This window comes from Phyllobates terribilis, unplaced genomic scaffold (assembly GCF_046119375.1).
Source record: "Phyllobates terribilis strain yellow unplaced genomic scaffold, ASM4611937v1 Scaffold_29__1_contigs__length_15306474, whole genome shotgun sequence".
NCBI classification, from domain to species: Eukaryota; Metazoa; Chordata; class Amphibia; order Anura; family Dendrobatidae; genus Phyllobates; species Phyllobates terribilis.
In genome coordinates, this window is record NW_027362789.1 from 12,578,861 (window position 1) to 12,650,949 (window position 72,089).

Genomic DNA, 72,089 nt, shown 5'->3' on the forward strand with positions numbered 1-72,089 from the left:
AATCCTGCCGCGGAGTCTCTTGTCAGCAAATTTTCTGCTATTTGGGAAGACACTAAATCTGCACTTCTTCAGTCCTCCAAGCGGATGAAGAGACATGCCGATAAGAGACGTCTGGATCCGCCTCAATTCCGTCCCGGAGACAAGGTCTGGCTTTCCTCCAAATATGTCCGTCTCAAGATACCTTCCTATATGTTGGGTCCGCGGTTCATTGGTCCGTTCGAGGTTCTGAACCAAATCAATACCATGGCCTACAAGCTGAAACTCCCAGTCACCTTACGGATTCCAACATCCTTTCATGTATCCCTCCTCAAACCTGTTGTCCTTAATTCCTTCTCTGACGATCCAGGTACCTCTCCAGCTCCAGTCTCCGCTGAGGACGTCTTTGAGGTAGATACATTTTGGCCACCAAGAGGGTAAGAGGAAAGACTTTCTTTCTTGTGGATTGGAAGGGATTTGGCCCGGAGGAGAGGTCTTGGAAACCCAGGGAGAACATTCATGCCCCTCATCTTCTTAAAAAATTCCTCTCAGGCTTAAAGAAGGGCGGGCATAAAGGGGGGGTACTGTAGCATCGGCGTCTCTGCCCCCTGCCGGGCAGAGACGCCGTTCCACTCACCGCCACGGCCCTGATCCGGCGTCTTCCGGCTTCAGTCCTGCAGCTACTGTGGCGCGCACTGCATGCAGCTTCCCAGGCACTGTGCTTAGGGCGCGCGCGCACTCCCTTCCTCTTAAAGGGGCCGCTCGCGCCATCCTAAAATGTCCCCGGCCAACGGCCGGAGGACCTCCCCTATTTAAAGCACCTCCTCCGATATGGAGGTGCCTGTGCAAGGTTGTTGTTCCGTCTGCTAACACTTGCTTCAGCCCTCAGGTCCCGTTGCCTGTCAGTCCTGCCTGCCAGTCTGTCTTCAGTTCTGCCCGCCAGTCTTTCTGCAGTCCAGCCCACCAGTCTGTCTATAGTTGTGCTCGCCAGCCTGCTTACCTGGAAGCACCTGCCAGTTACCTGCTGTGTCCACCATCCTGCTTACCCGGAGCACCCATCTGGCTATCTGCTGAACCTGTCTGCTTAACTACCCAGACCACCCGTCAGCCTTCCTGCCGTGCTCATCCGCTGTATGGGTCAGTTCCTGCCATCTGACCTGTGGGAGTCACCTGCTCTGACACAAGGTCGGTCCCAGAGTGGCACCTGGTCCCCCTGCTCGGTCCCTCCCTGGTTCACGGAGTCGATTGAGCCGTTGTGCGACCTTGGTCAGGCCGAGTAGGCACTTAGTCACGCCCCTCTGGTCCCTCCTTGCACCAAAGCACAGAGGTTCCACCACCCAGACCCGTAACAATATTATTTTACAATGCTCGAATATCCACAGCTCATCCACCCAATGTTGGCTGGCAAACACCCTACAATGGTATTTAACATATCTTAGCAAACATTCATTAAATGGACCGACTCCAACTCCTAAAATATATAATAAATTTGGTACAGTAGTTCAATGCAGTTTGTGGGGAATATTTTTTCATAAGAATTTGGTAAAGTAATGAAATGTCCTATAAATGTCTGTCCTATTCCTGATCTAAGGGTCTAGACTTTTAGCTGAGATGAATCTGTGCTACAGTAAATTTATCACTTAAACATGAGCCATGTATGAGGGAGTCGGTGTCATGGAAATTAAGGAGTCGGAGTCGGAGGTTTGGCTTACCGACTCCACAGCCCTGGTTCAGAGTCCCTGTATGGCAGAATATACACTGCTCAAAAAAAATAAAGAAAACTCTCAAATAACACATCCTAGATCTGAATAAATGAAATATTTTCATTGAATACTTTGTTCTGTACAAATTTGAATGTGCTGACAACAAAATCACACAAAAATCATCAATGGAAATCAAATTTATTAACCAATGGAGGCCTGGATTTGGAGTCACCCCCAAAATTAAAGTGGAAAAACACACTACAGGTGTTATCCAACTTTGATGTAATGTCCTTAAAACAAGTCAAAATGAGGCTCAATATTGTGTGTGGCCTCCACGTGCCTGTACGACATTCCTACAACGCCTGGGCATGCTACTGATGAGGTTGCCGATGGTCTCCTCTGGGATCTCCTCCCAGACCTGGACAAAAGCATCTGCCAACTCCTGGACAGTCTGTGGTGCAACGTGATGTTGGTGGATGGAGCGAGACATGATGTCCCAGATGTGCTCAATTGGATTCAGGTCTGGGCGGGCCAGTACATAGCTTCAATGCCTTCATCTTGCAGGAACTGCTGACACATTCCAGCCACATGAGGTCTGGTATTGTGCTACATTAGGAGGAACCCAGGGCCAACCGCACCAGCATATGGTCTCACAGGGGATCTGAAGATCTCATCTCGGTACCTAATGGCAGTCAGGCTACCTCTGGCGAGCACATGGAGGGCTGTGCGGCCCTCCAAAGAAATGCCACCCCACACCATTACTGACCCACTGCCAAACCGGTCATGCTGAAGGATGTTGCAGGCAGCAGATCGCTCTCCACGGCATCTCCAGACTCTGTCACGTCTGTCACATATGCTCAGTGTGAACCTGCTTTCATCTGTGAAGAGCACAGGGCGCCAGTGTCGACTTTGCCAATCCTGGTGTTCTGTGGCATTTCTTTGGAGAGCCGCACAGCCCTCCATGTGCTCACCAGAGGTAGCCTGACTGCCATTAGGTACCGAGATGAGATCCTCAGACCCCTTGTGAAACCATATTCTGGTGCTTTTGGCCCTGGGTTCCTCCTAATGCAGGACAATGCCAGACCTCATGTGGCTGGAGTGTGTCAGCAGTTCCTGCAAGATGAAGGCATTGAAGCTATGGACTGGCCCACCCGTTCCCCAGACCTGAATCTGATTGAGCACATCTGGGACATCATGTCTCGCTCCATCCACCAACGTCACGTTGCACCACAGACTGTCCAGGAGTTGGCGGATGCTTTAGTCCAGGTCTGGGAGGAGATCCCACAGGAGACCACCCGCAACCTCATCAGGAGCATGCCCAGGCGTTGTAGGGAGGTCATACAGGCACGTGGAGGCCACACACAATACTGAGCCTCATTTTGACTTGTTTAAAGGACATTATATCAAAGTTGGATCAGCCTGTAGTGTGTTTTTCACTTTAATTTTGGAGGTGACTCCAAATCCAGGCCTCCATTGGTTAATAACCTTGATTTCCATTGATGATTTTTGTGTGATTTTGTTGTCAGCGCGTTCAACTTTGTACAGAACAAAGTATTCAATGAGAATATTTCATTCATTCAGATCTAGGATGTGTTATTTGAGTGTTCCCTTTATTTTTTTGAGCAGTGTACATTGTAAGAGCTGATATAAGATGTAGATAACAGCCATTCATCAATCACCAGGTTTATACGAACAATAATCTGTAAATTGGTAAGAAGAGAAAGCCAGCACCAAGTACTGTTATAGAGTCATTAATCAGTTGCTGTTTAAGGTAAGCTGAGGCACCTCGCCCTGGGGAGACCGGGTGCTACTCCAAGTGCAAAATGTGAGTACAACAAGTAACAATACGGAGAAAAACTCACCGGTTAAAAATGCATAGTAGGGGGGTTGGTGGTACACATTAAAGTACAATGTGTACCACCGACTCCCCTGCTATGGATTTTTAACAGATGAAATAAAGGAGGATTTTTTAGACCGGTGAGTGCTCTTGTTTTTCTCTGTATTGTTATTTGTTGAACAATAGTCTGTGTTGAGCAACCAAAGAAGAACACAGTTTAAAAAAAGTCAACATAAAAATAAAGGTATATTGCTCTTGGCCATCAGAAAGTATGTCTGGCATAATTAAGAAAAAAAGCTGTGTTGTCACAAAAGGATGAATGGACAAATGTACTGAGACATTCTTAATAAAAGTCTCCTGCCATCTACCAGGATGATGAAGCTGAAATAAGGCTATGTTCACACACTTTGGCTTTTGCAACGTATTTTGCTACTGATTTTTATGCAAATTTTCAGCTGCATTTTGCAGTATCAGCAAAGTCTATGAGAAACCAGAATTCTCTGCTCACACATTTTTATTTTTTTTGCTGTGTATTTTGTGACTTGGTTGTGTTTTTTGGAAAATAGAGCATGTCACCTCATTCAGTGTTTTTGCAGCAGAAAACGCACCAGCGTTTTTGCTGCGTTTTTTCACCCATAGGAAGTAATGGGTGGTCAAAAAAATGCAGCAAAAACGCAACAAAACCTGCGTTTTTTAAACAGCTGTTTTCCTGCCAAAGAAAAGATAGCAGCAGATTTGCAGCAGAAAAAAACACAACGTGTGTGAACATAGCCTAAGGGTTTACATTTCAGCAATACAATGATTCCAAACACACAGCCAAGGAAACTCTCAATTGGTTTCAGATAAAAAATAAAGCTGCTAGAATGACCGAGCCAATCACTTGACCTGAATCCAATAGAAAATTTATGGAAGTAACTAAAACGCAGAGTTCATAGAAATAGCCCACGGGACCTTCAGGATTTGAATAGTGTTTGTGTGGAAAAATGGGCCAAAATCACACCTGAGCAATGCATGCAACTAGTTTCTCCATACAGTAGGCGTATTGAAGCTGTCATCACGAACAAAGGCTTTTGTATGTAGTATTAAAAAAATTGCAGACAGCGAGTTCAATACTCTTTCCCTGTGTCATTTCTCATAACTAGTGTTGAGCGATACCTTCCGATATCAGGAAATATCGGATCGGATTGGATCGGGCCGATACCCAAACAGTATCGGATATCGCCGATTCCGATACCGGAAACCAATGCAAGTCAATGGGACACAAATATCGGAATGAAAATAAACCCTTTCTTTCCTTGTAGGTTAATTCTACATGAAGGAAAACAACTAACAATAATGTAGAATGTATTGGGGGAGGTGGTTGCCCAAATCGATGGGAACAGTGCTCACAGTGAAACATGAAAAGCCGGCAATTCAGCAGCGGCATATACCGGTACCCGACAATTTAGAACAGAAAGAATAGAGCTTCACACATAGATTAGATAGATAGAAACATGTCAGTCACATATATAAGAAGTACAGTGACAGTGATGCTTACTGTACTTGTCATTTAGTGTAAAGGATTTATTTAAACAATATTAGTGTTTTCATGCACCGTCTCTTTAAAAAAGCCGGCCGGCAATTCAGCAGCGGTACCCGACAATTTACAACAGAAAGAATAGAGCATCACACATAGATTAGATGGATAGAAACATGTCAGTCAAATATATAATAAGTACAGTGACAGTGTTGGTTACTGTACTTGTCATTTAGTGTTAAAATAAAGGATTTATTAAAAAAAAAATTGGCGTGGGGTTCCCCGTAATTTTAGGCTCTAGCGGAGGTTAAGCAGACGGCTGGGGCAGATGTTTGAAGCCTGGGAAGAGGGTAATACCCACGGAGCTTCCCAGGCTACTAATATCAGCCCCCAGCTGAATACCTAGCCTTTACTAGCTATTAAAATGGGGGACCCCCCCAAAAAATGACGTGGGGTCCCCCCTATTTTAATAGCTAACAAAGGCTAGGCAGACAGCTGGGGGCTGATATTAATAGCCCAGGAAGGGTGCCATGAATATTGGCCCCCTCCCAGGCAAGAAACACCAGCCGTCAGCCGCCCCAGAAATGGCGCATCCATAGGATGCGCCAATTCTGGCACTTAGCCTCGCTCTTCCCACTGCCCTGTAGCGGTGGCAGTGGGGTAATAGGGCTGGGGTTGATGTCAGCTTATACTGCCAGCTGACATCAAGCCCAGGTTAGTAATGGAGAGGCGTCTATAAGACAACCCCATTACTAACCCCATAGTCAAAGTTAAAAAAAAACACAAACACCCAGAATAAAGTCCTTTAATTGAAATAAATACACAATTCTTTATTGTTCTAAATTAAACCATACTTACCATCACGCCCATTCCAGCTGAAGCCAACGATCTCCTGCAATAAAAGTAAAATATTAAAGCAACATCATCCTTACCTTTCGATGGTTCCCAGGACAGCTCCAGCTCTGCTACATCGAGATGACAGGCTGGACCGCAGCCGAAAACTGCCATCCAGCCTGTCATCCCGCAGACACTGAGAAGCGCAGGCATGCTTGCGCTCCTCAGTGTCTGGCTGTGACGGCATCCAGATGAGCCGACAATGCACTCAGTTCACCTCATGCACGTCACTGACAGCGTGGGAAAATTCTCCTGCGCATGCGGTGAGCGTGAGAGACTCGGCTCATCTGGATGCCGTCACAGCCTGATACTGAGGAGCGCAAGCATGCCTGCGCTTCTCAGTGTCTGCGGGATGACAGGCTGGATGGCAGCTTTCGGCTGCGATCCAGCCTGTCATCTCGATGTAGCAGAGCTGAAGCTGTCGTGGGAACCATGGAAAGGTAAGGATGATGTTGGTTTATTATTTTTCTTTTATTGCAGGAGATCGTTGGCTTCAGCTGGAATGGGCTTGACGGTAGGTATGGTTTAATTTAGAACAATAAAGAATTGTGTGTTTATTTCAATTAAAGGACTTTATTCTGGGTGTTGTGTTTTTTTTAAAATACTTTACTAGAAATTCATGGCGGTAATGTCTAATACTGGCGTGACCCCATGAATTTCGGGCTTAGGGCCAGCTGATAATGCCAAGCTGGCCCTAACCCCTTTATTACCCAGTGAGCCACCGCACCAGGGCCCTGGATGAGTTGGGTACAGCGCCAGAAGATGGCGCTTCTATGAACGCGCCATTTTCCGGGGTGGCTGCGGACTGCAATTTGCAGCGGGTGGGGCCCAGAAAGCTTGGGCCTCCCTGCGCTGCAGATTCCAGCCCCCAGCTGCCTAGTTGTACCTGGCTGGACACAAAAATAGGGCGAAGCCCCACGTATTTTTTTTTTTAAATTATTTCATGAAATTCATGAAATTTAAAAAAAAAAGGGCTTCCCTATATTGTTGTATCCGGCCAGGTACAAATAGGCAGCTGGTGGTTGGGGGCAGCCCGTTCTTGCCTGCTGTACCTGGCTGGACACAAAAATATAGGGCGAAGCCCTACATCAATTTTTTTTTAATTATTTCATGAAATTCATGAAATAATTAAAAAAAAAGGGGCTTCCCTATATTGTTGTGTCCGGCCAGGTACAAATAGGTAGCTGGTGGTTGGGGGCAGCCCGTTCCTACCTGCTGTACCTGGCTGGACACAAAAATATAGGGCGAAGCCCTACATCAATTTTTTTTTAATTATTTCATGAAATAATTAAAAAAAAAGTGCTTCCCTATATTGTTGTGTCCGGCCAGGTACAAATAGGCAGGTGGTGGTTGGGGGCAGCCCGTTCCTGTCTGCTGTACCTGGTTGGACACAAAAATATAGGGTGAAGCCCCACATCAATTTTTTTTTAAATTATTTCATGAAATTCATGAAATAATAAAAAAAAAAAAAAAAAAAAAAAGGGCTTCCCTATATTGTTGTGTCCGGCCAGGTACAAATAGGCAGCTGGTGGTTGGGGGCAGCCCGTTCCTGCCTGCTGTACCTGGCTGGACACAAATATAGTGCGAAACCCCACGTCAATTTTTCTTTAATTATTTCATGAAATTCATGAAATAATTAAAAAAAAAAAAGGGCTTCCCTATATTGTTGTTTCTGGCCAGGTACAAATAGGCAGCTGGTGGTTGGGGGCACCCCGTTCCTGCCTGCTGTAGCTGGCTGGACACAAATATAGGGCGAAGCCCCACATCAATTTTTTTTAATTATTTCATGAATTTCCTGAAATAATTTTAAAAAAATTGACGTGGGGATTCGCACTATATTTGTGTCCAGCCAGGTACAGCAGGCAGGAACGGGCTGCCCCCAACCACCAGCTGCCTATTTGTACCTGGTTGGACACAACAATATAGGGAAGCCCTTTTTTTCTTAATTATTTCATGAATTTCTTTAAATAATTTAAAAAAAAAAATACGTGGGGCTTCGCCCTATTTTTGTGTCCAGCCAGGTACAACTAGGCAGCTGGGGGCTGGAACCTGCAGTGCAGGGAGGCCCAAGCTTTCTGGCCCCCCCCACCCGCTGCAAATTGCAGTCTGCAGCCACCCCGGAAAATGGCGCGTTCATAGAAGCGCCATCTTCTGGCGCTGTACCATACTCTTCCAGGGCGCTGGTGCGGTGGCTCACTGGGTAATAAAGGGGTTAGGGCCAGCTTGGCATTATCAGCTGGCCCTAAGCCCAAAATTCATGGGGTCACGCCAATATTAGACATGACCGCCATGAATTTCTAGTAAAGTATTTTAAAAAAGACACAACACCCAGAAAAAAGTCCTTTAATTGAAATAAACACACAATTCTTTATTGTTCTAAATTAAACTCTACTTACCGTCACGCCCATTCCAGCTGAAGCCAATGATCTCCTGCAATAAAAGTAAAATGGCGGTCATGTCTAATATTGGCGTGACCCCATGAATTTTGGGCTTAGGGCCAGCGGAAAATACAAAGCTGGCCCTAACCCCTTTATTACCCAGTGAGCCACCGCACCAGGGCCCTGGATGAGCTGGATACAGCGCCAGAAGATGGCGCTTCTATGAACGCAACATTTTCTGGGGTGGCTGCGGACTGCAGTTCACAGCAGGGGGGCCCACAAATCTTGGGCCACCCTGCGCTGTGGATTCCAGCCCCCAGCTGCTTAGCTGTACCTGGCTGGACACAAAAATAGGGCGAAGCCCCAAGTATTTTTTTTTTTAACTTATTTCATGAAATTCATGAAATAATAAAAAAAAAAAGGGCTTCCCTATATTGTTGTGTCCGGCCAGGTACAAATAGGCAGCTGGGAGTTGGGGGCAGCCCGTTCCTGGATGCTGTACCTGGCTGGTATACAAAAATAGGGCAAAGCCCACGTCAAAATTTTTGGGAAAAATTAATTAAAAAATAAATAATAATTTAGGGACTGCATCTTTATTAACCCCTCAAGTGTCATTTAGTGTTAAAGTAAAGGATTTATAAAAAAAAAAATTGGTGTGGGATCCCCCATAATTTTAGTCTCTAGTGGAGGTTAAGCAGACGGCTGGGGCAGATGTTTGAAGCCTGGGAAGGGGGTAATACCCATGGAGCTTCCCAGGCTACTAATATCAGCCCCCAGCTGAATACCTAGCCTTTACTAGCTATTAAAATGGGAGACCCCCCAAAAAAAAATGACGTGGGGTCCCCCCTATTTTAATAGCTAGCAAAGGCTAGGCAGACAGCTGGGGGCTGATATTAATAGCCCAGGAAGGGTGCCATGAATATTGGTCCCCTCCCAGGCTAGAAACATCAGCCGTCAGCCGTCCCATAAATGACGCATCCATAGGATGCGCCAATTCTGGCACTTGGCCTCGCTCTTCCACGCTGCCCTGGTGTGGTGGCAGGGGGTAATAGTGGTGGGGTTCATGTCAGCGCCAGCTGCCATGAAGCCTAGGTTAGTAATGATGGGCGTCTATAAGACACCCCCATTACTAACCTACAAAGTGTTAAAAAGAAAAAACACACACTACACCCAGAAAAAAATTATTTATTTGAAATAAAACACACCATTTTATTTAATTCTTAGTTTACTAAAAAAAAATAGTTACCTGTCCACGTTCCTGCGCTGATCTCCCATGCACAGCTGTCACATCTGGAGATGGTGACAGCTGTGCATGGCTGCTGTAAGCTCACGCTGCCGGGAACATATCCGCTCCCGGCAGCGGGAGCCACTGACTGAGGTCACCGGAGTGCATTCAGTCAGCGCAGCTCCGGAGACCTCCTTTACGGCACTGCTGTACCGTGGCAATTTCTCACGGTACAGCAGGGCCGTAAAGGAGCTAACCGGAGCAGCGCTGCCTGAACTCCGGCGAACCTGCTTATGCAATGACGGGGCTGCTTTACGGCCCCATCATTCTAGCGGCGGCGGCGGTGGTTCAGAGCGGTCACATTCTATGTGGCTGCTCTAAACTGGAGATCATCGTGGGACACTCGTGGACTACTACGGAGGGGTAAGGATAAGGTTGTGGTTTATTATTTTATATTTTATTACAGGAGATCGATGGCTTCGGGGAATTAGGTGTCTAGGTGAGTATAGGTGTAGTTTTTTATTTTTTACTTTATTTTAGGTGGCGATAGGCGGGGACAGGTAATGTATAAACTAATTTATTTTAGGCAACCACTGGCCACCATCGAAATGTATTTGAAATTTATTGTGGACCAAAAACAACAAAAAAAATATGGGGGCCTAAAAAAGTAAAACACTTATAGGGGCAAAAATAACATATGGGGCAGTTTAAATAGCAGGATCAGGCTGATGGGAACTACTGCTCCCATCGAGCTGATCCTGCTGGCACGAGTGGACGGGTGACAGACATAGGTCGATGGGAGTAGTAGTGTCACATCGGCCTATGTCTGCCTGCACGCAGACACCCGCAAACACCTGCAGACATTGCACAGACACCGCGCACACACTAATCATGACGGGTCTGATGGTCTGGGAGGTGAGGATGGTCTGGGAGGTGAGGCTGACCTGTGCGGCCGTGGGAAAGTTCATGTGAGTTCATGCAATGCAGTCAAGCATGAACTCACATGAACCCTCTGAGTGCACAGTGGCTACTTCAAATGAACAGCTGATTGGCATCAGCTGATACCCCAGTAGTTCATTTGAAATAACCGGCGGGAGAGCGAAGCACAGAACGGGAAAGCCGGCGGTGAAGTCTTTTCACTGCCGGCTTCTCCGCCCGGGTCCTTCGCTCCCCACTCCTTGGTGCTGCGCTCCCCGCCTGGTCCTAACTTACGATCGGGATGGGAGGCGGCGTGGGGAGCGGAGGATCGGGGTGGGAGGCTGCGGGGAAGCAGTATGGGGCTGTGTGATTGTTTAAAAGCCGGTGGCTTTTTTATCGCCCGCCGGCTTTTAAACAATCAGGAGAATTCTCCCACGCTGGGATGGCATTCTGATGACAGGCTGGATCGCAGCTGAGCGCTGCCATCCAGCTTGTCATCCTTCAGAGACACTGCGGAGCGCAGGCATTATGGGAACTTCCGATTCCGGTATCCGATATTCTAAAAGTATCGGAACTCAGTATCGGAACTCCGATACCGCAAATATCGGCCGATACCCGATATTACAGTATCGGAATGCTCAACACTACTCATAACTTAATTTACGGACATCTATGGTTTGATTTCTTTGCCTGTTTGGATTGCATTGGTTGTTACCGTCATCTGCTGAGAATTTCATGTCAATAGCACTTTTAGATAGTTAGGTCTGCTAAATATTTGGACAGTGACACAAATTTTGGCATTTTATCTGTTTACCAAAACATATTGAAGATACATATGTACAAGAGAGGAGGAATCCAGCAGTGACACATCATTCCAGGTAAGTATATAAAACTTTACTTGTATTTCACCATTAAAAACATCCAGGTGCAGTAACTGGCTGGTCAGCAAGATAAAATAGGTATCGGGACGGACCTTTGCATTTTGGCAATAAGTCTTATTCATGGTCTGAACATGATACTTCTAGCTCCCTATTATATGATATATCTATGCACTCTTTGGATGTGACCCACGTCAGGGGCTGGTTGGAGATTAATTGTCAGCTGCTACCTAAAATTAAAAACACAAAAAATATATACCCAAAAAATAGAATATATAGATGACTGGGGTGACAATGACCTCAGTCATCTATTCATGAACATTAGGGATTTTTTACAGAGACAAGAAGTTAGAATCGGAGACAGATTTTCACCTTCCCAGGCTAATATAGTCATGTCCAAATTGGATGAGCAATTTTTATATGGACACTGTAATTTTCAATCAAGTATCATATGGTACGCCTGTTTTATTGATGACATTTTGATATTCTGGTAGGGTACACAAGAGGAAATAGAGAACTTTGGTCACTTCATTAATAACAAGCCTTTCAATTCAAGGTTCACTCATTTTTCTCATTAAAAAAACCCTTAATTTTCTTGATATTAATCTTACTGTTAAACAAGGTAGTGGAATATATTTTGCACCATACAGAAAACTTGTGAATATTCACATAAATCTAAAAGCATTTATCCCCTTAGTGACCGAGCCAATTTTCACCTTCCTAACTAGGTGAAATTTTTGAAATCTGACCAGTGTCACTTTATGTGATAACTCTGGAACGCTTCAACGGATCCTAGTGATTCTGAGACGTTTTTTCGTGACACATTTTACTTTGTGTTAATGGTAAATTGGGTCCATATATTTTTGCATTTATTTGTGAAAATATCGGAAGTTTGGGGAAAATTTTCAAAATTTCAATTTTTATATCCTTAACCGCTTCCCGACCGCCCACTGTAGATAAACGTCCGCGCTGCCTGGGCTCTGTGCAGCGCGGACGTTTAAAAACGGTGGGTGGTCCTGCAGCGCTCAGGACCCCGAGGGTCCTGCAAGCGCTGCGGGTGCGGTGCAGAGCGATAGCTCTGACAGGGAACATCATCGGAACCTGATTGGATCAGGTCCCAGTGATGTTAACCCTTTACTGTCTTATAGTGATCGCGGCATATAGAAGACAGCAGGAGGAGAGGGGGTCGTCTACTTACCTCTCCGACGACCCCTGATACCTTCCAGGACCTGGCGTTGCTATGGCAGCTGGAGGTCACATGACCGCCTCCAGATCTGCCATATATGGTGTCCTGCCAGGCTCAGCCTGCAGCTGAAGCCTGGCAGGAGACACTGACTGTAAAACAGTCAGCAAAGATCTCATGTAATGTAATATATGTCTATTACATTACATGAGATCAGTGATCAGAAAAATAAAAATTAATGTCCCATACAGGGACTAAGTAAAAATGTAAAAAAAAAGTAAAAAAAATGTGTTCAAACTACTAAAAAAAAAATCACAAAATAAATAAAAATAAATAAATAAAATATTAAACCGATAAATCCGTATATTTATGCAAAAACAAAAAAAGTACACATATTTGGTATCGCCGCATCCGAAACAACCCAAGCTATAAAACTGTCACACTAATTAACTCCTTCTGTGCACACCGTAATAAAAATAAATAAAAAACGGAGCAAAAAACTATGCTTTTTCCTCATATCGCCAAACAAAAAGTGGAAAAAAATGCGATCAAAAAGCAAAATGGAAATAAAAATGGTACGGCTGAAAACGTCATCTTATTCCGCAAAAAACAAGCTGCCATACAGCTCCATCAGCCGAAAAATAAAAAAGTTATACCTCTCAGAATAAAGCAATGCAAAAAAAAGAAAATTGTTTTATTGTGTAAAAGCGCCAAAACATAAAAAAATATACAGTAAGTGTAGTATCGCTGTAAACGCACTGACCCAAAGAATAATGCTGCCTTATCACTTTTACCACACGCAGAACGGCATAAAAAAAAACCTCAAAAAACAATTCCTGAATTGTTGGTTTTTGTTAATTTTACCTCCCAAAAAAAGGAATAGAAAGCGATCAAAAAATGTTACATACCCAAAAATGGTACGAATAAAAATGTCAACTCGTCCCGCAAAAAAACAAGCCGTCACATGACTCTGTCGGCCGAAATATGGAAAAATTATAGCTCTCAAAATATGGCGACGAAAAAACTAGATTTTACAAAAAAAAGCGTCTTTTAGTGTGTTACAGCTGTCAATCATAAAAACCCGATATAAATCTGGTATCTCTGTAATCGCACCGACCCAAAGAATAAAGTAATCTCATCACTTATACTGCACGAGGAACGGCGTAAAAAATAAATAAAACCAATTCTTCACCTGCTACTGATTTGTTTATTATGTCTCCAAATGTGCTCACCACACATCTAGATAAGTTCCCTAAGGGGTCTAGTTTACAAAATGGTGTCACTTGTGGGGGGTTTCCACTGTTTAGGCACATTAGGGGCTCCCCAAATGCGACATGGCATCCGCTAATTATTCAAACAAATTTTACATTCAAAAAGTCAAATGGCGCTCCTTCCCTTCCGAACCCTGCAGTGTACCCAAACAGTGGTTTTCCCCCACATATGGGGTATCAGCATACTCAGGAGAAATTGCACAGCAAATTTAATGGTGCAATTTCTCCTGTTACCCTTATGATAATGCAAAATTAGGGGATGAAAAACATTTTTTGTGGGAAAAATGTGAAAATTTTATTTTTACGGCTCAATATTATAAACTTCTGTGAAGCACCTGGGGGTGCAAGGTGCTCACCACACATCTAGATAAGTTCCCTAAGGGGTCTAGTTTTCAAAATGGTGTCACTTGTGGGGGGTTTCCACTGTTTAGGCACATCAGGGGCTCTCCAAACGCAACATGGAGTCTGCTAATTATTCAAACAAATTTTACGTTCAAAAAATCTAATGGCGCTCCTTCCCTTCCGAACCTTGCAATGCGTCCAAACAGTGGTTTTCCCTCATATATGGGGTATCCGCTTACTCAGGAGAAATTGCGCAAAAATTTTGGGGTCCATTTTTTCCTGTTACCCCTGCGAAAATAAAAAAAATTGGGTCTAAAGTAACATTTTTGTGAAAAAAGTTAAATGTTTTTTCTTCCACATTCCAAAAATTCCTGTGAAGCACCTGAAGGGTTAATAAAGTTCTTGAATGTGATTTTGAGCACCTTGAGGGGTGCAGTTTTTAGAATGGTGTCACTTTTGGGTATTTTCTGTCATAAAGACCCCTCAAAGTGACTTCAAATATGATGTGGTCCCTAAAAAAATATTTTTGTAAATTTTGTTGTAAAAATGAGAAATCGCTGGTCAACTTTTAACCCTTATAGCTCCCTAACAAAAAAAAATTTGGGTTCCAAAATTGTGCTGATGTAAAGTAGACATGTGGGAAATGTTATTTATTAACTATTTTGTGTGACATATCTCTCTGATTTAAGGGCATGAAAATTCAAAGTTGGAAAATTGCAAAATTTTCAAAATTTTTGCCAAATTTCTGATTTTTTCACAAATAAACGCAAGTGATATCGAAGAAATTTTACCACAATCATTAAGTACAATATGTCACGAAAAAACAGTCTCATAATCAGGGGGATCCGTTGAAGCGTTCCAGAGTAATTACCTCATAAAGTGACAGTGGTCAGAATTGTAAAAATTGGCCCGGTCACGAAGGCAAAAACAGGCTCTGGCGCAAAGTGGTTAAATCAGTTAGTCCTGCTGTACAAAAGAATTAATAAATAAGATTTCCCATATGTCTACTTTACATCTGCATCATTTTTCAAATGTCACTTTATTTTGTTAGAATGTTAGAAAGGTTAAAAGTTTAGCAGCAATTTCTCATTTTTTCAAGAAATTTTCAAAACCTTTTTTTTTAAGGACCTATTCAGATTTCAAAGAACTTTAAGTGGCCTACATACCATAAACTCCCCAAAAGTGATGCCATTTTAAGAACGACATCCCTCAAATATTTTAAAATCGCTGTCAGGAAATTTTTTAACCCTTCAGGTGCTACACAGGAATTAATGCAAAGTTGAATTAAAAAAATATTCATTTAAATTTTGCCTCTAAAATGTTACTTTAGCCCCAATTTTTGAATTTACAAGGGATAGCACACCAACATTTGTTACACAGTTAATGTGGACAAATGGCCAGGTTCGGAAGGGAAGGAGCACTATTTGAATTTTGGAACACAAATTTGGGTGAAATAAATTGTGGACACTATGTCGCATTTGCAGGGCCCCTAAGGTGCCCAAACAGCAGAAACCCCCCACAATTGACCCCATTTTGGAGACTACACACCTCAAAGATTTTTTACAGGGGTACAGTGAGCATTTTGAACCCACAAGTACTACACAGAATTTGATAACATTAGGTCGACATGTTGGAAATTTTAATTTTAATTTTTTCAATGTTGTTTTAGCCCCAAATTTGTAATTTTCACAGTGGATAATAGGAGAAAACAGACCCCATAATTTGTAATGCAATTTCTACTGAACGGGATGATACCCCATATGTGGTAAAAAATTTCTGTTTGGGCACATGGCAGGGCTAGGAAAGGAAAGAAAACTATTTGTCTGGAATAGATGAATGCCATGTCGCATTTGGAGAGCCCCTGACATGCAAAAACAGCAGAAACCCCCCAATGAATTCATCTAGGGGTGTGCTGAGCATTTCTAACCTACAAGTGATTTACGAAACTTTATAACATTTAGATGTGAGAACAAAAAATATATTTTTTCCACTGAAATACTGTTTTAGCACCAAATTTATAATTTACACAAGGGGTAATGGGAGAAACTGGTCCCCACAATTTGTTAAGCAATTTCTCCCGAATGTGGCAGTACCCCATATGTGGTTGTACACTAGTGTTTGAGCACACGGCAGGGATCGGATGGGATGGAGTGCTACTTGGCTTTTAAAACAACAAAAACAAAAAAACTGAGAAAATAATATATATCAAACCAAAGGAAAGTATCAAAGTATCGGACAATTGTCTAGTACCAAACTGATGGTGACATATCTATGCTAGGATATGAATGGCAGACCATTTGGGAATAATCAAAAACCCAAAGCAGAAACACCAATCATGAGCTCAGTCAAAAACCTTTATTTCACAAGCAATTGGTTACATGGTGGCACTGCAGAAGCGGGTGCCCACACTACATATATATTTACACACACAAGTATCCTGAACCACAAAGGAGCAAGTATGTACAAGTAGAATGAGGCCAATCATATAAAGCAATAGACCTAGTGCAGCATGTCAATGATCCTGGGGGTAGCCTAAAAATAATAACATATAGATGAGCTTAATTGTATATCATAAGATGATTGTAGATATAAAGTGTCCCTACACAGGCGGCGAGCCAACTGATGGCACCAGGGAATGAATCCCTCTTGTGAAGATACAGAGACAGAGTCAATGATGAATGAAGGAAGTGTAATGTAAGGTATGGAGTATTCCAAAGAGGGGGAAGGGGGATGGGAAACAATGGACACAACACCAGATCAATGGCAGACAGCGTTATATATAAGAAAGAGGCTTAGTGACCGGCTGTGGAGAGGCGTGCCCAGAAGATGCTGGTTAGATGTTAGAGGACGTGTTCAACGTGAGGGCCAGGTCAAAACTTGTAGACAAGCAGAGAAGATAGGTAATATGCCTTATACTTCTGCTCTAAGTGGTCCAGGGTACCGTGTGTGGCGCAAAAGCCAAAACCTAAAAGCCCCCCCCCATGGGACACCATTTTGGAAACTTCACTGCCTATGAAATCCATCTAGGGGTGTAGTGAGTATTTTGAACCCATAGGTGCCTTCCCGAATTTTATAACATTGAGTCATGGAAATATGACATTTTAGTGGTAAAAATTTTTGTATTTGCTGAAAATTTGTCAGGTACGCAAGGGTTAATAAGTGAAACTGAACCCCATAATTTATTGCACAATTTCTCCTGAAAGCGGTGATGTCCCATATGTCATCAGAAATTAGCTATCTCAGGGGCCAATCATTGCCATGGTGACTCGATGTCATCATGACGACATCCGGGTGACCAGAGCTATCTAGTTATTCAGGTCATGTGCAGTGCATGATCTACCTAATTTGTGTCAGTGCAGCACTAACAGTTATAAAGCATAGCTATACCCCTGCATTGCTGCTACTCTTTATAACTGCGATCACAGCTGTGAAAGTGAAAGTCCCAGAGTGGGATTAAGTAAAAAAAAGTACAATACAAAATAGTAAAAACTTTTTAAAAAAAATTACAAAATAATAGTAATAAAAATACATGCATATATATACTGCACATACAAATATATCGTACCGATAAATATTTTTTATGAAAAAAAAAAGTACAATTTGGTATCATCGCGTCCAGAATGACCCAACCTATAAAACGGTCCCACTAGTTAACCCCTTCAGTGAACACCGTAAAAAAATAATTAAAAAACAAGACAGGGGGCGTGGCCTGATGTTTGATGTGAGTAGATACATGAACTGAGAGCTTCTGCTCATAATCCTGTAATCCCAGTCTGCACCGACAGAAAACAGATTTATACCGCTGATCCTACCTACTAACACACTGCGGTACCTGTGAGGAGTTCATATCTGGGGCCCCCGAGGAGAATGACCCGTCAAAAGAGCCGCACTGGCAAGGAAGACAGCCTGCCCAACAGGGAGATAAGATGTCAGAGGCTGCATCTCGTCTGAAACGCTTTGCCCGGGTGACAGCAGTGGCCGTAGAGGATTCTCCTAAAGGTCAGCCGGGGGAGGAACAGGAGGAACAAGGAGAATCATGTGCTCCTGATAAAGAGCAGATGACGCAGCAAAAAATTGAGCAGCAACTTTCCTGGGTATAAAGTGAAGGAATTTAATTGGCTCCAGCAGTAAACATAGAGCATATCACAGACCAGGAACCCACCATGAGGGATGTGCCATCCGTGGTCAATAGGTCCAACAAGTCCCTGACCAGCGTTATCACCCATATGGGATTTATGAAGGAAGATATGTCATCTATAAGGAGAGACATTCAAAGGGCGTTTGAAAGAAAGAAACAGAGGGCAGAATTAGTAATATTGAGGATAAATTGTCTCCTATGCAAAAGGATATGAAAACATACAAGCAAAATCTGATTACCCTGCTTAATAACACGGATTGGATGACTTGGAGAACAGACTCCGTAGAAACAATCTACTCCTTATAGGAGTCCTAGAAGAGCTGAAGGCAAAAACCTGGTTGAATTTATGGAGACCTGGTTCAGGGATGTGTTTGGAAGAGAGGTTCTGTCTCCTATGTTGGCAATAGAATGTGCTCATAGGATGCCTTTCAGACCCCCTCCACCAGGAGCTCCGCCAAGGCCTTTTGTATTGAAGTTACTGCAATACAGAGATACAATCATGTGACTGTCCTAACTTATCGAAGACCAAAGGTGGCCATCTTTCCTGACTTCTCTGCTGAAGTGCAGAAACGCAGAGCACAATTTACATCTGTAAAGAAAAGACTGCGAAACTTACTACTCTCATATTCTGTGATGTATCCGGCGCACCTGAGGATTGTAGTCTCAGAAAAGGTGCTCATCCATGAACCTCCCGGGGAAACTACACAATGGCTGGACATCAGCGAAGCTAAATTAAGAGCGGCTAAATCCAGACCTCCATAAACATCAACACTTTTGCTTTGGTGGCTTTTGAATCTTGATGCCATTTGATATGGACCGCGGGAATCTCTGAAAAGGTTTTGAAGACGAGCTTTTCTTTTTAGGTCAGGTTTTGGACTTATAAAGGCTCCCAATCTCTCCTCCGGGGAGAAATGTCTGTAATGTTTGATTGGTTGTATTGCAATGTTAGTAGTTATTTATGCTATGTGCTAAAAAGGGGTACATGCAAAAAAGAAGGGAGGGTGGAGGAACAGCTCAAAACGGTCTACTGGTTATTCTGTTTCCCTGCACACATATGGCTAACCTTGTAAATATTATATCCATTTACTTCCAGTTATTTGGGTATTTTGCTTGTTTTTGGTTTTTCTCTGTCTAGTGGCCTTGTGTGAACATGCATTTACACTTTGCATGCACATCAATTTGCGTTTCAGTTCAGACTTCCAGTTTTTTCTTTGTAAATATTATAGCGTGGAATGTGCGGGGCATGGGAGACCCAACTAAGAGGTGGCTGTATATACTTGGCTACATCAATACCAACCAGCTATTGTCTGCTTGTTGGAAACACATTTGACCTATGAAACAAAACAAATTGATAGGTTGTGGTTAGGCCATGTTTTTCATTCGGACTTTTCTTCTCAGCCAGAGGGGTATCTGTTTTGATTTATAAATCAATCCCATTTAAAACTTCATTGGATACTGAAGGGCGGTATATTGGTATATGAGGCTATATACTGTATACAGAATTCAAATAATTTTGGTAGCTTTATATAAACCCCCTCCATGTAAGGATACAATTATTAAAAAAAATATTATACTTTACCTTGGACTCTCCTACGACTCCAGTTTTGTTGGTGGGAGATTTCAATAATTATTTCCACCCACATTGGGATAGGCTGCATACGGGTAACATCCCTGACTCGGTCTCCTATAAGGGGATGGCTAGATTATTTTCAGAAATGGAGTATGTGGATATTTGGAGACAGAGAAATCCTTTAATTAGACAATATTCATGCTACTCAATGTCACACCATTCCTTGTCAAGGACTGACTTGGCAATTGGAACAGAATCTCTGAATCCGTTAATTCACGAAGTGAAATATTTACCCAGGGAAATCTCAGGCCATTCTCCGATATGTGTGCAATTGAGAACAGGGGGAATAGAGGGGACAATGAAATGCCCGTGATGATTGAATCCATAATGGCTAATGTTTGTGGGTAATTCTTTAAAAGAGGATCTGATAGAATTTTTTTAAATAAACGAGGGATCAACATCAAAAATCAAGATGGATAAGTGGATGGAGAAATTTCATCTAAGCCCGAATCAGACATTACAATTGGAACAAATTAGACGCTCTATCATGAGTCACCTGAAAGACACCTCCCTAGAAATTACTACTAATGACTTTGATAGCTTAGTGAGGGCCACGAGGACATCATCATCTATCTCTTTCTTATACAATGCAATGAGGGATGTGATGTTGGGAGTAAATCCTGAAATTTTTTTCAAACATTGAAAAAAAATTGAAACGATCAAGCCATTGGAGTTAAGATAAGAGAAGGTTCGGGAAAAACCTGTAAAGCAATAACTAATGAGTTGTGGAGGGAAACCCAATTTAAGATCATTTATAAAGCAAGACACGCCTTTGATATCCCAAAAACGCCTCTTAAACCTGATAGAATTACTTATTGTCCTAAATGTAAAACCCCTTCTACGGACTTATTACATGGACTTTGGCTGTGTCCAAAACTACGAATCTTTTGGGAGGCTATTCTATATTGCGTTAAAGAAATGTGGAACTTTACAACACAACTCCCTCTTATGATGATATTGTTTCACTACTGGCCTAGAGAGAAAACGAAAGAAGGAAGTTCTCAGTTTAAGATCCCCCCATTATTCTATGTTTTGGTTCTATTGGCAAAGCGTATGTTACTAGGCTGCTGGTTGGAACCTTCAATCCCGACTTTACAGGATTTCATCTCACAATTAAAAAATCTATTATCTAGAAAGAATAGAAGCAGGAAAAAATAAGAAACTCACGAGCAAATAATTTGTGAAATGGAAAAACTTTTATTGGAAAACACTGTAATCAAGAAGAAATCACATATTGTAACGTCGTTTGTTAACTCTGTTTGGTGTCACACTGAGAAATTGAGTGGATCCCTAAGAAAACTCCTACAAGACTCAACAGATGATTCTGCAAATATTGTCTGATACATAAGAATCTATTGGGAAAAGTAATAGATATTAGAACATAATGAGAAACCAACTTGCATAAAGGTGTGAAATGATTAGACAAAGATTAATAATCAATAGCATGTAGATCAGGGAAAGGAAGGAGGATGAGAATAAGAACAAATTAGAAAGGAAGGATTGGTCTATTTCACAGCGTATGGCTGAAAGCTCAAGAATCAACAGCAAGACTCATTTGGATTGATTTTTTCTTGTGTTTATGTTTGGATGTGTTTTGAATTATCTTTACAATAAAACCAATAAAATGTTAAAAAAAAGTTAATAATAATAATAAAACTATGGGAGGCCATGGAGGCCGATGTAAGAGGAACACTTATAAGAGATATTATTAGATACAAAGATAAAATTAAAGAATTCACACAAGATCTCCCAAATGGGATACAACAGGCTGAGGTGCAATACACCCTAAACCCGTCAGCTGGTAATGGCCGAGAGCTGGAAGCAGCTCAGAAATTATTTCATGATCATCTTATCTCGAAGGCAGAAAACAAGCAGTTCTTTACAAAGCAAAAATATTTTGAACAGGGGAAAATGTGGGGCATCTTCTTTCTACCGTACATAAATCACAAGACATAAATAATAAATAAATAAAAATAAATAAAAGAGGGTCCATCTGATGTCACTCAGTTGATTACGGAAAATGGAGACGCCACATCAGGAAACAATGTGCTAAATGCCTTTCATACTTACTATTCTAATATTTATGAATCAAGATTTAGAGGAAATGAGGACGAACTTGGATTGTTTCTTGAGGATATAAAATTACCTAAGTTTAAAGAGGAAAGTAGCTCCTAGGAAATCCACTGACAATGTCTGACCTTGAGGATGCATTACAGTCCCTTGGTAATGAAAAGGCACCGGCTCTGATCGACTGCTATGTGAATTTTTTAAAAAATATAAGGATCTCCTAATCCCTAAACTATTAGATACTTTTAATGAAGCATTAGAATCGGGTCACATACCAAAATCTATGCTGTCATATCATCCCATTTTTCTTCTATCGGTAGACACTAAAATTATTGCAAAGGCCCTGGCAAATAGATTATTTCACATTATTACAGAGATTATTCATCAGGATCAATCAGGCTTTATGCCAAACTGGTTCACAGCAATGAATTTATTATAAGGCTTTTTTTGAATATTCAGAAATCAGATGTAATAATAGGACATAAAGCTATTCTTTCTTTCTCGCAAAGCGGCTAAAGCATTTGATGGCGTAGAATGGAAATACCTGTGGGAGGTTCTGAAAAGGTTTGGGGTCGGTCCCAAATTCCTATCATACATACAGGTTTTGTACTCGGGACCTCAGACTAAAATAAGAACTAACGGTCTCTTATCTGCTCCAATCGCGTTGGGGAGGGGCACACAGCAGGGATGCCCCCTGTCTCCCCTCCTTTCCGCGATGGCCATTGAACTTGTGGCCTGTATGTTGAGTGCTAGTCCGGATATTGTAGGCTTTAAATATGGTAACTTAGACGAATGATTTTCACTCTGTGCTGACGATTTACTGATAAATACAGGGTGGGCCTTTTATATGGATACACCTAAATTAAATGGGAATGGTTGGTGATATCAACTTCCTGTCTGTGGCACATTAGTATATGGGAGGGGGAAAACTTTTCCAGATGGGTGGTGACCATGGTGGCCATTTTGAAGTCTGCCATTTTGGATCCAACTTTATTTTTTTCAATGGGAAGAGGGTCATGTGACACATCAAACTTATTGAGAATTTCATAAGAAAAACAATGGTGTGCTTAGTTTTAACGTAACTTTATTCTTTCATGAGTTTTTTACAAGTTTATGACATCTTATAAAATGTGTTCAAAGTGCTGCCCATTGTGTTGGATTGTCAATGCAACCCTCTTCTTCCACTCTTGACACACTGATAGCAACACCGCAGAAGAAATGCTAGCACAGGCTTCCAGTATACGTTGTTTCAGATGCTGCATATTTTATTTCAAGCTGGGAAACATATTGCATCCAAATGGATTAACCCTTCACCTCCAGAAATTAGTGAACTCAAAAATAGGATAAATAATATTATCAGATTAGAAAAAGGGGTATATAAAAAACGAAACTCAATGAATACATTTGAGAAAATATGGGGCTTATGGTTGGATAAACCTGGAATGCCATCAAGGGGGTTATTGTTGGAGAGACAATGACTTATGGGAGAAGGGGGTATTGGTGAGGTCTAATGTTTCATTGTAATGTTAAGGAATTCCAATATACATGTGGTATGGGTAATATAGCACACCTATATGTGTATAGGATTATAATATTTATTACAATATTATGGTTATATAAGAGATTTCAAGAATGTGGAATGTTAATTGTAAGATATAGTAACTGCAAGTTATCAGACGGTAATGGGCAAGCTGAAAGGATATATAGGACAGATGCATGTATGTCATCCCTATGGTATGTTATTTTATTATTGTATGTACTGGTTTCTTGTTTTGTAAAAAAAAAAAAATGTATTGGATTAAAAAGAAAAAGATTAGGAAAAAGGCTTCTCCCCTGTGTGAGTTCTCTGGTGATTAACCAAAGCTGATTTCTGATTAAAACATTTCCGATATTCTGAACATGAAAAAGGCTTCTCCCCTGTGTGGGTTCTCTGGTGCTTAATCAAATCTGATTTCTGGTTAAAACATTTCCCACATTCTGAACATGAAAAAGGCTTCTCCCCTGTGTGAATTCTCTGGTGATTAACCAAAGTTGATTTCTGGATAAAACATTTCCCACATTCTGAACACGAAAAAGGCTTCTCCCCTGTGTGGGTTCTCTGGTGATTAACCAAAGCTGATTTATGGTTAAAACATTTCCCACATTCTGAACATGAAAAAGGCTTCTCACCTGTGTGGGTTCTCTGGTGGTTAACCAAAACTGATTTATGGCTAAAAAATTTCCCACATTCTGAACATGAAAAAGGCTTCTCCCCTGTGTGGGTTCTCAGGTGTATAACAACAGCTGATTTCCGGTTAAAATATTTCCCACATTCTGAACATGAAAAAGGCTTCTCCCCTGTGTGAGTTCTCTTGTGGCTATCAAGAATCATTTTACGATTAAAATATTTTCCACATTCTGAACATGAAAAAGGCTTCTCCCCTGTGTGAGTTCTCTGGTGCTTAACCAAAGCTGATTTATGGTTAAAACATTTCCCACATTCTGAACATGAAAAAGGCTTCTCCCCTGTGTGGGTTTTCTGGTGCTTCACAAAATCTGATTTCTGGTTAAAACATCTCCCACATTTGGAACAAAAAAATCTATTGTCCACTGTGTGAATTTTTTGATGTTTAAGAATAGACTTTTCGAGGGTAAAACTATTTCCATTTTCTGAAAATGTCTTCTTTGCTTTAGGAGCAGTTCGTTTTTTAATGCTTATTTTTTTATTTTGATTTTCCTTAGTAGTCGGTAATGAATCAGAAGACAGGATCTGTTTCAAATGATCAGATGACAGATCTTTGCTGTGAAGGGATGATGGTATATCTGGAGTAATGGCATTCACTTCAATTGTATCCTGTGGGATCTCAAGATCATCCGATTTAAAAATCTCCTGTCCCTCTGATCTCCTGGTACAGTCATCTGCCAAGAAAAAAAACACAATTATTAACTTTGAATAAAATATCCTTGAAATTTATATTTTTGAACATTTCTACTTAAAATTGTTGGTAGAAATGACAAGTTATTGACAGAATGACAGTTCACAGTCTAATAGAAAACCTCATAGAATAAACTAGTGGAGCGTAGTGTTGAACTGTTTGTTCATTCTGCCTCCAAAATATGGAATAAGAAGACATCAAAAAATATTATGTAGGCGAAAATTATACCAATAAAAACTTCTACTTATCAATAAACCAATCCAGCAATATCCGCACTCCCAAAGTCAAATCTACCCCTCGTTCTGAGCCTTGCAGTGCGCCCAAACCACATTTAGCATCCATGTATTTGGCATTACTATAGTGAGAAGAACCCACTTAATTGATGGTGTGTGTCCCCTGGAGCATAATCTGGGCACTATGTGTTGGGTAATGAAATGATATATTTGTAATTTTCACTCTCCATCATCCACTGTGTGCTAATTTCCGGAAAGTGCCTGTGGAGTCAAAATAGTCACTACTCCTATAGATTATTTCACTGAGGGTTATAATTTCCAAAATGGAGCCACTTTATGAGAATTTCTACTGCTCTGGTTTTCTGCCATTTTGTCATATTAGGGCTTCTGTAAATGGTGTGTTCCATCTCCTCTGGGATCTGCTCCTGCAACGTCTGATTCTCTCACCAGGAGCCGCCTTATTCATCCTGCAGGCGGCGCTGGTGATGGAGGAGACGTCAGAACCAGAAGCTCTGGGCGGTGCAGGCTCTGTCCAGCCACTAAGATTAGGGTGCCTGGGACCTGTAGTACCATCCAGTCTGGCAGTATGGGTGTGTGTGCTGTCCAGCTGGAGTAATCTGCTCCCTGCTTCAGTCATTTGGAAAGCACCGCACCCTACTAAAGCTGGAAGCATATTGCCGGAAGCTGCCAGATACAGCCTTGTTCTCCTCTGGTTCAGTCCTCTGTGCTCAGCTCCCGGCTTGTGGATTTGCTTCCTGTTGTGACCTCGGCCCATTTACTGACTACTCTTGTGTCTTCTGATTTTGTATTTTCTCTGCCCTCCTGGTTCTGACCCGGCTACCTGACTATACTTCTTGGGTTTAAAGGGTGATGAGCAAGACAATCCCTGGGATCTGGAAAATGGAGTAGATAGTGCCAAGCCTGTTCATGGTGACCATCTTTTGAGCTGCCAGGTGACCATGAACAGTGGCCCCAATACATTGTGTCTGCAAACTATCCCAGCACGATCTGCATTCAAATAGCTAAATGGCGCTCCTTCCCTTCTTAACCTGCCATGTGCCCAGACAGTAGTGTACAGCTGTATACAGGGGATTGTCGGATTCAAGAAAAGATTGAAAATAATTTGTGAGGTCCATTTGTTTCCTATTATCCTTTGTGAAGAATCTCAAAGTTATCACCACATAAAGTGACACACGTCAGAATTGAAAATGGTTCCTGATTAGGAACAGAAAACTGGCTGCAGGAAGGGGTTAAATCAGAGTATTTTGGGCACTAACTACTGTAGTCAAAAACTGTGAGTATAGACAATAACACATCTACTGAAATGATCAAACTCAACAGTCTCCATCAGTAAGTAGTGAGTAACTAGTGGTGAAACCTCTCTGGGGTAATTATAATAATAATAATGTTTATTTTTAAAGCGCCAACATATTCCGCAGCACTTTACAAATTTTAGGGGGGACTTAGACAGACAATACAGAATAAGCATATCTCATATCGAAAGGAGTGAGGGTCCTGCTCGCAAGTTTACAGTCTATGAGGAAATGGGGGAGACACAAAAGGTAGAATGTACATATATTATATAATGCAGCCTTGATATACTGAATAGGATAAATAATACATGGACTGGTCGCCAGCCAGTATGTGTGCAGTCCTGACCGAGGCTATTATGTGCATGATTGGTATGAACCTGAAATTGAAGAAGATTTTAATATGGGGGAAAACTGAGACGGACAACTGGGATGGACAGATAGTGTGTGGAGGCGATACGCCAGTCTAAAGAAATGGGTTTTTAGGGTCCACTTGAAACTGTGGGTATTGGGAATTATAGTATGGGACTCGGTGGTTCTTCATTATTTAAACTATGATAACGGCCAATATTTTCTGTGAGATGACTTTCAAGAAAAAATATTAGACATTGAAAGAGAACTTTTTCTAATAGTGCAGAGCTGAGGTGTCTTAAATATAGACCTCGGGCATTGGGAAGAGGTAATGGAGACCTACTTTTAAAGACTACCAGGGAGTTACAGAGACACATAAGTGAGTCAGGCCGATCCCACCACAATAAAGCTATCATACAAAATGAACCTGGAAAAAAATACAGAATAAAAGATATGTTACATCCCTAACAACGTATTTATCAGGGGAGAGCTCCAACACTAAATCGGAGTGGCACACATTTATGGTGGACCATTGGAGCTACTATGAGTCCTGACCAGAAGAGTAGAGAAAGCATTAGCGCCCCCATTTCAGGAGAGATTGTGCAGTAATCTGAATTTATTAGGATTGAAAACATAATGGAATTTATGACGCGGAGTGAATCCATGAAACCAGGGCTCGAGCCAACACATCTCCTGCAGGCGTGAATAAATGTATATTACAGCCATCAGCCACGCACAGCTTAGAGATATATCATGGCACAGGTGTAATGTTTTCTGTATTGTTTATCACAATCCTGTTTGAAGTTAGTTGGTTTTAAAAGAAATTGAAAAGTCAGGATAAAGGGAAACTCTGTTGTACAGAAATTCACACTTGGCCCTCACTGCACATTTAATGTTGTTGATCATAAAAGTGAAGTTTGTCCAGAAAGACTGGACCTGGTCTTGTAGGGATCATATGAGGACATTCAGCAGCACAGAAGGGAGAGAAGGTAGATTCATCCAATAAGATAACAGGGATCTAGGAAGCCGACAGCATCATTACCCTCCGCTTTCTCTTACAGGCCCATCATAATTTGTCTTCAAGTAATTTTCTCACTTGTCAGCACATTCTACGTACGATGTAATTTGGCTTTGTAGTTTACAGATCTGGGCAGGTAATGGTCAGCGTCTACTAATCCCAGGGAGTAGGTGGATCCTCCAGGTTGTAAGTTCTACAGAAAAGTTCTTTCACAATTACACAAAGTAATGTGAACATTTTTGGATGGCGGAAAATGTTTTGGTCTAGAGGTAAAATGGTGATCACACGATTATAACATGGCTGGACTACACCACCGATAAAGCAGCCACAGCCGGTGATTGAGAAGAATCCGTGACTTCTCTGCATTTAGCGGTTACTACTCACCTGGGTAGTCATATGTAGGAATCTCCTCTTTACACCGCTCATCACCCCTCACATATGTCTCTGTAGTATTAATATGGGTCAGATCTTCACCCTGAAAAAAATATTGTAAAAGTCACAGACGGAGAAGTCACATCTATGATCAGCTCTAATCCTGCCATCTCCACCGTTATCATTACACAAGTATAAAACATATAATACTGGTGGATAAAACAAGACTGAACACAAGACCTTCACAGCCATCTACACATCATAGGGGAGATCTCATGACACCTTATCTCCATCTACCTGATGATCCTGAGGAACATTGGGGTCTTCTTGTTTACAGTCCTGTGGAAGAAGAGGACGGGGACATCTCTCTGGTGTTATTCTCTTACCGGATAGATCTGGATGAAACACATACAGGGACTGAATTCGTTCTTTACATACAGATAATTATGGGCCGTGTGTATTTAGTCCTGTCTATTACCTGGTGATGTGAGGGGCTGGGGAACCTCCATCATGATGTCCCTGTACAGATCTTTATGTTCTTCTAAATACTCCCACTCCTCCATGGAGAAATAGACAGCGACATCCTGACACCTTATAGGAACCTGACACATACAATGATACCGTCATCCCCCCGATCCCTTCATAGCCTTACTGTATAATGTCCCAGCATTCCCAGCAGTGTCACCTCTCCAGTCAGCAGCTCAATCATCTTGTAGGTGAGTTCTAGGATCTTCTGGTCATTGATGTCCTCATGTATCAGGGGGTGAGGTGGAGGCCCCGTGATTGGGCTTATGGGTCTTTCCCATCCCTCAGACACAGGGTCCTGACAGAGCTCACTAGAGGTCTTCTTCACTACAGTGTAATCCTGGTTATGGAGAGACACATTAATAAATCTCCCTCCAGACATTTCCGGAGTCCTCACCTCTCCAGTTCTGTCCATCTGTAGATAAGAATGATGTAATGTGACGTCATCAGAATCTCTCACCTCTCCAGTAAGCCGGAAGAGGATCTCTAGGGTGAGGTGTAATATCCTCTCCACCATCTTCTTTCTGTCTCTATCCATTCTTCTCTAGGAAAATTATATAGATAAATTATTAGTATCTCATATTGTGGGAATCTGAGTGGATTGAAGATGAGTTGGTGTAAAATATATAAAATTCTGTGTAATAAAAAAAATTAATAGCATTATGATGCCGGTATAAAGCAATAATGTGGTAGAGCACATCATACATCTTCAGGTCATACAGAGATACCGATGTGCTATTGACGCGCCCCCTGGGCCGTGGGGTACTCGGTGCCGGGCCAGTTGTTGCTATGGGAGATGTCACAGTGGCGGTGACCCAGGGCGGTCATTCAATAAGGGAATATTTACAGGGGATTTATGTACAAAGTTCATGACGCCACTTGTGGAATGCGGCTAAAGGAGCTGCCGCTGCGGAGCAGGTCCTCTGGAGCTGATGTTACTGCAGCAGGGATGTTGTGGCTCTCCACAGGTAGAGCTTAGCTCCAGGGCAGTGTTGATGTTATAGGTTATGCTGGGCGCTGTAGTGCAGGGGGTGATGGCGCAGGCAATAATCACAGAGACAGTGGGGTGCAGTCTTCCAAGTTTACTCACAGTTCTTAAGTTCCTCAGGTTGCACTGTCCAGCTTACAGCCTCCCACGTCGCGCTGCGTTCACCAAGCAGGGGTTCAGCAATCCCCCAGATAATTCAGGAGCACTTAACGGGACCCCCTTCTGTGTGCCTTTCTCAGTCGTCTTCCTGCACTGGCTCTCACCCTCCTGCCCTGCGCCTCGCAATCAGTGTCCCAATCCAGTAGCCTCGGGTCTTGTCGGGCGACCTGCAGTCCCCTGGACCCTCTGTGGCCCCCTTCTCGGCGATATAATTGCAGATGTGGCCACTGCACATTGCAAGTATAGCAGCCTCCGGTTCCTAGCTGAGCTTTGTAATTCTCCACTAGTTAAGGGGCCGGTCCCCTCTGCGCCTTGATCCCTTCACCGCCTGGCAGATTCGTGCGTACGGGTGGATTCCAGCACTTCCCGTACCCCTGGGATCCCTTCTTCTGTTCCTGGAGCCTTTCTCCTGCTCCCGCTCCTCTTCCCTCTCTCTCTCTCTTCTCTCTCAGTTCTGGGCCTCTCACTAGGCCCGCCTCCGGAGCAGAACTGCTGCAGAGCCTCTGCTCCACACACTCTCCTCCTCTGACTGAACTGTCTTTCTAAGATGGCTCCCCTTTTTATACAGCTACTGAAGTGCTCCCCTAATCTACGTCCTCCACCCACACCCACTACATGGTTCCCCCTCACTTGGTTCTCCTCCACTCCAGCCAAGGGAAGTGGCGCAGCAAGAACCAGAGACATCTTGCCCCCCCCCGGCTGGCCTGGAGTGGTGTGTTGGATGCAGGTGTTAGGGTCCCGGGCAGCACTCCATTCTTACCTGAGAGTGAATGCTTGATCACAATATTCTTGGACTATGAATAACTAAAGGATGGTATATGTTTGTGTATAACAATTTTTTGGACTATTAAAAGGACGGCTGAATAAACTATATTCTTTTTGCACAATCTGCATTGTCCATATCCTATTTTTCCAATGGTGTGCCGAGGTTTTCTTCCATATTATTAGACTTTACATTACCTCTGAGCACCCATTTTTACACTGAGCGACCCCTCATTTTGTATCTTACCTGAGAGTGAGATACCACACCTCTGGGTGAGATGCAGTACCTCTGTGGCGACTGAACCCGCAGGGGTGCCACACTATCCGTTGGGATTACGGAAGTTATAAAATAATTCAGGTAATTTAACAATATAAAGAACGCACCAGTCTTTGTACAGCCAATAAAATATGTTAATGGTTTATTTGTACACATCTCATCACTCCACGATAAGTTCTGGAAAGTGCTTCTATCTCCACCGGCTACTCTACACTGTGTGCACAATTATTAGGAAATTTCTATTTTTGATCATTACTTTTATTATTTAGGTTATGTGCCCACGATGCAGAAATGCTCCGGATTTTTCCTGAGCATTTCTGCATCTCCCTAGCAGAAAAAACGCATGCGGATTGTACATGTGGATTGTACATGCGGATTGTACATGCGTTTTTCCTGCCAGGGACAAGCGGATGTGAAGCTTTCTTCGCATGCATTTCCGCATGCGGGTTGACAAGCGCTTTCCAGGCGATTTTAGCATCACCTGGAAAGTGCTTGACAACTTGGTCACACTATATAAATCCATGCAAATGGCATGGATTTATATAGTGTGACCGAAAGAATGGTAAAATAAATCTATACTTACCTTCTGATGGCCCCGCAGTCTTGCTTCGCTCCGTCCTGGCTGCAGGCAGATCGCGGTACACTGAAGGACCTGCCGTCACATGACTATGATGTCAGCGCAGGTCCTCCAGTCCACCGTGAGTTGGCGGCATGGGAGGACGAGCGCAGCGGGGGCCGTCAGAAGGTAAGTATAACATTTATTTTTTATTTTATTCTTTTTTTCACAGGTACTATGGTACCCGGGTCCGGAGGAGAGTCTCCTGTCCTCCACACCCGGGTACCATCTGCACATTGAACACATGTGCTTATCTAGTGAAGCGGAATACATGCGTTCCAATGCAAGTCAATGGCAGCGAAAACGCAGCGCTTCCGCAAAATAATTGGTAGTGCTGCATTTTATTCCGCAATGATAATCCGCAGCGGAAATTTCCGCAGCATGTGCACAGCACATGCGGATTATCATTGGGGAACATGGCAGGCCTTCTACCATGCGTTTTTTAAGCGTTTCTGCAGCATTTTTGCCACTGCGGAAATGCTTAAAAAACGCATTGTGGGCACACAGCCTTAACATCTCCAGTGCTGTTGGTCAATCCAAAGGGTAATAAACCTGAAACCTGAATATTTAAGAAAGTAAAAGTGAGGTGTTGTCTTAGCAGAATATCTGTGTCCAGAATTATTATGCAACTATATGAAAAATGTAAATTTTCCATCTTAATTGTTTATTTTCATCTGTTATAGAATACATTTCTGACATTTAATAAATACAGTTATATGAAAAAGTTTGGGCACCCCTATTAATCTTAAGCTTAATGTTTTATAAAAATTGGTTTTTTTGCAACAGCTATTTCAGTTTGATATATGTAATAATTGTTGGACACAGTAATGTTTCTGCCTTGAAATTAGGTTTATTGTACTAACAGAAAATGTGCAATCTGCATTCAAACAAAATTTGACAGGTGCATAAGTATGGGCACCTCACCAGAAAAGTTTAATATTTAGTAGATCCTCCTTTTGCAAAAATAACAGCCTCTAGTCGCTTCCTGTAGCTTTTAATGAGTTCATGGATCCTGGATGAAGGTATTTTTGACCATTCCTCTTTACAAAACAATTCCAGTTCAGTAAAGTTTGATGGTCGCCTTGCATGGACAGCCCTCTTCAAATGATCCCACAGATGTTCAATAATATTCAGGTTTGGGGACTGGGATGGCCATTCCAGAACATTGTAATTGTTCCTCTGCATGAATGCCTGAGTAGATTTGGAGCGCTGTTTTGGATCATTGTCTTGCTGAAAGATCCATCCCCTGCATAACTTCAACTTTATCACTGATTCTTGAACATTATTGTCAAGAATCTGCTGATACTGAGAGAAATCCATGCGTCCCTCAACTTTAACAAGATTCCCGGTGCCGGCATTGGCCACACAGCCCCAAAGCATGATGGAACCTCCACCAAATTTTACTGTGAGTAGCAAGTGTTTTTCTTGGAATGCTGTGTTTTTTTGCCGCCATGCATAACGCCTTTTTGTATGACCAAACAACTCAATCTTGGTTTCATCAGTCCACAGGACCTTCTTCCAAAAAGAAATTGGCTTCTCCAAATGTGCTTTTGCATACCTCAGCCGACTCTGTTTGTGGCGTGCTTGCAGAAACGGCTTCTTTCGCATCACTCTCCCATACAGCTTCTCCTTGTGCAAAGTGCGTTGTATAGTTGACGCCATCTGCAGCAAGTTGCACAGTGACACCATCTGCAGCAAGTTGATGCTGCAGCTCTCTGGAGGTGGTCTGAGGATTGTCCTTGACTGATCTCACCATTCTTCTTCTCTGCCTTTCTGATGTTTTTCTTGGCCTGCCACTTCTGGCCTTAACAAGAACTGTCCCTATGTTCTTCCATTTCCTTACTATGTTCCTCATAGTGGAAACTGACAGGTTAAATCTCTGAGACAGCTTTTTGTATCCTTCCCCTGAACAACTATGTTGAATAATCTTTGTTTTCTGATCATTTTACAGTTGTTTTGAGGAGCCCATGATGCCACTCTTCAGAGGAGATTCAAACAGGAAAACAACTTGCAAGTGGCCACTTTAAGTAGCTTTTCTCATGATTGCATACACCTGGCTATGAAGTTCAAAGCTCAATGAGGTTACAAAACCAAAAAGGGGCTTTAGTAAGTCAGTAAAAAGTAGGTAGGAGTATTTAAAACACGAAAATGATAAGGGTGCCCATACTTATGCACCTGACAAATTTTGTTTGAATGCAGATTGCACATTTTCTGTTAGTACAATAAACCTCATTTCAAGGCAGAAACATTACTGTGTCCAACAGTTATTACATATATCAAACTGAAATAGCTGTTGCAAAAACACCAATTTTTATAAAACATTAAGCTTATGATTAATAGGGGTGCCCAAACTTTTTCATATAACTGTATATATCAGTGACCAATATAGCCACCATTCTTCTCAACACCAGTGATAAGCCACCCATCCATGGAGTCAATTAGTTTCTTACTCTGTTGACATTCATCTTTGTGGGCAGAACCAACCATAGTCCCAGACACTGATCAGAGAGGGGACTGTTCTCCTTCACCATAAATCTCGAGTTTAAGAAAAGCTCGAAAGTTCTCAGGAAGGTTTAGGTCCAGAGAGGAAAAAGTCATGTCATTAGTCTTTCATCTTTAACACCTTTCTGGGCACTGAGCAGTGAAGACTTCGATGCTGCGATTGAGCATTGTCCTGCAGAACAATCCTGTTTTTTTTTTAAAGAAGTAGATTTTTTCTGTACCTCTGTTTAAAGTGTCTTCTAAAAACTGGCAGAAGGTTTTTGAGTTGATTTTGCATCTATCTTCAACTTGAAAAGGTCCAACTAGCTCATCTGTAATAATACCAGCCCATAGCAGTTCCCACCTCCACCTCGCTAGAGTCGGAGTCGAAGTCGAGGTCTGTGCCCATTACTGATCCAGCCACGGGCCCATCCATCTGGTCCGTCAAAAGTCACTCTCATCAGTCCATAAAACCTTTGAAAAATCTGTCTTCCGCTATTTCTTGGCCAAGTCATTTCTTGTGTCTTGTTCAGTGGTGGTTGGTATTCAACCCCGGCCTTGTCTCTGAGCACTGAACACCTAGTTCTTCTGGGCCTCCAGGGAAGCTGCAGTTCTGGAATAGGACAGCACAAGAGGATAATATCTTCCTGGTCGCTTCACATTTGAGTCTTCTGAAATCTTTTGCAGTTAATGCTATTCTTTTTTTTTTCTTTTGTGACCCTATACATTTTGAAGGTTCTGTGATCACACCCAATATCTGAGCAATTTAAGGAGTGTTGCATCCCTCTGTAAGACTTAACCATTTTTGAGTTTTTATAGTCAGTTAAAACTCTTTTTGGCCCATTTTGCCTGAGAAAAATAAGCTGCCTAATAATTGTACCCCCCTGACAAAGGGTTTCAATATCCATAGGCCACACACCCCTCATTACAATACACATCACCTGATCTACTTCATCCACTAAACATTTAAGTTTATACAGCTTGTATTTGGAAAATCTGTACAAAAATGATGATACAGTCAAAATATTCACTTGCCTAATAATTGCGCAGACAGTGTATGTTTCAAAGTGATCAAGAAAACTATTTTTTATTCTCACCTGCTATAAGCTATGGGTGCAATGTTCAGGAATCATCCCTCAATCCATAGAAAGTGGATTCCACATCTCACCCCTGACAAAGCCAAAAAGTGAAAATAGTTGGGCAATAATCTGAAGCTCGTCTCCATTGTGATTATGATATGTTATAAGCAAGTTTAAATCTCTCTGTTATTTCAATGTGTATTAGGGGTGCACTGTTTTTTTATGGTAATACAGAAAGAAACACTGGCATGGTGGCAACTAGCAGGGTGCAGTGTATGCTCAGGAGTTAATTTCTGGTGTTACAAAAAAATAAATTATTACAACCATATCCTGTAGATTACAGCAAAAGAGGAGAAGTGGTGTGGGGCACTAAAACTATGGGGGTAACAAAGATGAGGATCATTACTGTATATGGCAATGAGAGGGGGGGGCTAATACTTTATAGGGCACTATAGATGGTTATAGCACTATGTGGAAGCGTGGAAAAATTGGCAAGACACCTAAGGAGAGTAATGAAAAAAAAAAAATATAACATATATATTTATTTATTGTGAGGGGTCAGCTCTGTGGTAGGCGCTGGTTCACACAGGGATACAGTCCGTAGGTTCAAACAAACTGGTGGTTTATTAAATGTCCATAAACCAGGCAGGAAACAAAAATATCACAGCCTCTTTCAGGTTCCGAAAAGGTATAAAAGAAAAAAAAACACAAAATAGCAGTTCCATATAGAGCACGGCCTCAGCCATTTAAATGCAGATACCTTTACCTGCCTTCAGCAAGGTCTGAGCAGCACATGCAAGGCTTGCTCACCTTGCACAACACACAGACAGACAGACTGAGATAGGCGCAGCGGTCTTAAATCAGCCTTCCAAGACCTGGACTGGAAGTAAGTGAGCAGCCGTTCCCCCCCAGCTCTTTCAGCTGCTCATAAAACCCGGAACTTTAATCCGGGCCCATTAACTATCTCTCAGCACTATGTGTGCTGGAGCCTGCTTCTTCGGGTCCTGCATCACCGAAGCTTGGCACCTCGAGGACACATACCTTCCGTCCACAACCTGTCCAACTGCAACCTTACCTACCCTCCCACCCCCCTGCCCATTTACAGTACAGACCAAAAGTTTGGACACACCTTCTCATTTAAAGATTTTTCTGTATTTTCATGACTTTGAAAATTGTACATTCACACTGAAGGCATCAAAACTATGAATTAACACATGTGGAATTATATGCTTAACAAAATAGTGTGAAACAACTGAAAATATGTCTTATATTCTAGGTTCTTCAAAGTAGCCACCTTTTGCTTTGATGACTGCTTTGCACACTCTTGGCATTCTCTTGATGAGCTTCAAGAGGTAGCCACCAGAAATGGTCTTCCAACAATCTTGAAGGAGTTCCAAGAGATGCTTAACACTTGTTGGCCCTTTTGCCTTCACTCTGCGGTCCAGCTCACCCAAAACCATCTCGGCATGCTATTCCATCCGGTTTGCGTTTAGTTGGACTATCATTTATTTTTCAACAGGACAATGACCCCAAACACACCTCCAGGCTGTGTAAGGGCTATTTGACCAAGAAGGAGAGTGATGGGGTGCTACGCTAGATGACCTGGCCTCCACAGTCACCAGACCTGTACCTAATCGAGATGGTTTGGGGTGAGCTGGACCACAGAGAGGGATTTGAACCCAGGACCCCAGCGCTGCAAGGCTGCAGTGCTAACCACTGAGTCACCGTGCTGCCCAGTGCATTAAAAAAAATATTCGGTATTGCCATGTACATAACTGCCTGAATTAATAACATTTTGAAATATTTTTTCCCATATGGTGTAAATCAAAAAACTAGGAATAATGTTTTTGATCACCACAATTCCACATAAAAATGTAATAAAAAGCTATTAAAATGTCATATGTACGCCAAAATTGTATCAACAAAAAGAAGAAAACAAGAAATAATCATTGAAACCGGGCCATCGATGGATGAATGAAAATAGTTACAGGTCTAAGAAAATGGCGACACGAAAAAATTGTTAGATACAAAATTTTCAGCCCTGGTGACATCTTAACTGTAGCGCATTAGAGCGCTGCAGTCAACCACTGATCTCAGAACTGATGCCAATTTATTCATTACAGTTGAGATCAGTGATTGTCTGCGGTTGTCACACACGCTAAAGACATGACATAACCACTGCAGCCTATAAAGAAGACCCGAGCAGCAGCAGAGAGCCGACACTGGAGCAGGGGAAGGTGAGTAATGCTGATTATAGTATCTGTTACACAGGCTCGTAGATTGTGTACAGAAGATTGAAAGGGGAAACCTCTTTTATACTTTCTGCTGTTGGTTCAGGCACATTGTGATGTCCAAAGTTGTAATGAGCCTTAGCCTGAGGACAGACAGCAATAATGATGAGATGGCCTGAGAGCAGAGGGGAACGCTGAGGAGATTGTCTGAGGAAAGAGAGGAACGCTGAGGAGGCAGCCTGAGCAAAGAAAGGAGCGCTGAGGAGACAGCCAGAAAGTGGAGAAGAATGTTGAGGGGATGGCCTGAGGTTAGATATGAGCACCAGTGAGGTATCCAGACAGCAGAGAAGAAAGGAGATGGCCCGAATACAGAGAGGAGCGCTGAGGAGACAGCCTGAGAGCAGAGCACTGAGTAGAGGTTCAGAAAGCAGAGAGGAGCGCTGAAGAGATGACCTGAGGGTACAAAGGAGAGCTGAAGAGTGAGACTGAGCGTAAAGAGGAGCGCTGAGGAGACAGCCTGAGGGTAAAGAGAAGCACTCAGGAAACAGCCTGAAGGAAGAGATAAGTGCTAAGGAGACAGCCTGAGGTTAGAGATGAGTGCAAAGGAGGCAGCCTGAGAGCAGAGAGGAACACTGAGGAGACAGCCTATGTGTAGAGAGAAGAACTGAGGAGACAGCCTGGGAGCAAAGAAAAGCGATGAGGAGGCAGACTGAGGGCAGAGAGGAGTCCAGAGGAGATGGCCTGAGAGTAAAGAGGAGAGCTGAGGAGATGGACTGAGAGTAAAGAGGAGCGCTGAGGAGATGGCCTGAGAGTAAAGAGGAGCGCTAAGGAGATGGCCTGAGAGTAAAGAGGAGCGCTGAGGAGATGGCCTGAGCGTAAAGAGGAGCGCTGAGGAGATGACCTGAGAGTAAAGAGCAGCGCTGAGGAGATGGCCTGAGAGTAAAGAGGAGCGCTGAGGAGATGGCCTGAGAGTAAAGAGGAGCGCTGAGGAGATGGCCTGAGAGTAAAGAGTTGTGCTGAGGAGATGGCCTGAGCGTAAAGAGGAGCGCTGAGGAGATGGCCTGGGAGTAAAGAGGAGCACTGAGGAGATGGCCTGAGAGTAAAGAGTTGTGCTGAGGAGATGGCCTGAGAGTAAAGAGGAGAACTGAGGAGATGGCCTGAGAGTAAAGAGGAGCGCTGAGGAGTTGGCCTGAGAGTAAAGAGGAGCGCTGAGGAGATGGCCTGAGAGTAAAGAGGAGCGCTGAGGAGATGGCCTGAGAGTAAAGAGGAGCGCTGAGGAGATGGCCTGAGAGTAAAGAGTTGTGCTGAGGAGATGGCCTGAGAGTAAAGAGGAGAACTGAGGAGATGGCCTGAGAGTAAAGAGGAGCGCTGAGGAGATGGCCTGAGAGTAAAGAGGAGCGCTGAGGAGTTGGCCTGAGAGTAAAGAGGAGCGCTGAGGAGATGGCCTGAGAGTGAAGAGGAGCGCTGAGGAGATGGCCTGAGAGTAAAGAGGAGTGCTGAGGAGATGGCCTGAGAGTGAAGAGGAGCGCTGAGGAAATGGCCTGAGAGTAAAGAGGAGCGCTGAGGAGATGGCATGAGAGTAAAGAGGAGCGCTGAGGAGATGGCCTGAGAGTAAAGAGGAGCGCTGAGGAGATGGCCTGAGAGTAAAGAGGAGTGCTGAGGAGATGGCATGAGAGTAAAGAGGAGAGCTGAGGAGATGACCTGAGAGTAAAGAGGAGCGCTGAGGAGATGGCCGGAGAGTAAAGAGGAGCGCTGAGGAGATGGCCTGAGAGTAAAGAAGAGCGCTGAGGAGATGGCCTGAGAGTAAAGAGGAGCGCTGAGGAGATGGCCTGAGAGTAAAGAGGAGCGCTGAGGAGATGGCCTGAGCGTAAAGAGGAGCGCTGAGGAGATGACCTGAGAGTAAAGAGCAGCGCTGAGGAGATGGCCTGAGAGTAAAGAGGAGCGCTAAGGAGATGGCCTGAGAGTAAAGAGGAGCGCTGAGGAGATGGCCTGAGCGTAAAGAGGAGCGCTGAGGAGATGACCTGAGAGTAAAGAGCAGCGCTGAGGAGATGGCCTGAGAGTAAAGAGGAGCGCTGAGGAGATGGCCTGAGAGTAAAGAGGAGCGCTGAGGAGATGGCCTGAGAGTAAAGAGGAGCGCTGAGGAGATGGCCTGAGAGTAAAGAGTTGTGCTGAGGAGATGGCCTGAGAGTAAAGAGGAGCGCTGAGGAGATGGCCTGAGAGTAAAGAGGAGCACTGAGGAGATGGCCTGAGAGTAAAGAGTTGTGCTGAGGAGATGGCCTGAGAGTAAAGAGGAGAACTGAGGAGATGGCCTGAGAGTAAAGAGGAGAACTGAGGAGATGGCCTGAGAGTAAAGAGGAGCGCTGAGGAGATGGCCTGAGAGTAAAGAGGAGAACTGAGGAGATGGCCTGAGAGTAAAGAGGAGCGCTGAGGAGTTGGCCTGAGAGTAAAGAGGAGCGCTGAGGAGATGGCCTGAGAGTAAAGAGGAGCGCTGAGGAGATGGCCTGAGAGTAAAGAGTTGTGCTGAGGAGATGGCCTGAGAGTAAAGAGGAGAACTGAGGAGATGGCCTGAGAGTAAAGAGGAGCGCTGAGGAGATGGCCTGAGAGTAAAGATCAGCGCTGAGGAGTTGGCCTGAGAGTAAAGAGGAGCGCTGAGGAGATGGCCTGAGAGTGAAGAGGAGCGCTGAGGAGATGGCCTGAGAGTAAAGAGGAGTGCTGAGGAGATGGCCTGAGAGTGAAGAGGAGCGCTGAGGAAATGGCCTGAGAGTAAAGAGGAGCGCTGAGGAGATGGCATGAGAGTAAAGAGGAGCGCTGAGGAGATGGCCTGAGAGTAAAGAGGAGCGCTGAGGAGATGGCCTGAGAGTAAAGAGGAGCGCTGAGGAGATGGCATGAGAGTAAAGAGGAGAGCTGAGGAGATGACCTGAGAGTAAAGAAGAGCGCTGAGGAGATGGCCGGAGAGTAAAGAGGAGCGCTGAGGAGATGGCCTGAGAGTAAAGAAGAGCGCTGAGGAGATGGCCTGAGAGTAAAGAGGAGCGCTGAGGAGATGGCCTGAGAGTAAAGAGGAGCGCTGAGGAGATGGCCTGAGAGTAAATAGGAGCGCTGAGGAGATGGCCTGAGAGTAAAGAGGAGCGCTGAGGAGATGGCCTGAGAGTAAAGAGGAGCGCTGAAGAGATGGCATGAGAGTAAAGAGGAGCGCTGAGGAGATGACCTGAGAGTAAAGAGGAGCGCTGAGGAGATGGCCGAAGAGTAAAGAGGAGCGCTGAGGAGATGGCCTGAGAGTAAAGAGGAGCGCTGAGGAGTTGGCCTGAGAGTAAAGAGGAGCGCTGTGGAGATGGCCTGAGAGTGAAGAGGAGCGCTGAGGAGATGGCCTGAGAGTAAAGAGGAGCGCTGAGGAGATGGCCTGAGAGTGAAGAGGAGCGCTGAGGAGATGGCCTGAGAGTAAAGAGGAGCGCTGAGGAGATGGCCGGAGAGTAAAGAGGAGCGCTGAGGAGATGGCCTGAGAGTAAAGAGGAGCGCTGAGGAGATGGCCTGAGAGTAAAGAGGAGCGCTGAGGAGACGGCCTGAGAGTAAAGAGGAGCGCTGAGGAGATGGCCTGAGAGTAAAGAGGAGCGCTGAGGAGATGGCCTGAGAGTAAAGAGGAGCTCTGAGGAGATGGCCTGAGAGTAAAGAGGAGCGCTGAGGAGATGGCCTGAGAGTAAAGAGGAGCGCTGAGGAGATAGCCTGAGAGTAAAGAGGAGTGCTGAGGAGATGGCCTGAGAGTAAAGAGGAGCGCTGAGGAGATGGCCTGAGAGTAAAGAGGAGCGCTGAGGAGATGGCCTGAGAGTAAAGAGGAGCGCTGAGGAGATGGCCTGAGAGTAAAGAGGAGCGCTGAGGAGATGGCCTGAGAGTAAAGAGGAGCGCTGAGGAGATGGCCTGAGAGTAAAGAGGAGCACTGAGGAGATGGTCTGAGAGTAAAGAGGAGCACTGAGGAGATGGCCTGAGAGTAAAGAAGAGCGCTGAGAAGACCGACAAGAAATGCAGAGGAGATGGTCTGAGGATAGAGAGGAACACCGAGAAGACGGCCTAAGTGTAAAGGGGTCGTCCATTTACTTTATGTGTTGAGGGTAGAATTAAATGGTAATGGGTGTGGTTAGGGATTAGAGGAATGGTTATGTATGTGGCCTAAGATGTCATGATGTACAATCTATCCCTCTTTATCTTCTCTGACAGTTGGGTGGTCACACAAATGTAGAAATCTAATTGTTTTTGTAGCTGCAAAATGCAATTGAAATGTGTGAATAAAGTCTATAGAGAGAACCCCAATGGGGACAGTGATAATAATGTGTGTACAGCGCTGCGGAGAATGGAGGCGATATAGAGAATAATGGGGGATCTCCACATACCTCCACCTGCAGAGTCACCACCACATATATGGCTGCTCTGTGCGCACAGGACCTGTGATGAGGTCACAGGAGGGGAGGAGTCAGGGGTCACATGATCAGGGGCCTCAGTGGATGCAGGACTCTGCTGTACTCTGTAGAATGGAGTGCGTACAAATGTTTAGTGTGTGGTGAGCGTCTCTATTAGGTTATAGGCCAGACACTATTTACCTCACTTATCTGTGTGACTGGCGCCCTATATCGGCCTTATCCATTTGCACTTATAATACTATGCAGCCGCCCTTCCATGAACCATCGGTGTGAGTGGTTGTTTCATCTATTTTGCACCTGTGCTGACTCCGCCTTTATCATGGGGACTGTTGTGTCCTGCAGTGTAGTTGATATTGTGTCTGTCACGATTCCTCCGCTCAGTGTGTCTTGGACGCAGTGACAGCTCAGTCATCCAATCTAGTTCAGAGACTTGCTGAGCTGTCGGTACTTTGATTGACAGCTCAGCCGTGCAATCTGAGACTGGGAGGTGCTGAGTTTCCTTCAGGTGTTCCCTGTTCCTAGTGATTACCCAGCTACTTAGCTGAGCTGTAAGTCCCCGGTAGCTGCTGGTCGTAGCTTTCAGCTCAATGTGGTCTGTTCCCTCTGTGCTTTATGCTCTGAATTCAGACATTCTGATCTTCTGTTGCTGGACCCTGGCTTTCCCTATTGACCACCCGTTTGTATTACCCCTTTTGCCTTGACATACGCTGACCTTGGAATTCTGACTCTGGACTGTGACCTGACTAGGTCTTTGTCTCTTCCCTCTTTTTATACCCTCCTGGCTCTTGACCTCAAACTCCTTGACTATCCTGACTCACGGTTTTTCCATGAGAAGTGAGTCAGTGTAACAGCATCTTGGTTTTGGTAAATATGTCCGCCTTTTTTCTGTGATGTTTTTTGAATATGTGGTGGGAGAAAAAATAAATATTTCTAATACTGTGAGCTCTCATGGTATCACGTGCTAAGCGTCTCTGCTCTATGAGGACTGACGAAAGTTCAGTCTGAACTGTGTCCTATAGATTACAGCAAAGAGGATAAAAACAACCTCGTTACAGCTCATTCTAATGTCCAAGTACAGACTACAATGCATTGGCTGGCCGTGAGTCTCCTGACCTGAGCGTGACAGTCTCATATATTTCTATAATTGTGAGGTAAAAAATTAGAAAAGAAGCTTTATGGTGGGCGCTGTCATGCTGAAGACAAGGATGAGAAGGTGTAGAAAAACAACAAACATATTAAAAGATAGCAATGTGTTTCAAAATCGATCTGACATCTTCCTAGGACCATCATAAAGCTTTTTTTCCTCATTTTTTGTCTCCTTCTGTTGACTTCAACAGTGGAGAAGCAGTCTATACGAGGAATACCATTTTGCTACTTCTCTCATCACAGTTGAGCCTGACGGGATCAACTCCACCAGGTGGTGGGTACATTGCATCGACCCTTCCCTGTTTCTTATCACCGGGACTTCACCATGGAGCTGTATATACTTCTATGAAGTCGTCATGCTCAGGTCAGGAGACCCACGTCCAGTCCATACATTGCACAGACGTCTAAATGAGCCCTTAGTATTGTTAAGCACAATAACTGTGGATGGGAACAAAATTTGTGCATTATTATTGTCTATGGCAATTGGGGGAGGGGGGTGTATTACAATTACCGCAGGGCTGGCCTGGGTAGGGGGGCATCTTTCTTGGCTCCCTCACAAGTGCTGACTCTCTATGTTGTTACATATACTGTAAGCCTGTCTATATGTGGGTGTATGTATGATAAGATCTGCACATACAGTATATGTGCGTTTTACATATTTATGTCTACTACAAAAAAGATACAACTTTGTCAATTACGTGCTGTTTATATGGAATATTTTTTTAAAAGAAAAAAACCAATGATGTGGATATACGTATTGTGTGTTATGTAAGAAATCACAGGTTATGCAGACATGATGTTTTCATATGTTTGTCATTAAACTCATCTCCTCTCGATCATGTCAGGTTCCCCAGACTTCCCAAATTATCCCCATTATGATTCAGAGACTTATGTACACATAACCTATCAGTTTTTTTAGGTGAATTAAAAAAACAATTGGTGTGTGGGGACTTTACTATATGACCGTCGTGTAATGTTCACTATTGTTATCACAATGCTGCTTGAATGCAGCACAATCATGAGAACAGCAGTTTCCAAACCACACTCTTTATTCTATAATTGTTGTTGTATCAATATAGCAAGCTTGATTGTGTTACTGTATCTACGGTACATAGTGAGTATGGAGGATCTGTTATTATTTCTATGCCGTAAGTTTTCTCTGATCCAATATATACAGTGAGTACAGAAAGTATTCAGACCCCTTTACATTTTTTACTCTGTTTCATTGCAGCCATTTGGTAAATTCTAAAAAGTCCATTTTTTTCTCATTAAAGTCCACTCTGCACCTCATCTTGACTGAAAAAAACAGAGATGTAGAAGTTTTTGCAAATTATAAAAGAAAAACTGAAATATCACATGGTCATAAGTATTCAGACCCTTTGCTCAAACACTCATATTTAAGTCACATGCTGTCCATTTCCTTGTGATCCTCCTTGAGAAAGTTCTACTCCTTCATTGGAGTCCAGCTGCGTTTAATTAAACTGATAGGACTTGATTTGGAAAGGCACACACCGGTCTATATAAGACCTCACTGATCACAGTGCATTTCAGACCAAATGAGAATCATGAGCTCAAAGGAACTGCCCAAGGAGCTCAGAGACAGAATTGTGACAAGGCACAGATCTGGCCAAGGTTACAAAAGAATTTCAGCATTACTCAAGGTTACTAGGAGCACAGTGGCCTCCATAATCCTTAAATGGAAGAAGTTTGGGACCACCAAAAGTCTTCCTAGACCTGGCCGTCCATCGAAACTGAGCAATTGTGGGAGAAGAGCCAGCTCCAGAGATGCAGTATGGAGATAGGAGAAAGTTCCACAAAGTCAACTATCACTGAAGCCCTCTACCAGTCGGGCCTTTATGGCAGAGTGGCCCAACGGAAGCCTCTCCTCAGTGCAAGACTTATGAAAGCCCACATAGAGTTTGCTCAAAAACATATGATGGACTCCCAAACTATGAGAAATAAGATTCTCTGGTCTGGGGAGACGAAGATAGAACTTTTTAGTGATAATTCTAAGCGGTATGTGTGGAGAAAACCAGGCACTGCTCATCACTGCCCAATACAATCCCAACAGTGAAACATGGTGGTGGCAGCATCATGCTATGAGGGTGTTTTTCAGCTGCAGGGACAGGGCGACTGGTTGCAATTGAAAGAAACATGAATGCGGCCAAGTACAGAGATATCCTGGATGAAAACCTCTTCCAGAGTGCTCTGGACCTCAGACTTGGCCGAAGGTTCACCTTCCAACAAGACAATGACCCTAAGCACACAGCTAAAATAACAAAGCAGTCGCTTCAGAACAACTCTGTGACCATTCTTGACTGGCCCAGCCGGAGCCCTGACCTAAACCCAATTGAGCATCTCTGGAGAGACCTGAAAATAGCTGCCCACCAACGTTCACCATCCAACCTGATGAAACTGGAGAGGGTCTGCAAGGAAGAATGGCAGAGGATCAACAAATCCAGGTGTGAAAAACTTGTTGCATCATTCCCAAGAAGACTTATGGCTGTACTAGCTCAAAAGGGTGCTTCTACTCAATACTGAGCAAAGGGTCTGATTACTTATGACCTTGTGATATTTCAGTTTTTCTTTTTTAATAAATTTGCAAAAATTTCTACATTTCTGTTTTTCTTCAGTCAAGATTGGATTAATTTATTTTTTATCTTGATATGATTTTTACGAACGTAGCGATACCAACCAAATAGGTGTTGTTTTTTTTAATTTCCTAATTTTTAATTAGGCAAAAAGGGGTGTGATTTGAACACACACACATAAATATATTTATTTATTTTTTGCATATTTTTAAAAATATTTTATTCCCCCGAGATCATCTGATCGCTTCTGCTATATACAGCAATGCCACAGTATTGCTGTGTATAGCAAAAATCATAAATGATAAGTCTCCTATCAATGCCAGGCACGGGTTGGTTTTCACAAGAGTACTGTCATGACAGGCACAGGGTCTTCAGCTGACACTTGGCTGTCACTACGACCCATCGGTGTCACACGATCGCATTGAGGGAGGGCCGATGAGCAGTTAGAACATCGCGCCCCCTTGTTGACGCGCTGTAAATGCCGCTGTCACAGATTAACAGCGGCATTTAACAGTGGGTCAGATGATGGCTGATTATCACAGTCATCATCTGCCAGCAGAGACACGGGGTTGTCTTACGAGCCTGCATGAATGTCAGGAAAATAGATAAAGGCCCCATACACATTAGATACATCCAAAATCTATCTCCCTTGACTCCTCCATACACTAGAACATTGGTCTCTGCTCCGAGATTCTGTGTTCTCTATGAGAGAGCTGCTCCGGCATTCGCTCATCTCCCTGAGAACAAAAGAATCGGCCTCCGGAAATCCAAAGCTTCGGATCCTTTTCTCTCCAACATCATCTTCTTCATCAGAATAGGAAAGCGCCCATACACATTAGACTGCTGGTGGATCCCATCAAATCACCTAACTATAGTCCTATGTGGATGGTGGCTATTAGGGACGGGCCGCTTCTCATGGGCTAGGGCTTGTAACCCTGGGATATAATGTGCCAGCTAGCCCCTGAATCTAGGCCCCCATGGATTGTTATAGCACTATGGAGGTGGGGGGGAAAGATGCGCAGGGGCCGAAAGGAGATAATTGAAAATCTATAAAAATATAAAATATACAGTACAGACCAAAAGTTTGGACACACCTTCTCATTTAAAGATTTTTCTGCATTTTCATGACTTTGAAAATTGTACATTCACACTGAAGGCATCAAAACTATGAATTAACACATGTGGAATTATATGCTTAACAAAATAGTGTGAAACAACTGAAAATATGTCTTATATTCTAGGTTCTTCTAAGTAGCCACCTTTTGCTTTGATGACTGCTTTGCGCACTCTTGGCATTCTCTTGATGAGCTTCAAGAGGTAGTCACCGAAAATGGTTTTCACTTCACAGGTGTGCCCTGTCAGGTTTAATAAGTGGGATTTCTTGCCTTATAAATGGGGTTGGGACCATCAGTTGTGTTGTGCAGAAGTCTGGTGGATACACAGCTGATAGTCCTACTGAATAGACTGTTAGAATTTGTATTATGGCAAGAAAAAAGCAGCTAAGTAAAGAAAAACAGGTGGCCATCATTACTTTAAGAAATGAGGGTCAGTCAGTCCGAAAAATTGGGAAAACTTTGAAAGTGTCCCCAAGTGCAGTTGCAAAAACCATGAAGCGCTACAAAGAAACTGGCTCACATGAGGACCGCCCCAGGAATAGAAGACCAAGAGTCACCTCTGCTTCTGAGGATAAGTTTATCCGAGTCACCAGCCTCAGAAATCGCAGGTTAACAGCAGCTCAGATTCGAGACCAGGTCAATGACACACAGCGTTCTAGCAGCAGACACATCTCTACAACAACTGTTAAGAGGAGACTTTGTGCAGCAGGCCTTCATGGTAAAATAGCTGCTAGGAAACCACTGCTAAGGACAGGCAACAAGCAGAAGAGACTTGTTTGGGCAAAAGAACACAAGGAATGGACATTAGACCAGTGGAAATCTGTGCTTTGGTCTGATAAGTCAAAATTTGAGATGTTTGGTTCCAACCACCGTGTCTTTGTGCGACGCAGAAAAGGTGAATGAATGGACTCTACATGCCTGGTTCCCACCGTGAAACATGGAGGAGGAGGTGTGATGGTGTGGGGGTGCTTTGCTGGTGACACTGTTGGGGATTTGTTCAAAATTGAAGGCATACTGAACCAGCATGGCTACCACAGCATCTTGCAGCAGCATGCTATTCCATCCGGTTTGCGTTTAGTTGCACCATAATTTATTTTTCAACAGGACAATGACCCCAAACACACCTCCAGGCTGTGTAAGGGCTATTTGACCAAGAAGGAGAGTGATGGGGTGCTACGCCAAATGACCTGGCCTCCACAGTCACCAGACCTGAACCCAATCGAGATGGTTTGGGGTGAGCTGGACCGCAGAGTGAAGGCAAAAGGGCCAACAAGTGCTAAGCATCTCCGGGAACTCCTTCAAGATTGTTGGAAGACCATTTCCGGTGACTACCTCTTGAAGCTCATCAAGAGAATGCCAAGAGTGTGCAAAGCAGTCATCAAAGCAAAAGGTGGCTACTTTGAAGAACCTAGAATATAAGACATATTTTCAGTTGTTTCACACTTTTTTGTTAAGTATATAATTCCACATGTGTTAATTCATAGTTTTGATGCCTTCAGTGTGAATGTACAATTTTCATAGTCATAAAAATACAGAAAAATCTTTAAATGAGAAGCTGTGTCCAAACTTTTGGTCTGTACTGTATATAAAAACAAGAAACATTATAAATCCTTCCCCTTCTTCCCCAAATTCAGAATTTTATTTTAACCAATAAATAATAATAAATTCTTTATTTTGGTATCGCACCGACCGGGAGGATCACATCGCCGCTCATTCACACCGGACATTTCATGAAGGTTTTTCTCTTTTTTTCTGTGCATTTTAAAGTGAATGTAGTTCTAAAGCACAAAAACTTTAAATCGCCCGATGCCAAGGGGTTAAATATTCCTAAAAATGGCTGAAAACCATCATTACACAGATGGAGAAGGCGGCAAATGTGAACAGGTGTGAAGAAAGACTAAGGGGAGACTGAGGCCCGATGGGGACGGTGATAATAATGTGTGTACAGCGCTGTGGAGTATGGAGGCGACATAGAAGGGAGAGGAAGAAATAATAGAGAATAACGGGGAATCTCCACATACCTCCACCTGCAGAGCCGCCACCACATATATGGCTGCTCTGTGCGCACAGGAGCTGTGATGAGGTCACAGGAGGGGAGGAGTCAGGGGTCACATGATCAGGGGCCTCAGTGGATGCAGGACTCTGCTGTGCTGGTTGTCATGGTGCTGGATGAGCTGAAGTTTATGTGTGGGGTCAGGAGGGGTTTACAGTGTGGATGTAGCGGAGCCGCGTGTGTACGAGGTGTACGGAGCAGAGCCGTGCGTGTACGAGGTGTACGGAGCAGAGCCGTGCGTGTACGAGGTGTACGGAGCAGAGCCGCGTGTGTACGAGGTGTACGGAGCAGAGCCGTGTGTGTACGAGGTGTACGGAGCAGAGCCGTGTGTGTACGAGGTGTACGGAGCAGAGCCGCGTGTGTACGAGGTGTACGGAGCAGAGCCGTGTGTGTACGAGGTGTACGGAGCGGAGCCGCGTGTGTACGAGGTGTACGGAGCAGAGCCGCGTGTGTAAGAGGTGTACGGAGCGGAGCCGTGTGTGTACGAGGTGTACGGAGCCGCGCGTGTACGAGGCGTACGGAGCAGAGCCGTGTGTGTACGAGGTGTACGGAGTAGAGCCGCGTGTGTACGAGGTGTACGGAGCGGAGCCGTGTGTGTATGAGGTGTACGGAGCGGAGCCGTGTGTGTACGAGGTGTACGGAGCAGAGCCGTGTGTGTACGAGGTGTACGGAGCAGAGCCGCGTGTGTACGAGGTGTACGGAGCAGAGCCGCGTGTATACGAGGTGTACGGAGCAGAGCCGCGTGTGTACGAGGTGTACGGAGCAGAGCCGCGTGTGTACGAGGTGTACGGAGCGGAGCCGCGTGTGTACGAGGTGTACGGAGCGGAGCCGCGTGTGTACGAGGTGTACGGAGCGGAGCCGCGTGTGTACGAGGTGTACGGAGCGGAGCCGCGTGTGTACGAGGTGTACGGAGCGGAGCCGCGCGTGTACGAGGCGTACGGAGCGGAGCCGCACGTGTACGAGGTGTACGGAGCAGAGCCGTGTGTGTACGAGGTGTGCGGAGCAGAGCCGCACGTGTACGAGGTGTGCGGAGCGGAGCCGTGTGTACGAGGTGTACGGAGCGGAGCCGTGTGTGTACGAGGTGTACGGAGCGGAGCCGCGTGTGTACGAGGTGTACGGAGCGGAGCCGCGTGTGTACGAGGTGTACGGAGCGGAGCCGCGTGTGTACGAGGTGTACGGAGCGGAGCCGCGTGTGTACGAGGTGTACGGAGCGGAGCCGCGCGTGTACGAGGTGTACGGAGCGGAGCCGCGCGTGTACGAGGTGTACGGAGCGGAGCCGCGCGTGTACGAGGTGTACGGAGCGGAGCCGCGCGTGTACGAGGTGTACGGAGCGGAGCCGCGCGTGTACGAGGTGTACGGAGCGGAGCCGCGCGTGTACGAGGTGTACGGAGCGGAGCCGCGCGTGTACGAGGTGTACGGAGCGGAGCCGCGCGTGTACGAGGTGTACGGAGCGGAGCCGCGTGTGTACGAGGTGTACGGAGCGGAGCCGTGTGTGTACGAGGTGTACGAGGCGTACGGAGCGGAGCCGCGCGTGTACGAGGCGTGCGGAGCGGAGCCGCGCGTGTACGAGGCGTGCGGAGCGGAGCCGCGCGTGTACGAGGCGTGCGGAGCGGAGCCGTGTGTACGAGGTGTACGGAGCGGAGCCGTGTGTGTACGAGGTGTACGGAGCGGAGCCGTGTGTGTACGAGGTGTACGGAGCGGAGCCGTGTGTGTACGAGGTGTACGGAGCGGAGCCGCGTGTGTACGAGGTGTACGGAGCGGAGCCGCGCGTGTACGAGGTGTACGGAGCGGAGCCGCGCGTGTACGAGGTGTACGGAGCGGAGCCGCGCGTGTACGAGGTGTACGGAGCGGAGCCGCGCGTGTACGAGGTGTACGGAGCGGAGCCGCGCGTGTACGAGGTGTACGGAGCGGAGCCGCGCGTGTACGAGGTGTACGGAGCAGAGCCGCGCGTGTACGAGGTGTACGGAGCAGAGCCGCGCGTGTACGAGGTGTACGGAGCAGAGCCGCGCGTGTACGAGGTGTACGGAGCAGAGCCGTGTGTACGAGGTGTACGGAGCAGAGCCGCGTGTGTACGAGGTGTACGGAGCGGAGCCGCGTGTGTACGAGGCGTACGGAGCAGAGCCGCGTGTGTACGAGGTGTACGGAGCAGAGCCGCGCGTGTACGAGGTGTACGGAGCAGAGCCGCGTGTGTACGTAGCGGAGCCGCGTGTGTACGAGGTGTACGGAGCGGAGCTGTGTGTGTACGAGGTGTACGGAGCGGAGCCGCGTGTGTACGAGGTGTACGGAGCGGAGCCGCGTGTGTACGAGGTGTACGGAGCGGAGCCGCGTGTGTACGGAGCAGAGCCGCGTGTGTACGAGGTGTACGGAGCGGAGCCGCGTGTGTACGAGGCGTACGGAGCAGAGCCGCGTGTGTACGAGGTGTACGGAGCAGAGCCGCGCGTGTACGAGGTGTACGGAGCAGAGCCGCGTGTGTACGTAGCGGAGCCGCGTGTGTACGAGGTGTACGGAGCGGAGCTGTGTGTGTACGAGGTGTACGGAGCGGAGCCGCGTGTGTACGAGGTGTACGGAGCGGAGCCGCGTGGGTACGGAGCAGAGCCGCGTGTGTACGAGGTGTACGGAGCAGAGCCGCATGTGTACGTAGCGGAGCCGCGTGTGTACGAGGTGTACGGAGCGGAGCCGCGTGTGTACGAGGTGTACGGAGCGGAGCCGCGTGTGTACGAGGTGTATGGAGCGGAGCCGCGTGTGTACGAGGTGTATGGAGCGGAGCCGCGTGTATACGAGGTGTACGGAGCGGAGCCGCGCGTGTACGAGGCGTACTTAGCGGAGCCACGCGTGTACGAGGTGTACGGAGCGGAGCCGCGCGTGTACGAGGCGTACGGAGCGGAGCCACGCGTGTTCGAGGCGTACGGAGCGGAGCCGCGCGTGTTCGAGGCGTACGGAGCGGAGCCGCGCGTGTACGAGGCGTACGGAGCAGAGCCGCGTGTGTACGAGGCGTGCGGAGCGGAGCCGCGCATGTGCGAGGTGTACGGAGCAGAGCCACGCGTGTACGAGGCGTACGGAGCAGAGTCGCGTGTGTGCGGAGCAGAGCCGCGTGTGTACGAGGTGTACGGAGCAGAGCCGCGTGTGTACGAGGTGTACGGAGCAGAGCCGTGTGTGTACGAGGTGTACGGAGCAGAGCCGTGTGTGTACGAGGTGTACGGAGCGGAGCCGCGTGTGTACGAGGTGTACGGAGCAGAGCCGCGTGTGTAAGAGGTGTACGGAGCGGAGCCGTGTGTGTACGAGGTGTACGGAGCCGCGCGTGTACGAGGCGTACGGAGCAGAGCCGTGTGTGTACGAGGTGTACGGAGTAGAGCCGCGTGTGTACGAGGTGTACGGAGCGGAGCCGTGTGTGTATGAGGTGTACGGAGCGGAGCCGTGTGTGTACGAGGTGTACGGAGCAGAGCCGTGTGTGTACGAGGTGTACGGAGCAGAGCCGCGTGTGTACGAGGTGTACGGAGCAGAGCCGCGTGTATACGAGGTGTACGGAGCAGAGCCGCGTGTGTACGAGGTGTACGGAGCAGAGCCGCGTGTGTACGAGGTGTACGGAGCGGAGCCGCGTGTGTACGAGGTGTACGGAGCGGAGCCGCGTGTGTACGAGGTGTACGGAGCGGAGCCGCGTGTGTACGAGGTGTACGGAGCGGAGCCGCGTGTGTACGAGGTGTACGGAGCGGAGCCGCGCGTGTACGAGGCGTACGGAGCGGAGCCGCACGTGTACGAGGTGTACGGAGCAGAGCCGTGTGTGTACGAGGTGTGCGGAGCAGAGCCGCACGTGTACGAGGTGTGCGGAGCGGAGCCGTGTGTACGAGGTGTACGGAGCGGAGCCGTGTGTGTACGAGGTGTACGGAGCGGAGCCGCGTGTGTACGAGGTGTACGGAGCGGAGCCGCGTGTGTACGAGGTGTACGGAGCGGAGCCGCGTGTGTACGAGGTGTACGGAGCGGAGCCGCGTGTGTACGAGGTGTACGGAGCGGAGCCGCGCGTGTACGAGGTGTACGGAGCGGAGCCGCGCGTGTACGAGGTGTACGGAGCGGAGCCGCGCGTGTACGAGGTGTACGGAGCGGAGCCGCGCGTGTACGAGGTGTACGGAGCGGAGCCGCGCGTGTACGAGGTGTACGGAGCGGAGCCGCGCGTGTACGAGGTGTACGGAGCGGAGCCGCGCGTGTACGAGGTGTACGGAGCGGAGCCGCGCGTGTACGAGGTGTACGGAGCGGAGCCGCGTGTGTACGAGGTGTACGGAGCGGAGCCGTGTGTGTACGAGGTGTACGAGGCGTACGGAGCGGAGCCGCGCGTGTACGAGGCGTGCGGAGCGGAGCCGCGCGTGTACGAGGCGTGCGGAGCGGAGCCGCGCGTGTACGAGGCGTGCGGAGCGGAGCCGTGTGTACGAGGTGTACGGAGCGGAGCCGTGTGTGTACGAGGTGTACGGAGCGGAGCCGTGTGTGTACGAGGTGTACGGAGCGGAGCCGTGTGTGTACGAGGTGTACGGAGCGGAGCCGCGTGTGTACGAGGTGTACGGAGCGGAGCCGCGCGTGTACGAGGTGTACGGAGCGGAGCCGCGCGTGTACGAGGTGTACGGAGCGGAGCCGCGCGTGTACGAGGTGTACGGAGCGGAGCCGCGCGTGTACGAGGTGTACGGAGCGGAGCCGCGCGTGTACGAGGTGTACGGAGCGGAGCCGCGCGTGTACGAGGTGTACGGAGCAGAGCCGCGCGTGTACGAGGTGTACGGAGCAGAGCCGCGCGTGTACGAGGTGTACGGAGCAGAGCCGCGCGTGTACGAGGTGTACGGAGCAGAGCCGTGTGTACGAGGTGTACGGAGCAGAGCCGCGTGTGTACGAGGTGTACGGAGCGGAGCCGCGTGTGTACGAGGCGTACGGAGCAGAGCCGCGTGTGTACGAGGTGTACGGAGCAGAGCCGCGCGTGTACGAGGTGTACGGAGCAGAGCCGCGTGTGTACGTAGCGGAGCCGCGTGTGTACGAGGTGTACGGAGCGGAGCTGTGTGTGTACGAGGTGTACGGAGCGGAGCCGCGTGTGTACGAGGTGTACGGAGCGGAGCCGCGTGTGTACGAGGTGTACGGAGCGGAGCCGCGTGTGTACGGAGCAGAGCCGCGTGTGTACGAGGTGTACGGAGCGGAGCCGCGTGTGTACGAGGCGTACGGAGCAGAGCCGCGTGTGTACGAGGTGTACGGAGCAGAGCCGCGCGTGTACGAGGTGTACGGAGCAGAGCCGCGTGTGTACGTAGCGGAGCCGCGTGTGTACGAGGTGTACGGAGCGGAGCTGTGTGTGTACGAGGTGTACGGAGCGGAGCCGCGTGTGTACGAGGTGTACGGAGCGGAGCCGCGTGGGTACGGAGCAGAGCCGCGTGTGTACGAGGTGTACGGAGCAGAGCCGCATGTGTACGTAGCGGAGCCGCGTGTGTACGAGGTGTACGGAGCGGAGCCGCGTGTGTACGAGGTGTACGGAGCGGAGCCGCGTGTGTACGAGGTGTATGGAGCGGAGCCGCGTGTGTACGAGGTGTATGGAGCGGAGCCGCGTGTATACGAGGTGTACGGAGCGGAGCCGCGCGTGTACGAGGCGTACTTAGCGGAGCCACGCGTGTACGAGGTGTACGGAGCGGAGCCGCGCGTGTACGAGGCGTACGGAGCGGAGCCACGCGTGTTCGAGGCGTACGGAGCGGAGCCGCGCGTGTTCGAGGCGTACGGAGCGGAGCCGCGCGTGTACGAGGCGTACGGAGCAGAGCCGCGTGTGTACGAGGCGTGCGGAGCGGAGCCGCGCATGTGCGAGGTGTACGGAGCAGAGCCACGCGTGTACGAGGCGTACGGAGCAGAGTCGCGTGTGTGCGGAGCAGAGCCGCGTGTGTACGAGGTGTACGGAGCAGAGCCGCGTGTGTACGAGGTGTACGGAGCAGAGCCGTGTGTGTACGAGGCGTACGGAGCGGAGCCGCGTGTGTACGAGGCGTACGGAGCGGAGCCGCGCGTGTACGAGGCGTACGGAGCGGAGCCGCGCGTGTACGAGGCGTACGGAGCGGAGCCGCACGTGTACGAGGTGTACGGAGCGGAGCCGCGCGTGTATGAGGCGTACGGAGCGGAGCCGCGCGTGTACGAGGTGCACGGAGCGGAGCCGCACGTGTACGAGGTGTACGAAGCGGAGCCGCGCGTGTACGAGGAGTGCGGAGCCGCGCGGTTACGAGGCGTACGGAGCGGAGCCGCGCGTGTACGAGGCGTACGGAGCGGAGCCACGCGTGTACGAGGCGTACGGAGCGGAGCCGCGCGTGTACGAGGCGTACGGAGCGGAGCCGCGCGTGTACGAGGTGCACGGAGTGGAGCCGCACGTGTACGAGGTGTACGAAGCGGAGCCGCGCGTGTACGAGGAGTGCGGAGCCGCGCGGTTACGAGGCGTACGGAGCGGAGCCGCGCGTGTACGAGACGTACGGAGCGGAGACGCGCGTGTACGAGGCGTACGGAGCGGAGCCGCGCGTGTACGAGGCGTACGGAGCGGAGCCACTCGTGTACGAGGCGTACGGAGCGGAGCCGCGCGTGTACGAGGCGTACGGAGCGGAGCCGCGCGTGTACGAGGCGTACGGAGCGGAGCCGCTCGTGTACGAGGCGTACGGAGCGGAGCCGCGCGTGTACGAGGCGTACGGAGCAGAGCCGCGTGTGTACGAGGCGTGCGGAGCGGAGCCGCGCATGTGCGAGGTGTACGGAGCAGAGCCACGCGTGTACGAGGCGTACGGAGCAGAGTCGCGTGTGTGCGGAGCAGAGCCGCGTGTGTACGAGGTGTACGGAGCAGAGCCGCGTGTGTACGAGGTGTACGGAGCAGAGCCGTGTGTGTACGAGGCGTACGGAGCGGAGCCGCGTGTGTACGAGGCGTATGGAGCGGAGCCGCGCGTGTACGAGGCGTACGGAGCAGAGCCGCGTGTGTACGAGGCGTGCGGAGCGGAGCCGCGCATGTGCGAGGTGTACGGAGCAGAGCCACGCGTGTACGAGGCGTACGGAGCAGAGTCGCGTGTGTGCGGAGCAGAGCCGCGTGTGTACGAGGTGTACGGAGCAGAGCCGCGTGTGTACGAGGTGTACGGAGCAGAGCCGTGTGTGTACGAGGCGTACGGAGCAGTGCACGGAGCGGAGCCGCACGTGTACGAGGTGTACGAAGCGGAGCCGCGCGTGTACGAGGAGTGCGGAGCCGCGCGGTTACGAGGCGTACGGAGCGGAGCCGCGCGTGTACGAGGCGTACGGAGCGGAGCCGCGCGTGTACGAGGCGTACGGAGCGGAGCCGCGCGTGTACGAGGCGTACGGAGTGGAGCCGCGCGTGTACGAGGCGTACGGAGCGGAGCCGCGCGTGTACGAGGTGCACGGAGCGGAGCCGCACGTGTACGAGGTGTACGAAGCGGAGCCGCGCGTGTACGAGGAGTGCGGAGCCGCGCGGTTACGAGGCGTACGGAGCGGAGCCGCGCGTGTACGAGACGTACGGAGCGGAGACGCGCGTGTACGAGGCGTACGGAGCGGAGCCGCGCGTGTACGAGGCGTACGGAGCGGAGCCACTCGTGTACGAGGCGTACGGAGCGGAGCCGCGCGTGTACGAGGCGTACGGAGCGGAGCCGCGCGTGTACGAGGCGTGCGGAGCGGAGCCGCTCGTGTACGAGGCGTACGGAGCGGAGCCGCGCGTGTACGAGGCGTACGGAGCGGAGCCGCGCGTGTACGAGGCGTACTTAGCGGAGCCGCGCGTGTACGAGGCGTACTTAGCGGAGCCGCGCGTGTACGAGGCGTACTTAGCGGAGCCGCGCGTGTACGAGGCGTACGGAGCGGAGCCGCGCGTGTACGAAGCGTACGGAGCGGAGCCGTGCGTGTACGAGGCGTACGGAGCGGAGCCGCGCGTGTACGAGGTTTACGGAGCAGATTCGCGCGTGTACGAGGTGTACGGAGCAGAGCCGCGCGTGTACGAGGTTTACGGAGCGTAGCCGGGCGTGTATGAGGCGTGCGGAGCGGATGCTGCCCCTCTCTAGGAGCGATCACAGCAGCAGCACGGCATGAGACATTCTTGTACTACACAGACTGTCCTGACAGAACACAGCCCGTCAGGACATAGCCCCGACCTCCAGTGACAGCCGGACAGTCCCATTGGATCGGGGACGGTTGGGAGGTTTCTGTATATAAGTTGTGTGGGATAATTGTATAATTATTAATGTCTTAGCATATAAGGATGTACCGGAGTGTTTGTGCCGGGGTCCACATGCATGGAGGGGTTGAGGCGGTGCTGGCTGTATTATGCAGACGGCATCTGCCTGTAACAGTAGTAACCAGAAATTACTAGAAACTCTGCACCAAAATGAAGCAAATCCTTATTCTGGGACCTTCGCCTTGTACGTAACACTCCCGGATCCGGTACAAGCCGGGCAGATGTTCTCATTCATGTCACTTTCTGCTTAAGGTTCTGCGGTTTTCTGGCCAACTATAAAAAAGAAAAAGCGTAAAACAATATTTGTTTCTGCTGCATTGACATAAGTCCAATCTTTCATTATATATAAATCTATTACACGTCGGGACAATGCTGTAAAGGACAGTAAAGTGCCATGGTTGTGGTTGTGGTTTTCGGGTCTCTCTACTTCCCTCCCAAAAATGCAATCAGAAACTTGTAACTACTGATCTCTCCACAAGAAGAAGCCGACAACTCCATCAATGGGATCATTTTATAAAATTAGGTCTTCGCAAGATGAAAATGGTCTCACAAACCACATTTTTTTTAAATGTTCATAAATAAAACCCAAACAAACAAAAATAATAACCTTACTTTGATTTTTTCCCCATTTTTCAATACTTTATGTGCTAAATTGAATGTTGTCATTCCAGACAACAACTAGTCCCACAAAACACAAGCCCTCCGTCTGTTAATGAAAAAACAAAGTTATATTTTTGAGGAAAAAAACAAAAAATTGCTCTTGTCAGAATAATATAATTGCTATATATATTTTTTAAAATTGAATAATTTTACCCCAAAAATTGTGATCTGTTATAATATTATCATTCTTCTTGTGAGATTAATCATTAGTCTGTAAATAAATCCAAACATCTGGAAGATGTAGAACAATATACAGTACAGACCAAAAGTTTGGACACACCTTTTCATTTAAAGATTTTTCTGTATTTTCATGACTTTGAAAATTGTACATTCACACTGAAGGCAACAAAACTATGAATTAACACATGTGGAATTATATAGTTAACAAAAAAGTGTGAAACAACTGAAAATATGTCTTATATTCTAGGTTCTTCAAAGTAGCCACCTTTTGCAGGTGCATCTCACTAAATTAGAATATCATCAAAAAGTTAATTTGAGTTCCTCAATACAAAAAGTGAAACTCCTATATTATATAGAGTCATTACAGACAGAGTGATCTATTTCAAGTGTTTATTTCTGTTAATGTTGACGATTATGGCTTACAACCAATGAGAACACAAAAGCCATTATCTCAGTAAATTAGAATAATTAACAAAAAACACCTGCAACGGCTTCCTAAGTGTTTAAAAATGTCCCATAGCCTATTTCAGTAGGCTCCACAATCATGGGGAAGACTGCTGACTTGACAAATGCCAAGAAGGCAGTCATTGACACCATCCACAAGGTCCCAGAGTTCCAATTTTCCTTTGGAAATCAAGGTCCCAGAGTCTGGAGGAAGAGTGGAGAGGCCACAATCCAAGCTGCTGGAGGTCTAGTGTGAAGTCTCCACAATCAGTGATGGTTTGGGGGGCCATGTCATCTGCTGGTGGAGGTCCACTGTGTTTTATCAAGACCAAAGTCAGCGCAGCCGTCTACCAGGACATTTTAGAGCACTTCATGTTTCCCTCTGCCGACAAAGTTTTTGGAGATGGAAATTTCATTCTCCAGCAGGACTTGGCACCTGTCCACACTGCCAAAAGTACCAATACCTGGTTTAAAAACAACAGTATCACTCTGCTTAATTGGTCCGCAAACTCACATGACCTTAACCCCATAGAGAATCTATTATAGAGAATCTATGGAGTATTGTCAAGAGGAAGATGAGAGACCCCAGACCCAACAAAGCAGACGAGCTGAAGGCTGCTATCAAAGCAACCTGGGCTACCATAACACCTCAGCAGTGCCACAAGCTGATCGCCTCCATGCCACGCCGCATTGATGCAGTAATTGATGCAAAAGGAGCCCCGACCAAATATTGAGTGCATTTACTGAACATACATTTCAGTAGGACAACATTTCGGATTTTAAAAACATTTTTCAAGCTAATGTTATAAAGTATTTTAATTTACTGAGATAATGACTTTTGTGATTTCATTGGCTGTAAGCCATAATCAGTGGCGTACCGCCAGTGGTGGCAGGCCACACCACTGCTATGGGGCCCGTGAGCCTCAGGGGAGCAAGGAGGATAGGTGAGTATTGGGGGGGGGGGTGGGAGGTTTCGGCGGCGGAGGAGCGGGCACACGCAGTAGCGGCTGCTGTAGCTACCATGTGTGCCCGCTGCTAAAAGGACATGAATATTCCCTCTTCTCCACTTCCATGGGCGTGGAGAAGAGGGAATATTCATTCTCTTTAGCAGCTAAAGAGAATACATATTCTTGCTTATCAACGCTCATAGTCCCCGCGTGGAGAGGAGTGAATATGCCGGCAGCAGCAGCAGCTCACCTCGACAACTGAGAGCGCGCGCTGCTCAGATACCAACATGAGCTGCTGGCAGACAGAGCACAGCAGCTCTGGAGCGGAGGTGAGGAAGGAAGGTGAGTATAAGTGTTTATTTTTTGTGTGTGCAGTGATGGGGCCACACATACCAGGATTGGGGGTTGAGGAGGACATACATACCAGGATTGGGGGATGAGGAGGCCATGCTTACCAGGATTGGGGGTTGAGGGGGTCACACATACCAGGATTGGGGGATGAGAAGGCCACACATACCAGGATTGGGGGACGAGGAGGCCACACATACCAGGATTGGGAGAAGAGGAGGCCACACATACCAAGATTGGGGGATGAGGAGGCCACAGATACCAAGATTGGGGGATGAGGAGGCCATACATACCAGGATTGGGGGATGAGGAGGCCACACATGCCAGGATTGGGGGATGAGGGGGCCACGCACACCAGGATTGGGTGATGAGGGGGGCACGCATACTAGGATTGGGGGAAGAGGGGTGCCATGCATACCAGGATTGGGGATGAGGGGGGCCATATATACCAGGAATGGGAGATGAAGAGGCCATGCATACCAGGATAGGGGGATGAAGAGGCCATACATACCAGGATTGGGGGATGAGGAGACCATTCATATTAGGATTGAGGGATGAGGAGACCATGCATACCATGATTTGGGGGTAAGGGGGGGCCATGCATGCCAGGATAGGGGGATGAGGGGTGCTATGCATACCAGAATTGGTGGATGAGGGGTGGCCATGCACACCAGGATTGGGGGATGAGGGGGGGCCATGCATACCAGGATTGGGGGATGAGGGGTGCCATACATACCAGGATTGGTGATGAGGGAGCCATACATACCAGGATGGTGAAATTTTCCAATGGCTGCTGCATTTCCCACCCTAGGCTTGTACTCAACTCAATACGTTTTCCCAGTTTTTTTGTGGTAAAATTAGGGGCTCGACTTATACTCGGGTCGTCTTATTTAAAACATACGGTGTTTTAAAATCAGTCAGTACGTGGTGCCCATAATACTGCAGGACTGTGTGGTGCATTATACTATATGGGGGCTGCATTTTACCCTTTGGGGTGTGAAATATACTGTATGGAGGACTATGGGGAGTGCATTATATTCTATCGAGGACCATGGGAAGTTCATTATAGTATATGGAGGATTATGGGGGGTGCATTATGCTATATGGAGGATTTTGGAGGGTGCATTATACTATATGGAGGATTATGGGTGGCATATTATACTATATGGAAGTCTATGTGGGGCCATTATGATATTTTGAGGGCTATGTGGGGGGCCGTTATACTATATGAAAGGAATTATATGGTGTGAAGGTTTGTGTGGAGTCCATCATACTGTTTGGAGGGCAGTGTGGGGCCATTATACTGTATGGAGGGCTGTGTGGGAGTCACAGTTGGGGGAATCATACTGTGTTAGGGTCACCATACTTTGCTTTGGGAGTTGAAGTGGGGTACAATAATGACTTTATATAATATATGACTTTCATTTTCAGCATTGAAGAACTAAAATAAACAAACTTTTTGATGATATTCTAATTTAGTGAGATGCACCTGTATATATAAGGGGTGTGGGTGCCATCATACTATAAGGGGCTATGGGAGTCATCATGCTATATATAAGTGGCAGTGGGGCCATCATTTTATATAAAATGGGGAGTGGGTGCCAGAATACAGTTTATAAGGGGCTGTGGGGCCATCATACAGTATAAAGGGAGCTGTAGGGGCCATAATATAGTGTACAAGTGGGTGTGGGAGCCATCATACAGTATATATTGGGCTGCGGGGGCCATCATACACTACTGTATATATGGGGCTGTGAGGGCCATTATACAGGATATAGGGAGTTGTAGGGACCATCATGCCAGTTATAAGGAGTTGTAGAGACCATCAGACAATGCATAGGGAGCTGTGGAGACCATCATACTGTGCATAGGGAGCTGTGGGGACCATCATATAGAGCATAGATAGCTGTGGGGACCATCATACAGTGCATAGGGAGCTGTGGGGACCATCATACAGAGCGTAGATAGCTGTGGGGACCATCATACAGTGCATAGGGAGCTGTGGGGACCATCATACAGAGCGTAGATAGCTGTGGGGACCATCATACAGTGCATAGGGAGCTGTGGGTTCCATCATACAGGGCATAGGGAGCTGTGGGGACCATCTTACAGAGCATAGAGAGCTGTGGGGACCATTATGCAATGCATACGGAGCTGTGGGGACCATCATGCAGTGCATGGGGGAGCTGTGGAGATCATCATACAGTGTCTACAGAACTGTGGGGACCCTCATACAGTATCTAAGGAGCTGTGGGGACAATCATACAGTGTGTAGGAAGCTGTGGGGACCATCATACAGTGTCTAGGGAGCTGTGGGGACCATCGTACAGTATCTAAGGAGCTGTGGGGACCATCATACAGTGCGTAGGGAGCTGTGGGGACCATCATACAGTGTATAGGGAGCTGTGGAGACCATCATACAGAGCATAGGGAGCTGTGGGGACCATGATACAGTGCATATGGAACTGTTGGTACCATCATACAGGGCATAGGGAGCTGTGGGGACCATTATGCAGTGCATACGGAGCTGTGGGGTGTAGTTTGATTGTGGCTTTAAGGGGGCATTATTACTTAAAGGGGATACTCAACGGTATTTTGTTGCTTGGAGGGAACACTTCAGATATTGAAACTTTCATAAAAGCTTATCTGGCAATATTACTTGCTAGGTAGCACAGTGGGGTCTTTACTACTTTCTATGGGACGCTATTATTTTTATAGGTCCCCTCTATCTGGCACACAGTCTTTGTAGCATTAATTGGTGGAGGGTAATCATAGTAATGACATAATTTTTGAAGTATTGAGGTTCCTATTCCACGTGGGAAGAGCAGGCAGCATGGGGAGGTTGTGCAGGGTGGGAATAGATGGGGACGGTGCTGGAAATGTGAGAAGTCAGATGGTCTTTGTACAGTGTGTTTTTTATGTAGAGGCAATGGTCATATCATAATACTATGTACTCACTGTGTAGTGTTGATGGTAGAGGGCATTATTATTGCCTTGTATAGAAGTAATTTGGGGAATATTGGTCTTTCAGTTGTGTATTTTAGGTTAGCAACAATGGTGTACTGTAATTATATATGTATAGGTCCTCTTTTAAGTGGCGGGGAGGTTGTATGGGGAAACACCTACTTTGGGGCTTTGGCCCCTGATCTTTTAGGACCCTAGCAACGTCCCGGCATACAAGGGATATCGGGGGGCACAAAGTGTTGTGGACGTTTCCTTTACAGTATGAAGCATTTTCCACACAGTATCCTTCCTCTGTAATATACTCCAGGACTGGTGAGGCGCACTGTCGCTCCCTATTTCGCCATAACTCGGCCTCGGCACTGCAGTGCTGATCAGCAGGTCTGCTTACTTGTTCTTCGGTTTCGCGCACTATGTCTTCCACTACTGGCGCCCTTGAACCCTTGCACTCGTGACTCCCACTAGTACATCATATTCAGTGCTGCTTTGGGGTCCGTAACTCGGCGTTCAATCCAAGGACCCTTTTCTGTAAGGCCACTCTGTCTCATCGGTCCAAAAAAGTCGGGCGCACTTCATGGCCGCCTGATATAGAATGAATGGAGCAGCATTTTAGCATGCGGACCACCGTTCCAATCTAAAGGGGATGAAGGTTCCTGTAGATTGGAGCTTGTTTTCATTGGACAACCCCTTTAATTTTTCACACACTGTTTCTGCATTTAAGTCTATTTTTTGGTAAATATTCGATGATCTGGTGTAATTTGTGATGTGTTGTTGTTCACCTGAGGTTGTATTGACTTCATTTTATAACTTCTAAGGACCAGACTTTTTTTTAATATATCCTGAATAGAACACAATAGAATTGTATGGAAAACATTATTGTGTTCTTCACAATTCAAGGCGACGTGTCCTTATGAGATCTTTTTCTTGAAGGTATATGGCCCTCAGGTTCTTTATCACCATGCAATCTGAAGAGCCAACTTAGACTAAGAGTGGCCACCACTGGGCGTACACCATGGTGCAGCAAGGGCTAGCAATCTGTCCCTCCAATTGTGTGGGTACTTATTGCTTAGGGAATGCCAGTCCAATTCTTCTTTTTAAGAGGGTTCACTGTCTGTGCATCTCTGTGCCCGAAGAATATTAACCTGGTGTTACTGTATTACTGCTGTTCCAAGTGGCAAGCACATGGTTCTCTTAGAGACAGGACCCTTGTTTAAACCCAAGTAGACTTGAATTGGAAAGGCCACTGGTCTGGACCAGGACTCTGGTTGTGTCCGGTGATTGCGGCATGCACGGTTTCTATGTACGTGTCTGTGTGTAGTCAGAAAAGAATTTCAGTGGTGGCCTAATAGCTGCAAGGACCGACGGAGGTGTTGGAGAAAGGTAAATGAGTGGCTGCAGAACGGTTGGTAAATGTGGCCACATCATGGGAATATTGGCCACTGATGACTGAGGCCTCCCTCCTGGTTTGGTCCTGGAGCCCCCCGGCCACTTGTTGATCATCTTTCCTGTTTTTTACTGTTACACAAGACCCTGTGTCTCCTGTATTCTGCAGCTGCGTCCCGCTCTTCAGTCTTCGTTCTGTAGCATGGTGTGTACGACGTCCTGGATACAATGTTACTGCTCCATCACAGACTGAACCCCAGAACAATTGTCATGGAATTTGGTACCAGAGTTCTCTCTGTGTATGGAGCCCCCATATTTTGTGATTACTCTCAACATTCTCACTGTGTAAGGTGAAATCCAGGAGAAAAACCCACACAAAACAATATATATATATATATATAATTAATTTTTTTATTGAAATAGCAATAAGCAACATTGTAATGAAAATATTACTGGTCCTTTAAGAAATTAAACTATGGTCACAGTCACTCTCAGATTGGCCCCGGTGGAGACCACAAAACGAGCTGCGGTCATTGGGGACCACCTGAGAGTCATTGGGACCCAAAGATCCAGAAGAAGGCAAAGAAACCCCCCCAAAAGAATTCTGATTCAGGGGGGAAAAAAATTCCTTCCTGACCCCATTTCTGGCGATTGGATATTTCCCTGGATCTCGTGTATCCTGCTGCATATTGCTGTATATAACATAGGCTTACGTCATGTGAACAATGGCCAAATAGCTGTTGGCTGAGAACTCGTCCTGTATGATAAAATCTGTGATGGAGGTTCCTAATACGGCTTCCAACGAAGATGTGACATCATCTAAATGTGTATAAGAACTAGCGAGTGATAAAGGAGACAATGGCTGGGAGGTAATAAGTCATTACCTGTCTGCCAATATCTTCTTCTGGAAGACTTCAAGATATCATGTATTACATATTACATATTATTCTGAAAGAGCACCATGTAATACCACATGTGTCCTGGAGAGGCCACTATGTCCAGCAAAACACAGCTGATTGCTGAGGGTGTTCACTGCCGGACCCCCGACTATCCACTGATCGCCTGCAAGTCCTCATTTGGGGACAGGAGTTGTTCACACTTGGCATATTTTGTGATTCATGAGGGGAGGACAGTAGCCGGATATAGACTTTTTCTATAAAGTCAGATTAAAGGGGTTTTCAGGAATGTTTTTATGTAATATATAGGAGGTTCCCAGTGGTAGAGAAAACACACAGAGCTTTACTTTCTCCTGCTGCTCCAGCTCTGGATCTTCAGCGCTTCCTGTGCTCTATTGTGACAGGCTGCAGGGGTGATGGCTCAACTTCAGCACACATCATTGCTGCAGCCAATCAGTGAGCTTAGAAGCTCTGTCAGCGTGGCCCACTGAGCCAAGTGATTGGCTGCAGAGCTGCAGTCATGATGTCACCCTTGAAGCCAGTGACTAAAGATCAGCGGCAGCGGTGAAGTGCTGGAGCTGGAGCAGGAGGTAGTAAAGCTTCATCTCTTCTACTTAAGTGACGATTTATAGGATTTATATTTAAGTGATGAAAAATAATTTGCTTGTGTCGCCACTTTCCGAGATCTGAAAGCCGCGGCGTTTTCATGTTTCGGGAATGGGGCTGTGTGAGGGCTAGTTTTTTGCACCACAAACTGATGGTTATATTGATATCATTTTGGGGTATATACAATGTTTTGATTGTCTGTTATAATATTTTTTCTTGTTGCAACAAATGTAGATCTGTAATTCTGGCATTTTATTTAATGTTCTAGTTTCGCCGTTTACTAAATGGATTAATTTATTTTATATTTTGATGGATCTGACTTTTACAAACGCAGCGATACCAAATATGTGTATTGTTTAAATGTTTTATATTTCTTAATTTTTAATGGGGGGAAAACTGGGATGATTTGAACTTTTATACTTTTTCCATTTTTTTTTACTTTTCAGTGTATTTGTTCGTCTCTTTAGGGGGATTGAACCTGCGATCATCTGATTGCTTGTGCTATATACAGCATTGCTATATATAGCAGAAATCACGGTCTCCTATGAACACTAGCAACAGGCTGGCTGTCACAGGAATCCAGTGATGACAGACACAGGGATCTTCAGTGATCAAGTCACGGGTGCGCCAATGAAGAGATGGAATGGTGCACCCCCTGCTGGCGCACATTAAATGCCGCTGTCACACACTGATAGCAAGATTTAATAGGCTAACTGTCGTGGGCAGAGCTCCGCTCAACCTGCGACTGTTAGAGGCATATGATTGCTGAATAACACAGCCATCATCTGCCGAGAAAGATGCAGACTCGGCGTGTGAGCCTGCAAGAATTGCGGGGAGCAGAATTATGACGGATATAGTCCTTCATAAGATGCATTTCTGAGTTAAAGAGTGACCGTCATTAACTGTATTTTCTAGACTATATGACGCACTTTTTAACAACAAAAAATCTTGCTCAGTATTGTGTGCGTCCTATAGACCAGAAGCAGCGTCCTATCAAGTATGCTTATCATGTGTCTGGCACCTGCCGGAGCAGATTTCAGCTGATCGTGGGGGCGCCAGGTGTCAGACCCTCCGATCTCATACTGATCAGCGATCTTACAGATAGGTCATCAATTCTTAAGTCCCAAATAACCCTTTAAGGGGACTAGAAATGAAATCACCACCAAGGCACCAACAGAATAATAAATATGTCCTTGTATAAACTGTTGGTTCATTATAAGCTCATTGTCTACACAATGCAGAAATGAATGATTTATACAGGGGCATCTTTATAAACTCATTACACAGTGGTATTTCACAATGGTGGTGGTTTAGGGGCCTGAAATGAAGTGATGGGTTACCTTTAATACATCCATGAACATTCACACACATACACACTCACCTCAACACACACATACATACATACACAGACACAAATACACACTCACCTCTATACACATACAATAAACACACAGGCACACACCCCTTCAATGCTGCAGTGCTCGGTAGACAAACACACAGACCAGGGACACACAAACCATCACACAGCCACCCCGTTATTGATGGGGTCACAGACACACACATCTTCAGTGCTGGGGTCACAGACACACATCCCTTTGGTGCTGAGGTCACACAAACAGACACAGACACACACCTTCAGTGCTGGGGCCACACACACAGCCCTTCAGTGCTGCATTTCAGGGGACATGTACACGTGTGCCAAACACACGTGCACACACCCCTTCAGTGTTGCAGTGATGAGGAAACAAGCACACACCCCATTAGTGCAGGGACACGCAAACCATCACACAGCCTCCCCGTTATTGATGGGGCCATAGAGACACACATCTTTATTGCTGGGGTCACAGACACACATCCCTTTGGTGCTGAGGTCACACAAACAGACACAGACACACACCTTCAGTGCTGGAGCCACACACACAGCCCTTCATTGCTGCATTTCAGGGAACAAGTACACGTGTGCCAAACACACGTGCACACACCCCTTCAGTGTTGCAGTGATGAGGAAACAAGCACACACCCCATTAGTGCAGGGACACGCAAACCATCACACAGCCTCCCCGTTATTGATGGGGCCATAGAGACACACATCTTTATTGCTGGGGTCACAGACACACATCCCTTTGGTGCTGAGGTCACACAAACTGACACAGACACACACTTTCAGTGCTGGGGCCACACACAAAGCCCTTCAGTGCTGCATTTCAGGGGACTAATACACGTGTGCCAAACACACGTGCACACACCCCTTCAGTGCTGCAGTGTTGAGGACACAAACACACACCCCATTAGTGCAGGGACACACAAACCATCACACAACCACCCCTTTTATTGATGGGGCCATAGAGACACAGCCCTTCATTGCTGGGGTCACAGACACACATCCCTTTGGTGCTGAGGTCACACAAACAGACACAGACACTCACCTTCAGTGCTGGAGCCACACACACAGCCCTTCAGTGCTGCATTTCAGGGGACATGTACACGTGTGCCAAACACGAGAGCACAAACCCCTTCAGTGCTGCAGTGTTGAGGACACAAACACACACCCCATTAGTGCAGGGACACGCAAACCATCACACAGCCTCCCCGATATTGATGGAGCTATAGAGACACACATCTTTACTGTTGGGGTCACAGACACACATCCCTTTGGTGCTGAGGTCACACGAACAGACACAGACACACACCTTCAGTGCTGGGGCCACACACACAGCCCTTCAGTGCTGCAGTGGTGAGGACACAAACACACACCCCATTAGTGCAGGGACACACAAACCATCACACAACCACCCCTTTTATTGATGGGGCCATAGAGACACACCCCATCATTGCTGGGGTCACAGACACACATCCCTTTGGTGCTGAGGTCACACAAACAGACACAGACACACACCTTCAGTGCTGGAGCCACACAAACAGCCCTTCAGTGCTGCATTTCAGGGGACATGTAGACGTGTGCCAAACACACGTGCACACACCCCTTCAGTGTTGCAGTGATGAGCAAACAAGCACACACCCCATTAGTGCAGGGACACGCAAACCATCACACAGCCTCCCCGTAATTGATGGGGCCATAGAGACACACATCTTTATTGCTGGGGTCACAGACACACATCCCTTTGGTGCTGAGGTCACACAAACAGACACAGACACACACCTTCAGTGCTGGGTCCACACACACAGCCCTTCAGCGCTGCATTTCATGAGACATGTACACTTTGCCAAACACACGTGCACACACCCCTTCAGTGCTGCAGTGTTGAGGACACAAACACCCACCCCATTAGTGCAGGGACACACAAACCATCACACAACCATCCCTTTTATTGATGGGGCCATAGAGACACACCCCTTCATTGCTGGGGTCACAGACACACATCCCTTTGGTGCTGAGGTCACACAAACAGACACAGACACACACCTTCAGTGCTGGGGCCACACACACAGCTCTTCAGTGCTGCATTTCATGGGACATGTACACGTGTGCCAAACACACGTTCACACACCCCTTCTGTGCTGCAGTGTTGAGGAAACAAGCACACACCCCATTAGTGCAGGGACACGCAAACCATCACACATCCACCCCTTTATTGATGGGGTCACAGAGACACTCCTTCATTTCTGGGATCACAGACACACATCCCTTTGGTGCTGAGGTCACACAAACAGACACACACCTTCAGTGCTGGGGCCACACACACAGCCCTTCAGCGCTGCATTTCATGAGACATGTACACTTGTGCCAAACACACGTGCACACACCCCTTCAGTGCTGCAGTGTTGAGGACACAAACACCCACCCCATTAGTGCAGGGACACACAAACTATCACACAACCATCCCTTTTATTGATGGGGCCATAGAGACACACCCCTTCATTGCTGGGGTCACAGACACACATCCCTTTGGTGCTGAGGTCACACAAACAGACACAGACACACGCCTTCAGTGCTGGGGCCACACACACAGCCCTTCAGTGCTGCATTTCAGGGGACATGTAGACGTGTGCCAAACACACTTGCACACACCCCTTCAGTGTTGCAGTAATGAGGAAACAAGCACACACCCCATTAGTGCAGGGACACGCAAACCATCACACAGCCTCCCCGTAATTGATGGGGCCATAGAGACACACATCTTTATTGCTGGGGTCACAGACACACATCCCTTTGGTGCTGAGGTCACACAAACAGACACAGACACACACCTTCAGTGCTGGGGCCACACACACAGCCCTTCAGTGCTGCATTTCATGAGACATGTACACTTGTGCCAAACACACGTGCAGACACCCCTTCAGTGCTGCAGTGTTGAGGACACAAACACCCACCCCATTAGTGCAGGGACACACAAACCATCACACAACCATCCCTTTTATTGATGGGGCCATAGAGACACACCCCTTCATTGCTGAGGTCACAGACACACATCCCTTTGGTGCTGAGGTCACACAAACAGACACAGACACACACCTTCAGTGCTGGAGCCACACAAACAGCCCTTCAGTGCTGCATTTCAGGGGACATGTAGACGTGTGCCAAACACACGTGCACACACCCCTTCAGTGTTGCAGTGATGAGGAAACAAGCACACACCCCATTAGTGCAGGGACACGCAAACCATCACACAGCCTCCCCGTAATTGATGGGGCCATAGAGACACACATCTTTATTGCTGGGGTCACAGACACACATCCCTTTGGTGCTGAGGTCACACAAACAGACACAGACACACACCTTCAGTGCTGGGGCCACACACACAGCCCTTCAGCGCTGCATTTCATGAGACATGTACACTTGTGCCAAACACACGTGCACACACCCCTTCAGTGCTGCAGTGTTGAGGACACAAACACCCACCCCATTAGTGCAGGGACACACAAACCATCACACAACCATCCCTTTTATTGATGGGGCCATAGAGACACACCCCTTCATTCCTGGGGTCACAGACACACATCCCTTTGGTGCTGAGGTCACACAAACAGACACAGACACACACCTTCAGTGCTGGGGCCACACACACAGCCCTTCAGTGCTGCATTTCATGGGACATGTACACGTGTGCCAAACACACGTTCACACACCCCTTCTGTGCTGCAGTGTTGAGGAAACAAGCACACACCCCATTAGTGCAGGGACACGCAAACCATCACACATCCACCCCTTTATTGATGGGGTCACAGAGACACCCCTTCATTTCTGGGATCACAGACACACATCCCTTTGGTGCTGAGGTCACACAAACAGACACAGACACACACCTTCAGTGCTGGGGCCACACACACAGCCCTTCAGCGCTGCATTTCATGAGACATGTACACTTGTGCCAAACACACGTGCACACACCCCTTCAGTGCTGCAGTGTTGAGGACACAAACACCCACCCCATTAGTGCAGGGACACACAAACCATCACACAACCATCCCTTTTATTGATGGGGCCATAGAGACACACCCCTTCATTGCTGGGGTCACAGACACACATCCCTTTGGTGCTGAGGTCACACAAACAGACACAGACACACACCTTCAGTGCTGGAGCCACACAAACAGCCCTTCAGTGCTGCATTTCAGGGGACATGTAGACGTGTGCCAAACACACGTGCACACACCCCTTCAGTGTTGCAGTGATGAGGAAACAAGCACACACCCCATTAGTGCAGGGACACGCAAACCATCACACAGCCTCCCCGTAATTGATGGGGCCATAGAGACACACATCTTTATTGCTGGGGTCACAGACACACATCCCTTTGGTGCTGAGGTCACACAAACAGACACAGACACACACCTTCAGTGCTGGGGCCACACACACAGCCCTTCAGCGCTGCATTTCATGAGACATGTACACTTGTGCCAAACACACGTGCACACACCCCTTCAGTGCTGCAGTGTTGAGGACACAAACACCCACCCCATTAGTGCAGGGACACACAAACCATCACACAACCATCCCTTTTATTGATGGGGCCATAGAGACACACCCCTTCATTGCTGGGGTCACAGACACACATCCCTTTGGTGCTGAGGTCACACAAACAGACACAGACACACACCTTCAGTGCTGGGGCCACACACACAGCCCTTCAGTGCTGCATTTCATGGGACATGTACACGTGTGCCAAACACACGTTCACACACCCCTTCTGTGGTGCAGTGTTGAGGAAACAAGCACACACCCCATTAGTGCAGGGACACGCAAACCATCACACATCCACCCCTTGATTGATGGGGTCACAGAGACACCCCTTCATTTCTGGGATCACAGACACACATCCCTTTGGTGCTGAGGTCACACAAACAGAGTCAGACACACACCTTCAGTGCTGGGGCCACACACACAGCCCGTCAGCGCTGCATTTCATGAGACATGTACACTTGTGCCAAACACACGTGCACACACCCCTTCAGTGCTGCAGTGTTGAGGACACAAACACCCACCCCATTAGTGCAGGGACACACAAACCATCACACAACCATCCCTTTTATTGATGGGGCCATAGAGACACACCCCTTCATTGCTGGGGTCACAGACACACATCCCTTTGGTGCTGAGGTCACACAAACAGACACAGACACACACCTTCAGTGCTGGGGCCACACACACAGCCCTTCAGTGCTGCATTTCAGGGGATATGTACACGTGTGCCAAACACACTTGCACACACCCCTTCAGTGTTGCAGTGATGAGGAAACAAGCACACACCCCATTAGTGCAGGGACACGCAAACCATCACACTGCCTCCCCGTAATTGATGGGGCCATAGAGACACACATCTTTATTGCTGGGGTCACAGACACACATCCCTTTGGTGCTGAGGTCACACAAACAGACACAGACACACACCTTCAGTGCTGGGGCCACACACACAGC

At 46.7% G+C, this 72,089-nt stretch overlaps 1 protein-coding gene across 1 annotated transcript; it reads right to left on the reverse strand.

Moving 5' to 3' along the window:
• Positions 1–23,734: 23,734 nt before the first annotated feature.
• On the reverse strand, positions 23,735–41,702 carry LOC141178627 (uncharacterized). Its single transcript, XM_073660516.1, has 7 exons — positions 41,653–41,702; positions 29,141–29,224; positions 28,841–29,020; positions 28,634–28,757; positions 28,453–28,550; positions 28,168–28,258; positions 23,735–24,854 (listed from the first exon to the last, which is right to left on the reverse strand). Exons 2-7 carry the CDS (start codon positions 29,216–29,218, stop codon positions 23,770–23,772), a joined length of 1,656 nt encoding a protein of 551 aa, XP_073516617.1. The 5' UTR covers positions 29,219–29,224; positions 41,653–41,702; the 3' UTR covers positions 23,735–23,769.
• Positions 41,703–72,089: the final 30,387 nt, after the last annotated feature.

Bases quoted from the DNA above. Each gene is read 5' to 3' on its own strand.
- LOC141178627 (XM_073660516.1), bottom strand. From the start codon at position 29,218: ATGGATAGAGACAGAAAGAAGATGGTGGAGAGGATATTACACCTCACC. The intron at 29,021-29,140 runs GTGAGAGATTCT...CTCCATAACCAG, and splicing joins TCTTCCGGCTTACTGGAGAG to GATTACACTGTAGTGAAGAA. The intron at 28,551-28,633 runs GTAATAGACAGG...TGTTTCATCCAG, and splicing joins CCAGCCCCTCACATCACCAG to ATCTATCCGGTAAGAGAATA.